Below are 70,636 nucleotides of genomic sequence, written 5' to 3'. Positions count from 1 at the left end.
ACAGCAAATTGGATCCTAGGTCCATCAAATGTATCTTCATTGGTTATTCTTCCACTCAAAAGGGATACAAGTGCTACTCACCTCAAACCAAGAAAACCTATATTTCCTATGATGTTACCTTCCATGAGACCACACCATACTATGACTCCTCGGAAGGACTCATAGAAACCCCAAGCACACCAATCCATGACACTCAGTCCATGCCTACTACCCTAAACATCATAGACACCATAACAGATCTACAACAAGAGCCACACCTCACAGATGAATCTCACCAATACCAGATACCACAAGAGACACACACACTTCAGCACTCCTATGAGACATCACCTGATCGATCCTTAATCAACACCACAGATGAGTCAACTCAAGGTAACATTAGTCTTGAAATACCTGCAAATAGTACAATTGACTGTGAAATAGGTCATGATCTTCCCATTGCCTTGAGAAAGCCATCATGAGCATGTGGTCCATACCAGATCGAAGACTACATCTACTATGGAAATCTCTCCAGCAAGTATCAAGCCTTCCTGACCCAACTGGATCAAGTCACCACACCAGATACAATTCAGGAAGCAATGTCAACCCCTGAATGGAGAAAAGATGCAATGGATGAGATAGAAGCCCTAGAGAAAACAAGACCTGGAGCATTGAGGAACTTCCAAGAGGAAAGAGAACAGTGGGGTGCCGATGGCTGTTCACGGTAAAATACAAGTCAGATGGCTCCATTGAAAGGTACAAAGCTCGACTTGTAGCCAAGGGATATACTCAATCCTATGGAATTGACTACCAAGAGACATTTGCACCTGTGGCTAAGCTGAATACAATCATGGTCATTATGTCCATTGCGTCAAACTTGGATTGGCCATTGTACCAGTTAGATGTCAAAAATGCCTTCCTTAATGGCACACTTGAGGAAGAAGTGTTTATGGACTTGCCCCCGGGATTTGAAGGTGATCATGGAAGCAAGGTCTGTCACCTTCACAAGTCCATCTATGGACTCAAACAGAGTCCACGAGCCTGGTTTGGGCGCTTCACTAGAGTCCTCAAGAGCTGCCAGTTCAGCCAAAGCCATGCAGATCACACCTTGTTCACCAAGCATTCAGCTCAGGGAAAATGTACCATCCTCAGTGTTTATGTGGATGATATAATCCTCACCGGTGATGATGAAGAAGAGATCATGAAGGTCAAAAGTGTTATGGCTACTGAGTTTGAAGTCAAAGATCTTGGAGAGTTGAGGTATTTCCTCGGCATGGAAGTAGCAAGGTCCAAGATTGAAATCTCAGTGTCTCAGAGGAAGTATACTCTGGATCTGCTCAAAGACACAGGTATGCTGGGTGCAAACCTGCTGAGACTCCAATGGATTCAACTGTGAAACTACTGAAGAGCAGCACTGAGAAGAGAGTGGATAATGGTCAATACCAAAGACTTGTTGGGAAGCTTATCTATCTGGCTCACACAAGACCAGATATAAGTTTCTCAGTAAGCATGGTAAGCCGCTTCATGAATGACCCCTCAGATATTCACATGGAAGCTGTAATGAGAATCCTCAGATACCTCAAGTCCACACCTGGAATGGGATTGATGTTCAAGAAACATTCAAGCTGTGAGATCCAAGTCTTCAGCGATGCAGACTGGGCAGGCTCAAAGACTAACTCCAGATCAACCTCAGGCATGTGCTCATTTGTCTGGGGAAACCTGGTCACTTGGAGGAGCAAGAAGCAGTCAGTTGTAGCCAGAAGTAGTGCCGAGTCAGAGCTGAGATCTTTAGCTCTTGGGGTGTGTGAAGGAATGTGGCTAAAGAAGCTGCTCGAGGATTTGAAGATCAAGATAGATGGCCCAGTAAAGATATTGTGCGACAACAAGTCAGCAATAAGTATGGCTAAAGACCCTGTTCAGCATGACAAAACAAAGCACGTCGAAATCGATCGCCATTTTCTGAGTGAGAAGATTGAAGAAAAGGTGATCTCCCTGTTATATGTGAGTTCTACAGATCAAACTGCTGACATATTTACCAAGCCATTGCCACGTCAACTCTTCACCAACAATTGTTCCAAGCTCGCCTTGTTTGACATCCACAAGCGAGCTTGAGGGGGAGTGTAGAATTCCGTCAGCGAGCTGGAGCGATCTGGAGCGAGCTGGAGCAAGCAGGGGCGAACTGAGGAGCGAGCTGGAGCAAGCAGGAGCGAACTGTGGAGCGAGCTGGAGCAAGCAGGAGCGAACTGATGAGCGAGCTGGGTAGCGAGCTGGAGCGACCTGCGAGCTCGCTGAGGAGTTGAGCGATCTGCGAGCTGCGAGTTGAGCGAGCTCCGAATTGCGATCTGCGAGCTGTGTTTCGTTTTATTCTTTAAGTGTTCCTTTATTTTCTGCTATTAGTTAGCCTAGTAATTAAGTTACCGAGTCTTTAGGCATGTTTAGTTCCGAATATCTTGGCTGTTAAGATATCGGAATAATAGGCTTTTATTATGGTATTTAAGTTATTTTATTCGTCTCTTCCCTGTATAAAAAGACTCATTCGAGTATCGGAAATAATATCGAGTATTCCCTCATAAAACACTAGCCTCAATTCTATATATATAATCTTCTCTTTTTAACACTATTAGTCACTCGAACTAGGGAAATCAATGAATTATTAAGATGAACATATCATCATCGAAATTCAGCAGCGGCTGCGAATCTTAGATGGACCTTTATTTCAAGCATTCGTACGCCTCAGAGAAGAGCGAATTCCAAAGAGATCAAAGACACATTGCTTACCAAGAATAAGATCAAAGACATTTCATCAAACATTTGGAGGTCTTCTAAAATGGTTGAAATTCTGATTAGTTGCAAAGGCAAGATGTCGCACACAATGTGTTGATAATGTGTCCGACAACTTGCTTGAACACAGATATGGATAAACAACAAAAGTGCAGAAATAAAGAACACAGGATATGGTTACCCAGTTCGGTGAAACACACCTACGTCTGGGGGCACGCTGCCAGTGGAAAGGATTTTCACTATCTTGTAGTCAATAGTACACACAAGGTTATATCTGATTACAATCAACAAATCAATAAAACCTAGAGACTATTACTACCAGTGATCACCTAGACAGGGACTCCCCCTGAATTTGAGCTCCGTCTCAATTCCACCCTTCGAGCAACCTCCTGGCTCGGTTGACCTTCAGTCTTCAGAAGCACGTGAACCTTCAATCACAAAAAGCACAAGAACCCAAATCTCACATACACTCAATCTGTAGAATAGTGTTTGAGAGAGTACACCACTTAAAACCAAAACACACAGCCTCCCAGTCCGCCGGTCTTGCACGTCTAAGAGCTCTGAGTGTTTGATCAAAAGTGTCAAGGCTGCTAAGGGAGAGCACACGGCTTTTATAGCAGCTGGACAATCCTGGAAGATATCTCGGGTTTCCTTACCCGGCCTCATGCGAATATCTCAAAGTAAAGACTCCATCAAAGAGAATATTCGTGCAATGAAGATAGCAGCGGAGGATATCTTGTAATGAAGACAGCAGCAAGGCAATAACTCAGCAATAATTCACCAGCGAAGCAATCTGTCGAAACTGGAAACTTGCCTGAAATACTGTCTGCACACACGAGGAAAGATGTCAATCCAGAAGATGAAACATAACATCCGACATCTTTCCATACTACTTGCACTAAAAAATAGAGCCAACAAAACAACGTAACAACAAACTCCCCCTTTGGCTATTTTTTAGGCAAGCACTTCCAGGACCAGTTCTCATACAAGCGTCAAAACCAGAAAGAGAGTCAAAATAAATGACCTCATGACGCCTCTCCCCCTGATTGCCTCAAAAAGATACCAAAGGCAAGGATCGACCAACACAGAGGGAGGAACAAAAAGCCTGAAAAGGAAATGAGAACTAGGAAAACAGCATATCATTCAGCAGAAAAAGTACGATAGAGCTGTCTTACAAACATCCAAAACGAAACATATCAGTCTGAAGCACAAAGGAAAAAGTAGCAAACGATGTCTAGAACAGAGAATATTACAGACCAGAACCGAATCAACCAATAGTATCCTGATCATCCTCATACACATCATCTTCAGAATCAGAGTCTTCAGTGGCTTCAGAGATATGAGACCCAGTGGCAGGACCTGGTTGAGACGAGGACGCACCATCCATGGTAGAAGGAAGAGTCATGACAGAGATAAGATGCTCACACGCAGTCTTTCTACGAGAGGAGATGGCAATGACTTCCTTAAGAGCAGCAACTTCTTCCAACAAGCCCTTGAGGATATCGCTCTTGGCATTTTCTGACAGGGGAGCCACTTTGATGGTACCACCAGCCGGGACAGATGTTGCGACAGAAGGCATGACAAGGTCCCTGGCATGTTTCCCTTCAAACAACTTAGGACTGAAAGAGAGTTCACTGGGAGGTTTACCTGCAACATCGTCAGCCCTGAGCAGATCCTTCTTCTGAGCAACCAGTAAGCCAGACAGGAGCGAAGGAAAGCCAATAGGAAGCTTTACTGCATAGGACTTAGCATGCTTCGCCAGGTGACTGAAAACAAACTCCCCAAAGTCAAAGGACGCCCGAGTGCCAATCTGGAAAATGAGGCATGCCAGGTCGGAGTTGATGCTTGAGCCGTGAGAGGAAGGGGCCCAATTAGCAATCCCAATTCTGTACAGAACAGAATACTTTGCCGAGAGATCTGAGGACGGCAGGGAACCCTTGGTGGGCCATGTCTTCTTATCATCGTTGGTGAGCTCTTTGGCAACCTCATCCAAGGAAGGAAGCCGATCAGCAGTGACAATTTTTCCTCTACCCAGAAACTCGTTGATGGCAGTGGATGATATATCAAAGCAATGGCCACGAACATAGACTTTCCCAAACTCAGGGTGATGGGGCTGGTCAATCTCAGAGGACAGATTCACGATGCACTCTTTTACCAGTCTGGGATAATAAGGACCGATCCCAGTGACAGTCTTCCCAAGTTGAGCGTCGGACAAGAGTTCCATGATCACATCAATCTTCAGAGCCTCTTTAGACAATTCTTTTTCCGGAAAAATGGATCTGTGATAGACATACCTCCATTTTCTGACACGATCTTCCTTATGGAAGGAGACATTGTCTAGAGGAGCGGCGGGGACATCCTTGGGAAGCTTTTGGCCTCCGACAGTTTTCCTGGAGATGAGAGACATCCCTTCAGGACGGGCAACATCTTCTTCCTCTTCCAAGTCTTTCAGAACATCTGGAATTGTCTTTTCAACAGACTTTCCCTTCAGCCTTTTCTTGTTCAAACCCATCTTTACTGGTTTCTTCATCTTCTTTTTAGCCGGGATGGTAGTGGGAGCAGCTTCTTCCACCAGCTTTCTTTTCTTCTTTTTCTTCTCTGAGAGAAGAGTGGCTAGACACACATCATCATCTTTCTGAATTTTCCTTTTCAGAGAAGCAAGGATATCTTCTCCAACATCCTGGATAGGGTCGGATGTTCTTTCTTGCCTCTGAGAAGATGCAGGCACATCTTGCGAAACATCTTTACTTAAGCCTAACATGCCCCCAATGGCATCTTCCGGAGTAGGCTCTTGAGGCAGCGAAACCTTATCAATAGAGGAGGCAGAGACAGTAGGATTACCTATTACAACCTTGTGAGGGCTTTCGACGGGGGAAACACCAGATGGGGTTTCTTCTTCAGGATCATCAGCACTTCTTCTTTCTTCCTCAGACGAGCTGCTGGAACTAACTCCTCCTGTGATGTCTGTGATGGAGAGAGCAGCTTTCTTCAGAATTGTGCGTCTGGCGGCAGATAGAGATGGATTCTCAGGTGGTACTGATGACCCAGCGATCGCACCTCCGGCCTGACCATCGGCGCGTATGCTGGGTTTCAGACCACGAACCCTAACTCCATGCATGTTGCTCTCAGCACTGGGCTTTCTTGTCCCGACATTTTTCTTCCTCATTGTGGCTTCGACTTTTCCAGAGGGAGTAGAGGTACTGATCCCGCTTCTTGTACCCACCATTTTGGAAAAAGAAATGAGGAAACTGTCACAAAGGTAACTGTCAAAATGGGTAAGACAGCAAATTCGGGAAACAAATCTTAGGAGCACTGAAGAAGAATAAGAAATTTCGAAATTCAAACAGAAAATAACTTCCCCTTCTTTCTCGGAAGAGTAACCGTCTGCATGAGTGAGAACATGGCAAGAAAAACGACGTCGCAACTTCAAGTGGGCCTTGAAAGTTCCTGGGCCCTGAGAGACAACACTTGGCAATATAGCCCGGCAAAACAGTCGAATGGGCCAACCAGAAACATGGGCCCATGAGAAAAATAACACACCAGTAACACGAACAAGGGTCAGCGAAGGATTAGCGCAAAAGTTAAGACCAAAAAATCCTTCGATAAACAATAATTGCTATTGATCAATAACACATAACCCAAGAGAGGATCTGAGATTTTCAAACCGGTTAGCATCCAAAGCCTTGGTGAAAATATCTGCAAGCTGTTTCTCGGTGTGAATGTATTCGAGTTTGATCTTCTTTTCTTCCACGAGATCTCGAATAAAATGATGTCTGATCTCAATATGCTTGGTCTTACTGTGTTGAACAGGATTCTTTGAGATGTTGATGGCGCTAATGTTGTCGCAGAATAATGTCATGACATCTTGTCCAACATCATACTCGGCGAGCATCTGCTTCATCCAGAGAAGCTGAGTGCAACTGCTCCCAGCAGCGATGTATTCAGCCTCAGCTGTAGACAAGGAAACACAGTTTTGCTTCTTGCTGAACCAGGAGATGAGATTGTTTCCAAGATAGAAACATCCACCAGAAGTACTCTTTCTATCAATCGTGCTACCTGCCCAGTCAGCATCACAGTATCCCACAAGCGTAGAAGAATTATCATAGGTATATAGTAAACCGAAATCAGCAGTGCCTGAGATGTACCTTATGATTCGCTTAGCTTGAGCCAGATGGCTGGCTTTGGGATTGGCTTGATAGCGCGCACAAACACCTACAGAGTAGGCTATATCTGGTCGGCTGGCAGTGAGATAAAGAAGACTGCCAATGATGCTCCTGTAGAGACTTTGATCAACAGATTCTCCATGCTCATCCTTAGTGAGTTTGATGTGAGTAGCGGCCGGGGTCCGCTTGTGAGAGGATTTCTCCAGACCAAACTTTTTCACCAAGTTTTTGGCATACTTACTTTGGGAAAGGAAGATACCATCATTCATCTGTTTGATCTGAAAACCCAGAAAGTAGTTTAATTCGCCGACCATACTCATCTCAAATTCTGACTGCATTTGTCGAACAAAAAGATCCACCATTTTGCTTGACATTCCTCCAAAGACGATGTCGTCAACATAAATCTGAGCTATCATGAGATTGCCATTCTCCTTTTTCACGAACAAAGTCTTGTCAACGCCACCTCGAGTATACCCATTCTGCACAAGAAATTGGGTAAGTCTTTCATACCAAGCACGAGGGGCCTGCTTAAGGCCGTAGAGAGCTTTTCTGAGTTTGTAGACATGTTGAGGAGAGCTAGGATCTGTAAACCCTTTCGGTTGAGCTACATAAACTTCCTCATTCAAGTACCCATTGAGGAAAGCACTCTTAACGTCCATCTGATAAAGCTTGAATTGCAGGTGACAAGAGATGCCAAGCAAAAGTCTGATAGCTTCTAGTCTCGCAACAGGGGCAAAGGTTTCATCAAAATCAACACCTTCCACCTGTGAATAGCCCTGCGCCACAAGTCTAGCTTTGTTGCGAGTTATATTACCATGTTCATCAGATTTATTCTTAAAAATCCATTTAGTCCCAATGACATTTACATTGTTAGGCTTGGGGACCAGCTCCCAGACTTGGTTTCTTTCAAACTGAACCAGTTCTTCTTGCATAGCATTAACCCAATATTCATCATCAATAGCCTCGTTAACATTTTTTGGTTCAATCTTAGAGACGAAGCAGAGATTACCAATCATTTCCCGGTAGTTAACAGGAGGTTTTGGACGAGTCTTTATTCCTTCACTGATTTCGCCAATCACCTCATGAGCAGGATGATTTTTCTGAATTCTTCGAGAGGGGACTCTCTGTTCAGTCTCAGGAGGGGAGCCTTCATCTGGAACAATGTCGCTAACTTTGTCATCAGCATCAGTCCTGACATTCGGATTTCCAGTGGAGATGTCGTCCAAGGAGTTAGCAGCATCTGTCCTGACATCTGGGTTACTGGGAAAAACTTCATCCTCATCATTAGGACTGTTAGTAGCATCATGATCATCATCATTTATCACCACGTTTATTGATTCCATTATAGTCTTAGTGCGTTTGTTAAAAACACGGTATGCACGACTATTTCTAGAGTATCCAAGGAATATACCTTCATCACTTTTCGGGTCAAATTTACGCCGTGGATCCCTGTCAGCAAGAATATAACACACCGAACCAAAAACATGGAAGTATTTCACATTTGGCTTTCTCCCCCTCCATATTTCATAATGAGTGCTGGAAGTACCTGGACGAATAGTAACTCGATTGTGAATATGGCAGGCAGTATTTAAAGCTTCAGCCCAGAAATGTGGTGGAATATTCTTGGCCAACATCATTACTCTAGCCATCTCCTGAAGGGTTCGATTTTTTCGTTCAACAATTCCATTTTGTTGAGGTGTGATAGGAGCTGAGAACTCATGTGATATCCCTTCTTCAATACAAAACTTAGCAAAGCTTATGTTCTCAAATTCCCTCCCATGATCACTCCGAATTCTGATCACTTTGCCTATGCTCTCCCCTTTTTCTCTCTGAACCTTCTTACAAAGAGCTTCAAAAACAGCAAAAGTGTCAGACTTTTCACGAATAAAATCAACCCACGTGTACCTGGAGTAGTCATCCACACAGACGAACACATATCTCTTCCCTCCAAGGCTCTCGACCTGCATCGGTCCCATCAGGTCCATGTGGAGAAGTTCCAGAACCCGAGATGTGGTAAGATGTTGCACCATCTTGTGGGGCTTCTTGACCTGTTTCCCAATCTGGCACTCACCGCAAATTTTACCTTCGACAATCTTTAGATTTGGGACACCGATGATAGCATTCTCAGAGACAATTTTCTGCATACTTCTGAGATTTAGATGACCGAGCTTTTCATGCCACAGCTTGGTTTCATCTGCTTTGGTCAAGAGACACTTGCTGGTAGGTGCGGGGTTCCACATATAGCAGTTGTCACGTGATCTGTTTCCTCGCATAAGTTCATCCTGATCTTCATTAATCACCACACACTTATCACGAGTAAAGTTGACATGCAAATTCAGATCACAAAGTTGACTAATACTAATGAGATTAGCAGTGAGTCCTTCTACCAACAAAGCCTCAGTCAAACAAGACATACCAGGATAGTTTAATTGACCTTTACCCACAATTTTGGCTTTGACTCCATCTCCAAAGGTAACATGGCAGTTCGAGTAAGGTTTTATGTTGGTCAGAAAGGTGTGATCCCCAGTCATATGACGAGAACAGCCGCTGTCGAAGTACCAGTCATTCCCGGTGGAAGCGCTCAGAGAGGTGTAGGCAATATTGGCATGATAGGAGGTATTCTTCACTCTCCATTCCATCCGAGTAGCAGGTTGTTGATGAGAGGAGACATTTCTGTGGATGGACCTGTGTTGACGGATATTTCTCCCATACAGACGATAGCAGAAAGGACGGATATGTCCCTTTCTTCCACAATAATGGCATACTCAGCGAGGTCTGTTGACAGGAGACCTGTTTGGTCCAGATTGATGATATCGAGAAATGTCATGAAATTTGTTGTTACCAGATGATTGAGGCAAGTTTCGTGACATCTGGCTAGTCTGCTTTTGGGGAACGAACGTAGTCTGGGATGATGAAGCGCCATGGGTATATCCAAGTCCCTTCATGTTCTTCGCGGGTTTGCCGATGGTGAGGATTTTGTCAAGACTGTCAGTCCCAGAGTTCAGCATTCTAACAGTTTTAGTCATGTGCTCGAGTTCGCCGTTCAAACGACTGACTTCCTTCTTTAGATCCACAATAGTCTCCAGAAGTCTAGCTTTATCTTCAGTCAGGGTAAGGATGAGAGCACCCTGTTTGTCTAGAATCTGAGATTCCTCAACCCATTTGGTATGAAGGGTATTGTAGGCTTCATTCATAGCATCGTCAGATAGTTCATCATCAAGAACATATTTCTGAGAGTACTCACCAAATTCATTAGTAGACTCATGAGTATGAACAGAAGCAGTAAAGGCTACAAAATTACTTATCTGATCTGAGTCGCTCTCTTCATCTTCTTCATCTGAAAGAGTAGCGTTGTATCCCTTTTTCTGTCTCTTGAGGAAGTTGGGACATTCCTTCTGAATATGTCCAAATCCTTCACACTCGTGACACTGAATGCCTTTGCCTTTCCCAGATCGTTCACCACTTTTACTATTCCTGTGAGGATAAGTATTTTTCTGGAAACGTTGTTGGAAATTGTCCTTGACATCTTGTGAGACATTTTTCCCATTCATCTGATTAAGTCTTTTCATGACCCTGCCATAGTTTTTTGCAAGCATAGCAATAGTATCATCAATATCATTGTCAGAGTCTGAATATACCTGATCCCTCGGTTCATGAACAGAACTTTTGAGGGCCATCCCTCTTTGTTTCTTTTCCACCTTAGGAAGAGAGAGTTCAAATGTCATGAGAGATCCCATTAATTCGTCGAATTTCAACGTCTTTAGGTCATGAACTTCCTCAATGGCCGTGATTTTCATCTTGAATCTGGGGCTCAAAGCTCTCAGGGTTTTTCGAACAAGATCTTCATCTGTCATGGGTTTTCCGAGAGAATAAGATTCATTGGCGAGATCACGAATGCGAACGTTGAACTCAGCGACAGTTTCGTCTTCGAGCATCATGAGAGCTTCGAAATTGGTTGTGAGGTACTGAAGTTTTTGTTCCCGGACCTTTGTAGTTCCCTCATAGGCAACAGCGAGAATTTCCCAGGCCTCTTTGGCAGTAGTGCAAGTATTTATCAACCTGAAAACATCTTTATCAACACCATTAAATATAGCATTGAGAGCACGGGAGTTACCAAGGGCCGCCTCATCCTCAGTGGGGGTCCAGTCTTTTTCCGGCTTGGTTCCAGTACGGGCTCCTTTGTCATCAGTAGTCACAGGAGCTTCCCACCCATGTATCACAGCTTTCCATGTTCGACTATCCAGGGACCTCAAGAAGGCGGTCATGCGTGCCTTCCAATATCCATAGTTGGTTCCGTCGAGTACTGGAGGGCGATTGACAGAACCTCCTTCTCGGGAACTATCCATAATAGGCAATCAGAAAGAAAATACAGGAAACCACCTAAGAGAACAAGGTGCCCGCTCTGATACCAATTGAAATTCTGATTAGTTGCAAAGGCAAGATGTCGCACACAATGTGTTGACAATGTGTCCGACAACTTGCTTGAACACAGATATGGATAAACAACAAAAGTGCAGAAATAAAGAACACAGGATATGGTTACCCAGTTCGGTGAAACACACCTACGTCTGGGGGCACGCTGCCAGTGGAAAGGATTTTCACTATCTTGTAGTCAATAGTACACACAAGGTTATATCTGATTACAATCAACAAATCAATAAAACCTAGAGACTATTACTACCAGTGATCACCTAGACAGGGACTCCCCCTGAATTTGAGCTCCGTCTCAATTCCACCCTTCGAGCAACCTCCTGGCTCGGTTGACCTTCAGTCTTCAGAAGCACGTGAACCTTCAATCACGAAAAGCACAAGAACCCAAATCTCACATACACTCAATCTGTAGAATAGTGTTTGAGAGAGTACACCACTTAAAACCAAAACACACAGCCTCCCAGTCCGCCGGTCTTGCACGTCTAAGAGCTCTGAGTGTTTGATCAAAAGTGTCAAGGCTGCTAAGGGAGAGCACACGACTTTTATAGCAGCTGGACAATCCTGGAAGATATCTCGGGTTTCCTTACCCGGCCTCATGCGAATATCTCAAAGTAAAGACTCCATCAAAGAGAATATTCGTGCAATGAAGATAGCAGCGGAGGATATCTTGTAATGAAGACAGCAGCAAGGCAATAACTCAGCAATAATTCACCAGCGAAGCAATCTGTCGAAACTGGAAACTTGCCTGAAATACTGTCTGCACACACGAGGAAAGATGTCAATCCAGAAGATGAAACATAACATCCGACATCTTTCCATACTACTTGCACTAAAAAATAGAGCCAACAAAACAACGTAACAACAATGGTCACCTCCTAGGAATTAAAATAAAAAACAGATAAAAAGAAGAGAAGAAGAAGACCTGTTTATATATTTTCTCGCTCTTCCTCTACAACTCTTCTTTCTTCTTTCTCATCCCCTCCATTATTCTTCGATTTCGTCTTCCCATAACCCAATCGCGTACCACTTTTTTTTCGAATTTCAATCACTCTCACTCTCTCTCTCTCTCTCCAATGTTCTTAATCTCTCTCCCCCTCTTTATTCGTCTTGTCTCAGTCTCATGTCTTTCTATGAGTCTTGGACAACACGAGATATGCAAAGAGATATAGATGAAGTCTATTTTATAATAAGAGATTTGTAAATAATTATGTCACTTTAAACATGTGATTTTGGATCTAGCCTATGTTTGACAATTTTTAGGGATATAGCCAAATGACTTATGTGGCAATAATTAATGTCTGGTTTGCCCTTATTTATTAACAAATTCGTCACTTTCCCTCTCCTATTTTTTTTCAAATAATTTTTTTTGCATCAAAACTTCAAAAATTCGTATTTTTCTCATACGAACTCAAAATTGAGTGATTTCAGATCCTACAAATTCGTCGCGTCGAGATCTTCAAAAATAGACCCATTGTATTTGATGAAAAATTATATTTATGTCGATAATTTCAAAAAATTCCAATTATTTCCATATTTAAGTTAGTAACGTAATTTTTCTACATCTATGGTATTAAACATGATTTTTCATCAAACACAATGGATCTATTTTTGAAGATCTCGGCGTCACGAATCTGTAGGATTTGGAATCACTCAATTTCGAGTTCATATGAGATAGATATGATTTTTTGAAGTTTTTATGTAAAAAAAAGTGTAGGAAAAAGTAAGAGAGAGAAAATAACGAATTTGTTAATAAACAAGGGCAAATCAGACTTTAATTATTGCTACATAAACTTGTTGGCTATTTCCCTAAAAGTTGTGAAACATAGACTAAAAACAAATTTCATAGTTTCATTTTGGCTATTTTTGCTACACTGTACTTCTAATAATATTATAGATTGGATGAATAAAAAACAATGCAATTATATAAAATTCATTAAGATATACGGATTTTAAGATACTTTTGAGGATTAGTCCAGTCTAGGATAAAACGAACTCTATCTATATTGCGCGCGTCATTTAGATGGGCTCCATACAATCTTATATTAGAATATGAAAAATAAAGAGGAAGAGGAAAAATGATTAAAAACCAATAAATTTAGTTAGCTATTTCGTTAGCTTTTGTAATATGTATGTTGACCCTATCAATTAATTTTTAGATACTCATACAAATTTCTCATGTACCATGAACCACATGTGGTTTAAACGAAAACAAATTCTTTATAGAAATTGAATAAAACACATTTGTGATGTGGAAGGCAAAAACGTTTAAAAAAAAAAAAAAAAAAAAAAAAAAAAAAAAAAAAAAAACTTACGAAACGTGTGTACATATGCTCTTTTATAGTATGTTAAAGAAAAATAAAAACAAAAATCCTATAAAAACGGAATAAAAAACATTGATGACGTGGAAGGCAAAAACGTAAAAAAAAAACTTACGAAACGTATGTACATACACTCTTTTATAGTATGTTAAAGATTGTAGCAACGTGGTAGCACTGCGTGGGAGAAGATTTACTCGTGTCACTTTTTGAATGGGAGAAACGGGTACTGTAAAAACTACAGTATTTTCTCCTTTCAGTTTAGTATAGTATAAACGAGTTTGTTTTCCCGCGCGTTGCCGTGGGTTGTAACTGTCTCATATTACAATAGATAATATTAGACGATGTCATAGAGTGAAAAGAATATATTCAAATTAAAAAAAAAGTTAATTATCTACTCTTCAATATATATAACATAGTATATAAATGATAACACTCTCTTCTTTATATGAATGTGATGTTTAGATGTATATATAATATCGAACAACAGATATATTTGTACAATCTTTTTGGTTCATATATAAATTTCAATTAATGAATAATAATCTCTACATTAATTACTTTGATTAGTTTTATTGATCTTAAGCAGAACGAAGCCATAACATAACGTACATATATAGAGAAAACAAAATTGATGAGACTATATATCGTTGAGACCTCTCCTCATGTATTCTTTTTTTGTTGTCGTTTTTGTTTATTTATTTTACTCCTTTGTGTAAAATTTATAGATATATTATTCTAATTCGTTTTATTTTTATTAATAACACTTAGTGGTTTATGTTTCTATGTAGTGAAATTAAGAATTAACTTTTCTTATTTTTTTCATTTCAAATATTATGCCCTAATTTTTCAAAAATTAACGATAAATTCTAGTAACTTCTAAATAATTAAATAATATGTTAAGCAAACATAAAAGTAAACCCTTAAATGAATTAGGAAAACCACACACACACATATATTTGAATATTGCTCGTGTCATATGTATGTTGACCCTATCAATAAATTTTTAGATATACAAATTGCTCGTCTGTTAGGAACCACATATGGTTTAAACGAAAACAAAAACTCTATAGAAACTGAATAAAAAAAATTGGTGATGTAGAAGGCAAAAACGTAAAAAAAAAACTTACGAAACATATGTACATACGCTCTTTTATAGTAGCGCTATGCACGGTCCGGTCCGGTCCAAAACCGACCAAAAAAACTAGACCGGATCGCTCAAAACAGTCGAAAAAAAATCCAAACCGGACCGGACCAAAAAACTGTAAAAATCGGATCGAAAACGGTCCGGTCCGGTTTAAATTGATGATGTGGAAGGAAAAAAACGAATTTTTTTTTTTTTTACGAAACGTATGTACATACGTTCTTTTATAGTATGTTAAGGATTGTAGCAGCCTGGCAGCACACCGTAAATCCCATCAAAGGCTTTGATTTTCCTTTGCGGCTTTGCTTCACTGAACCAATGTTTCTACAATTTTCCCATCGCCTCGATGAATCTTCAATCTCTCTGATGCCTCAGATACACAACCTTAACAGTTATTCAAATAAATATTACCAAGTGGCAAGTATAAAGGCTATTTATATACAAGAGACTGTTTTTACTTGACAATTTAAATGGGATTTTCTATAGTTGTAAATATTGAGGATTGAAGTCTACTCTCTTGTTCAGTTTGTGTTTAGTTAGTTGTCGTTGTTATCAAACGACTTGTAGTTTAGCTAACTCAGCCAAGTAAGGTTGTTTGCCTTCGTGGATGTGTACACGTGGCATTATCTTCGTTGTATATATGCAGACTTTGTCTGATTTCATTCAATGGAATCAATTCTTTTCATCCAAAGTTTCTTTCTCTCTGGTTCGCTTTCTTCTCTGTTTGGTTCGTTTGCTTCCAACCCTAGAATGTAATAGTAAATTTTCTAATTTCAAGGTATACGTCACTTTTTTTTAAGGGTTTCTTATAATCAGAGTGGTAAATAGGAATTAGCATTTGTCCAATCCATTTACAGTGGCGACGCAACATCTAGTTTCTACTGGAAAAAGCAGTTCTCCTTTTCTCTCTCTCTCTCTCTCTCTCTCTCTCTCTCTCTCTCTCTCTCGTGAAAGCCCATCAGGAAATAAAAAAACCCTAGCTTTCTAGCAGCGCCGCTGCTCTTCTCCCTCCTGGGATCTGGGCGCCCGGTGTGGCTCCGGCCCGGGGGGGAGGCATCGCTGGAGGAGACGACGCTGGTGGTCCTTCTCCTTCCCGTTTCCTTTTTTAGCCCCATTTTCCAAAAAAGCCATCCGAAATCCTTTCCACTCGTCGGCCTCTCTTCTCGGCACCGGTCCCGGCTACGGCGGAGAGCAACCTCGGTTGAGATTTTATCCCGGCGCCGTCCTCCTCCCACGGCGTTGATGGGAGCTCAGTTCTCTCTCCTCGGTTTCGACGGCTTTGCCTCGGCGTGGTTCGTCATCCTCGGAGTCGGGATTTATTCGGCGAAGATCGGGCCCTCGTGGGTGAGTTTTTACCCGGCATCTTCCCCCCCAAAGTCGGCGGCAGTGAGGCTGTTTTCTTGGGCGAGGTTAGAGCGCTGGGGGAGGATGAGTTCTCAGTTTTTGGGCGTTTGTTTTATGTTTATTTCAGTTGTTTTTAATTCTGGTATTGTAGTGAACCTGTCTTTTAATTGTTGTGTTTTGGTTTTTTTGACTTGTTTTGGAGCCGGATTAGCCGTAGTCTCCGTTCCCGCAGTGGATTTCCTGTTAGGTTTTGATCTATGCAGGTTGAAGAGCCATCTTTTTCGTGGCCATCGGACCGAGGTTGGTTGGATTTTTCCACCGCCAATCTTTGGGTTTTTAAACGAGCCTCTTGTGTGCTCTATTTGTGCTTGTAATTCTTCCCATTGTCGGAAGTATGCACGTATCGTACTTTTACCGGATCTTAGTGTTAGATTCAATTCGACTTAGGTCTTGGTGTTCCATGTACTAAGGTGTTATTCTCATGTATGATGGGTTTTTTACCCAATTTTAATGGAAAATCCGTTTATTCAAAAAAAAAATCCATTTACAGTGGCTATTTATTATAATCAGGTTTGCTGTATATAATTATATATTGGGACGGTTTGACATTTTTTTTAAGATTAACTATTTTGAGCTATTTATTATAATCAGATAACCTCAACAGAGCAAAAAAAAAATGGCAAGCAAGTTGTTCGACGATTTGCCCCCACACAAACATCAGCAACCGAAACGTGAATGACCTGGACGAGTTTCTGGAGTCGAGGCCAAGGCCGAGGGAAAAGAGCGACTTGGTGACGGTGGTGCAGTACAACGAGCTCGACACCTGTGACGCCTCGGCGGTGAGCCAGCAGACCAGCCTATTCCAGTACTGTTGGAGCAACATGTGCCTCCACATGTTCTCGCTGGATTTTCTCCGCCACGCGGCCGACAAGCTCGAGGAGGACTCAGTCTACCACCTCGCCGAGAAGCCGATCCTTTCTTTTAACTCTGCTACCGTGCCGGTTCAAGCTCGAGTAGTTTCTATTCAACGTTGTCTTGTACGCGCCTTCAATGGCGCTGTTCTCGGTGCTCCGGGAGGATGAGTATGCTCCGGTGAAGAACGCGAATGGGTCGTCGTCTCCGGCGACGTACGACACGTCGAAGACCGCGAGGCTGCTGCTCCTCCGGTTGCACTTGTGGTTGGTAGTCGCCGCCGCAGGTTTCTGATGCATTATGTGCCACTATACTCCACCAGAGTTGAGGTCTTGCCGTTATGCTCCTACGCCAGAGAGAATCTCGAGCCCCGCTGATGCGGGAGAACCTTTCACGCCCCTTGCGAGATTACATTCTAGCAAAATTAATTTTTGAACTCGGAATGGGAGTTTTTTACTGGTGGTGTTTTGTAGATTTGTTGTCTTGTTGTTGTAAATAATTTTATTTGGCTATGTGTTTGCCATCATTGCATATATTGTTTAGAATAAATTACAGTTGTGTCATATCGATCCACGAACTCTCAAATTTTTTCTATTAGTGTTTGAACTCTAATTTAATTTTGTTTTTGGTCGGCCGTCGTCTTGAAAAGACGGTCTTTATATGCACTTGGAAGCTCGCGTGCACATGCGGAAGCTGCAAGGCCGGCACTCACCTTGAGGTCGCTAGTCACGCATTTTGATGTTGTTACCGCTTTATGCACCATGGAGTCGCTGGAGAAGACCTTAGCCGAGGTGAGTTTTTTTTAGAGATGTCAAAAGACACTCGGAGTGGGCTTGCGCGGGGCGTGTCCGACCTTGGCGCATGTCGGGATATCCTGACATTGAGGTTTTCCTTTGCTTTTTGTGGGACTTTCACCAGGCCGACTTGTTTCTAAAGACATTTCATTGACGACGTCGTTTCCTCTGACTCTTGCAACTACGTCAGTCAATAAGAGACGGTTTCTATTGAGACATTCCTTCCAAGTGTCCTATCCGCCGCGGATGGGGTCGGGGGAGATGCTCGCTCCTCGCTTGATTTTGTTGGGTTTTGCTGCCTCGTCGGGAACGTCGTCTCTTCGCGAGGTTTCTCGTTTGGCCGAGAGGTTTGGCTTATCGTCGTCGGGTCCGCCGCCGAGGTGCTATACGGGCTTCACCATCTAGCTGGGGACGTGATCGCTTCACGAAGTTCCTCGTCTTGCTGAGAGGTTTGGCGTATTGCCATCAGGTCTGCTGGGGACGCCGAGGGTGCTCTTCAAGCTTTGCCATCTCGCCGGGGACGTGGTTGCTTCACGAGGTTCGACGTGTCGCCATTGAATCCGCCAGGGACACCGAGAGTGCTCTTAGGACTACGCCATCTTGCCGGGAACGTGGTTGCATCGCGAGGTTCGCCAACCAAGGGGCTCGTCGTGGCTCGCCGGCCAAGAGTTTGTTGTAGCTCACTGGCCAAGGCTCGTTATGGCACGGGGCTTCACGGTGGTTGTTTGCGCGATATGGCGCACATTAGACGTGTCAACGACCAATGACCCAAAAGCTTAGGTCGGGACCATCTTCGCTTTCACCGTGTTAGGGCGGTGGGACGCCATCTCCGTGCTCATTGTCAAGGATTGGTTCGAGGTTGAGTCTCTTGCGCTCTGGTGGGACTTCCATTGAATTCCCCCACATACTGGCCTCTTTGCCTACGACTCTAGTCATCACACCGATTATTCGGAAGAAATTGTTCTTGAGGTGTGTCATACGTGTGTCTTTTTCGTTGTTGGGAGGATCGGAATGCATACTTTCTTAGAACGAGATTTACGCTTGATTTTGTTGGGCTTGAACTTGTGCCCGTGTATTGATCCCACCGCTCCTCATGAGGTGAAGAATGATTCTCTCAAGAGCAGCTAGATGGCTGAGCATTCCGCGAGAAGAATGTCTAGCCACATTCTTTGTAGAAGCTGATTCTTCGAAGTTTTTCCGCCGAGGAAAATGGGTTTTGGGATCTCGTGGTTGTTCCTAGAAAACTCCTCCTTCTAGCACCAAAATGTTAATGCCGAAAATGGAAAATTGATCACAGCTCGGTCTAGGGTCAGACCCTATGACCCCGCGGTGGTCGAACATGAAAGATATCTCCAAACTTGACGCCTCTGTCGTGGCTCGTCACTTGAAAAAGAGAGAAACATGAGCTAGAGGGGCGCAGATGGGTTTCCTTCGGCGCACACTTCGACGCTCATTAGTCCAAGTGATGTGTGAGGTTGGGGACCTTTGTTCACCCTTAGGAATTCTAGAGAGAGAATGTCTTAGGTGAGAGAGGCAGAGTTTTGTTAAGTTGAGAAAAACTTACCTCCTAATGATGTGATTATAGGTATTTATAGTACAACCTTAACAGTAGGTGTAGATTCGTCTTCTACCAGGGAACCTTCCTCCTTAGCTTTGGTTGAGGTCGAGGCCAGCCCAGTTTCGCTGTGATCAAAATCGCCCTTATTTTGGTAAAGTCAAGGTCGGCCTTGTTTTTCCGTGGTAGAGGCCAACTTCACTTTGTTGAGGTGAAGGTGAGCCTTTCCTTGCTGGGGTGAAGGTGAGCCTCACTTTGCAGGGGTGAAGGCGAGCCTCCTTTCGTTTAGAATTAAGAAGGCGAGCCTCCTTTTTGTTGAGAAGAAGGCGAGCCCCATTTGGTTGAGGTGAAGATAAGGTTCATTTTTCTGTCTTCTGACCAAGTCTTTGAGTTTTTCATTTTTTTTTCTTTTGGGTCGTGCTCGTTGTGTTCCTTTGTTTTTGGGTTGGGCCGTCATATTTTTCAGACAAGGAAAATTCCTCATAACATGCTTCAATTAGAATTGCCTTGTAATTTGTTAATTGTATATGTACCGTGTACTTTAGACCACACATGCCTACTTTTATTAGCCCCTCTACAACAAGTCTATATCAGCCTAGATGCACTATTCTAAATAGCTCTAGCTCTGGCTCACCGTGTGACCCCGACTCATCTTCACCATGTGGTCTCACTACCTTACCTGCTCTACATGTTCTTGTACATGTTCGTCTCACTGAACATGGTTCTTAATCAGCTTTATTGCGTACATCAACGTCAGACCCTACATTGGAGCCCACTGTAGTTTTCAAGTCTTCTCCCAATATACATTGTTAATCTGGTTTTTGGATTAGCATTAAGAACCGTCTGTAGTTCGATCTAAAGACGGACCATATGACTGCACGTAGGTTGGGTTTGGTGAAGTTCTCCTCTTCTCGTCGTTTTCGTCTTGTCAATGAATCTCTTTCGCGCTTCTCGCGTTCATCGGGTTTGTCATTTTTGTGTTATTCGGATCTTCGGGTATTCGGGTCCTTGAGTTTATGGCTCTAGGGATCTTTCGCGTTCTTCGCGTTCTTCGTCGAGTTCTCGAGTTTTTTGCTTCTTTGAATCTTTAACCCTTTGAATCTTCCATGTTCTCCGTATTTTTCACGCGTTCATGTTCTTCAGGTTCTTCGCGTTCTTTGGATCTTCAAGTCTTTTGGTCTTCCACGTTCTTCGTGTTCTTCGGATCTTCGAGTGTTCGGGTCTTTGGATCTTTGAGTCTCCGGGTTTTCGAATCTTTCACGTTCTTCGTGTTTTTTACATGTTCGTGTTCGTCACGTTCATCGTGCTCTTCGAATCTTTGAGTGTCCGGGTCTTCTGATCTTCGAGTCCCCGGTCTTTGGATCTTCCACGTTCTTCGCCGGATCTTCAAATCCTTGCACCTTCACCTAAGCACAAGAAAATATGAATCTAGAGGGACGCGGATGGTTTTCCTTCGGCGCGTGCTCTGACGCTTAACATTAGTCATTTTGTATTGTGTCCTTGGCGAACGATTTGTACTCGTCTCTTATATTTTCTAGAGAGAGAGAGATCGAGTTGTGGTGTGATTTTGTATAGTTTTGACAAGTTGAGAGAGTTTTTGTAGAACGAGTAATCATGGGTCTTAGTGAGTCATTTCCTCTCAAAATCTGGGTTCTCTTGGCTGTTTGGTATTGAAGTTGCTCATACCGCTTAAAGTTTGTTGCTATTATATTCTTGATCTTCTCGCCAAGGCAAAGATACGGTTTAACTCACCTAATGCCACTTTTATGACTAGTGGTCCAGGACTCGGCAAATTTGGCAGTGACCTTGTAGAGGATGTCCATTTGTATCGGAGCATGCAATGAATGCAATGCTTACTCATCCAACAAAGTATGCCAATTTATGTAGAACTCTCCCAAAGTTTACGAGAATGCAATGAAATACGTTAGTGGGACTTTAGATCATGGATTGCATCTTCGCCAGTCTCCTCATTACAACATGTCAGGGTTTTATGATGTGAACTAGGGTACTGACTTTGATGAATGACGTTCTACTACTGAGCATTGTGTGTTTTTGGGCACTAACTTAGTGTCTTGGAGCTCCAAGAAGGAGAATACCATCTTGTGGTCCTCCATTGAAGCTTAATTTTATGCACCGAGTGACTAGCAGGGCCGGCCCAAACTCACCAGGGGGTTCTAGGCGAAACAATATTTTGGGGCCCTATAATACTAATAAAAAATTAAATTTTCAAGGTAAAAAATGTAAATTTTTTAGAAAATGGGCCAAAATGTAAATTTTGTAAATTTTCTTAAAAATAGGTAAATAGTGTAAATTTTTTGGGACCCATCCACATATGGGGCCCTAGGCCTAGGCCTAACCCGCCTTAGCCCAGGGCCGGCAATGGTGACTAGTGTTGTTTTTAAGATCTCATGGCTTCTCTCTATGCTCTTTGAACTTGGATATCCTATGACTCGTGTGCTTGAGATTTTGTGTGATAACACTAGTGCAAATTAGCTATCAAACAACCCTATTCTTTGTGCTTGCACATAGCATTTTTCAATGGACATGTACTTTGTGCCAGAGATGGTGACACAAGGTATTCTTCAAGTCAAGCATACATGTCCTAGCTCACAGTGGAAAGTATATCTATGTCGTCTCTCCGATATCTTCTCAACCATGAACTTGAGAGGCTATTAAGGGCACTCTTTCTGTTATTAATGTATTAAGTCTATTAATCACGTTTAGCTTATTGTCTAAGAATTATGGGATATAAATCGATACTCTTAGGGATAATAAACTAAGGAAATCATAATATTCTCTCTAGAGTTTTCCTTTCTCTCTGTCAATATAATAATAAATAAATAAATAAATTAAAAATTATGATATAGAATAAGATTGCTGTCATACTCAAATTCAACCTTATTTATGGGGCATGGTTGCTTTGAATCGATCACTTTTAGGGTGAAGATTGCCTTGTATTTTGAGATACAAAATGTACAACCAACGATTGGGTACAAATACAGTAATATATCTTTTGTTTATATTTAGGAAAACCTGTAGCTGTTTAGCCACTATGCATTAAATTTCATAGTAATAATGTCTGAAATAGAAATTGGGTATTCAAAAACCCAAAGACATTATTAAATCCAGCGATAGCTTGTGATATATAAGGAAGAGAGCCAGCTGAGCTGATCCTATTTCATTATATAAATAAATAAAATCATATTTGATTACTTCTATGTTTAAAATATTCGATATATAAAATCACCCCAATTAAATACGCTTGACGGCCAATGTATTATACTGTGTCGTTAGCAAGATAACATCTAAATGAATAAAACTGAACATAATATTTTGAAAGTAAAATAAAAATACCCTGATGTTTGACAATAATGTTTAATCAATTACCATTCATTATTGCATAATTATTATATCTCTGTGATGTACCTTTTGTTTCATACTCCGTCCCCCTTGTTTTAAAAAAAAAATCCATAAATGACCAACCAATTAACTAACCAACCAAAGCAGCCACCAAAATTAATCTCTAAAACTAAAAAGAACAACTTCACAACCAGAATATTATGGCTTTTAGTAAAGTTCCGTAGTCTTATTTGCTTGTCACTCTTTCTAGTTGGTGAAATTCTATTTATCCACTTCAAATTCCAAATGCAAAAACATTAGGTTCTTCCTTAAAAGTCAAGCAACAAATATATATACATATACATATATATATGCACTTTTCTATTTCAGAGCCCCACCACCAAGCCAAAGCTTGAACCTTTTTTTTCTTCTTCTTCAATGGCAAACATACTGAGAGACAAAGTGTTTGGAAGCTCTCAGAGACACCAAGCCCCAAAGAGCGAAACCGCCGCGGCTATGCTGAGCCATCGGACCGTCGAAGCCCTCTCGTCTCCCTTCGGAAGCGACGACCTAGGGTTTTCACTCTCCGACTCCGAACTCCGAGAGACCGCCTACGAGGTCCTCGTCGGAGCCTGCCGGAGCTCCGGCGGGAAGCCGCTGACTTTCATCCGGCAGTCCGAGAGAGCCGACCACGCTCCGACGGCGGCTTCGCCGTCGCTGCAGAGATCACTGACGTCGACGGCGGCGAGCCAATTGAAGAAGGCTCTGGGACTGAAGTCGTCGCCGGCGACGATGAGGCGGATAGGCGCCGGAGATTCGGCGAGCCAGGGGAGGGCGGCGAAGCGTTCGGTGACGGTGGGGGAGATGATTAGGGTTCAGATGAGGGTTTCGGAGCAGGCTGATTCGAGGATTCGAAGAGCGCTCCTCAGAGTCGCTGCTGGTCAGGTTTGTGCTTCCAAATTTTTATATTTGAATTTGAACTGTAGTACTGAGAATAATTCGAACGAATTTATGATTTTTTATTTATTTATTATTATTGTTCGAATTTGAGTTCTGAGTTTGTATGTGGAAAATCAAGACCTTGAATTTTTTGCAGATTAAATTACTCAGAACTTAAGAATTACAACAAATCAAGTGTTCGTATTTGGCAAAGAAACCATAATCTTCAGAATAAAAAGTTGACTAGAGAACGAGTAAATTAATATTCTTTTCGTGCTTGTTTTCACGCTTAACGATAAAGAAGCTTACTTTAGGCTGTAGTAGAAGCTTTCTAGTTTCTATACTTGGTTTACGAGTGTTTTTTCTTTTTCTTTTTCTTCAGTACTAGACTTTTGAAGTTTGTAACTTCAAGAACATCAAATCAGCAAAACTGAATCCACTAATATTCAATTTTTGCTATAAACTTTTTAGCAAAATTGTATGTTCAGCATATCACAAACTGTTTTTTAGAGAAATCTTTGGATTTTAGTGATAACAAATAACATTAAATGTAAATTATTGCCTTTTTTTTCGCTCACTAAACCACAACTTGTTCATTTTTTTTCCTGGTTTATGTATTAGCTTGGAAAACGTATTGAGACGATAGTTCTGCCTCTGGAGTTCTTACAACATCTCAAATCATCGGATTTTGCTGATCAAGAAGAATACGAAGCTTGGCAGAGAAGAAATCTGAAGGTCTTAGAAGCATCTCTACTTTTGCATCCTCACTTGCCACTCGATAAAACCGACGGTACCGCGAGGAGACTCAGGGCGATAATACAAGGAGCCTTAAAAGAACCCATCGAAACTGGAAAAAACAACGAGACGATACAATTGCTCCGTTCTTTGGTTATGTCTCTTTCTTGCCGATCGTTCGATGGTTCCTCCGATACATGCCATTGGGCCGATGGTTACCCGTTGAACCTCAAGCTGTACCAAATGCTATTAGAGTCCTGTTTTGACACGAATGAAGAAACATCGGTTATCGAAGAAGTCGACGAGGTTTTGGAACTCGTTAAGAAGACTTGGGTGGTCCTTGGAATCAACCAAATGCTGCATAATCTTTGCTTCTCGTGGGCTTTTTTTAACCGTTATGTCACGACCGGCCAGGTAGACAATGACCTTCTTTTTGCTTCTAATAATCTGTTGGTGGAAGTTGAAAGAGATATCAAGGCAACTATGGACTCTGTTACCTCTAAGATATTGAGCTCTACGCTGACTTCTATATTGGGTTGGGCCGAGAAAAGGCTTGTTTCGTACCGGGATGTTTTCCACAGTGGAAACATTGAGTCCATGCAGAACATTGCTTCCCTGGCGGTATTATCGGCAAAGATGTTGGTTGAGGATATATCTCGTGACTACGACCGAAAGAAAAAAGAAGTGGATGCAGCGTATGACAGTGTTGACTCGTACATTCGATCTTCGGTTCGGAATGCATTTGCTCGGGTAGGTCCTCATTGTCTGTACTTTGTCATACATACTCTTTTCAAGCACACTATCTTCCGGGATGGATATTAATTAGGCATATTTGCACATGTGGCCCCTGAATTCTTCAGATGACAAATTGACCCACCCCCATACTTTTTTTTGCACCAGCAGCCCCTGAATTTTGAAAACCTCATATATAAGCTACATGAAATCATTTTGTTCAAAGCTTGTGCCACTAAGAAACTTTTTTTCATTTTGCCGCCTTGTATTACTAGAGCATAAGCTACTTCAGATGATTTATCTTTTTCTTAACTTTACGTATGCTCATTGCAAATTCCTCGTCACATTGATTTTAAGATGAAGTCGACAAATTTAAGAATGATTATCTTAGCTCTTTTTACCCGTTGAAGTACAATAATGAAAGGTCTTATTTTTTTTCCTTCTCTTGCACCAGAATCTGAAAAAGGCGAAGTCTACCAAGCGTCCATCTAAGGACTCGAACTGCAATATGCATGTCCTCTCTGTCCTAGCAGAGGACATCGGCGAACTGGCTTTGAGCGAGAAGAATATATATAGTCCCGTGTTTAAGAGATGGCATAGTCTTGCAGCGGGTGTTTCCGCCGCAACCCTTCACTCGTGCTATGGCGATGAACTGAAGCGGTTCATAGTAGGGATCAGCGAATTAACGCCCGACGCCATTCAAGTGCTGAGAGCCGCTGACAAATTGGAGAAAGATCTCGTGCAAATCGCCGTCGAAGATGCGGCGGAGAGTGATGATGGAGGGAAATCAATCATCAGGGAGATGCCTCCTTATGAGGCTGAAAAGGTGATCGGCGATCTGGTCAAGGGTTGGATAAAGACGAGAGTTGACAGACTCAAGGAATGGATAGACCGGAATCTGCAACAAGAGGTACAAGGACACGACCAAATATCTCTTATTTATAGATTAACGACTCTTGAATATTGTATAGTCAACCCCATTATATCTACTAATCAGAAATATTATATTCCTTCAATCCTAACAGAGTTTTGGTCATATTTTTCTGACATTTTAATGTTGGTGAGACAAGTCTATATTTTGATGGGCAAGTGTATCTAATTTGGACAAGTTTTCGACAGTTATGGAATCCACAGGCAAACAAAGAGCATTTCGCCCCCTCTGCGGTTGAAGTACTACGCATCGTTGACGATACCTTAGAAGCGTTCTTTATGTTGCCAATACCAACACATTCCGCCTTGCTTCCCGAGCTGAAGACTCTTCTCGATAAATGCCTCAACCATTACATATTGAAGGTCAAGACTGGCTGTGGTAGGATTTCTTTGCAAGACTCATGTTTATAAGTTATTAGGTTACGAAATCTCGTATTGACCCGCCATTTATTTTTCTTCGTTTTTGCAATTGCAGGGTCTCGAAGTACGTTTGTTCCTACACTTCCTTCTCTGACCAGATGTTCAGCTGGGTCGAAGTTCAGCGGTGTATTCAAAAAGAAGGAAAGGTCAAACTCTACGCAGAGGAAGTCCCAGGTCGGGTCTACAGAGAATGGTTATAACTCCCACGGGGTACTCCAACTCTGTGTTCGCATCAACACTTTGCAGCTCATCCGATTGGAGTTGGGAGTTTTTGGGAAGAGAATGATCGCTCACCTCTCAAATTCGGAAGACTCGGATAGCGTAGACGAGATCGCGGACAGAGTAGGCAAAACGTTCGAGCTCTCCAGATCCACTTCTCTCGAAGGAATCCAACAGCTCAGCGAAGCGGCAGCGTACAAGATTGTCTTCGAAGACCTGAGCCACGTCCTCTGGGACGGTCTGTACATCGGCGAGGCCTCTTCCTCCAGAATCGAGCCGTTCATCGAGGAGCTCGAGCAATACCTGGAGATGATCTCGTCCACCGTGCACGACAGGGTCAGAACTCGAGCCATCACCGACGTGATGAAAGCTTCGTTCGATGGGTTCCTTTTGGTTCTGCTCGCTGGCGGTCCGATCCGGGGCTTCGTTCCCCAAGACTCGGATGTGATCGAGGAGGACTTCAAGCTTCTGATGGAGCTTTTCTGGTCCAACGGGGATGGATTGCCGTCAGATCTGATCGATAGATTCTCGAGGGCAGTGAAGAATGTTCTTCCTCTGTATAGCGTGGAGACCGAAAGCCTCGTGGAGCGGTACAAGGGTTTGCTTCTGGAGAGCTTTGGGCCTCCTTCGGGAAAATCGAGGCTACTTCCGATGCCTGAGACCTCAGGACAATGGAGTCCGACCGAACCGAACACGCTTCTCCGGGTTTTGTGTTATCGGAAAGACGAGGCTGCGGCCAAGTTTCTGAAGAAAAATTACAACTTGCCTACAAAGTTGTGATATGATTTCAAGTCTTGGGAAGCACCACCATGATTAAAGGAAGAAGATAAGTTTGCTGACATTTTCATGTGGAAATGATTAAGAGATTGGTCTCGGAGATGTGCACATCTATGCCTGTGATACTCGCGGCGAAAACATTCCACAATCCTAAGTCCAGAGAGAAGATTGAGTAGTTTGGTCGATAATAATTTTGTCAGGATGGATTGATTGGTTTTTTTCTTGAGCTTTTGCGTTATGCAGCGTTTGATAAAGATTTTATTTGTCTTGTTGAATTTGTAGATAATATACACTTTATACGCGTCTGTAAATTCTTACATATAAATTAATTTTATAATATTTTCCCCCTTGTGTGAACTATATTAGTGTCTATTTCTCAACAAAATATATATATATATATATATATATATATATATATTAATGACGAAAAACAGAATTAACACTTATAGCTGGTCGCGGTTCGATTTAGGGTCGGACCCTATGATCGCGTGGTAGTTGAACGGTGAAGAAACTCCCAAGCTTGCCACCCTTGCCAATAAGAAAGAAAATTTCGGTGGCTCGTCACCAGCAAAAAGAGAGAAGAGAGGGGCGCGGAGGGTTTCCCACTGCGTGTTCTCCGACGCTCAATATTAGTCCAAGTGTTATGTGAAGTGGGGGCCTTCGTTCTCCCTTAAGAATTCTAGAGAGAAAGTGTGAGGTGATCAGTGAGAAACATAGTTTTGTTAAGTTGAGAAAAGTTTACCTTCTGATGATGAGATTATGAGTATTTATGGTGCAGTCTTGAGTAGGGGTATATTCGTCATCTACTAGGGCCCCTCCTCTCTAGTTTTTGTTTAGGTCGCGGCTGACCTACTTTCTCGTGGTCGAGGCCAGCCACGTTTTGTCGTGGTCGAGGTCAGCCCTATTTTGTTGTGGTCGAGTCCGACCTCGTTCTGTTGAGGTCGAGGCCGGCCATGTTTTGTTGTGGTCAAGGCCGACCTCGTTTTGTTGAAGTCGAGGCTAGCACGTTTTGTTGTTGTCGAGACTGGCCTAGTTTTGTTGTGGTCGAGGTCGACCCTAGATAATCTTTTTTGTAGTCGTGGCTGGCCCTCATCCATTTTCCAGTCTTCCGACCAAATCTTGGATTTTTCATTTCGTTGTTTGAGCCGGGCCCATCGAGTTTTTCTGTTTTTGGGTTGGACCGTCATGTTTTTCAGACAAGGAAAATCTCTTCATAACAATTAGTATTTGCTTAATCGAATCAATTTTATCCATTCATTAAGATTTACATTTACATTTTTTAAAATAATATTTGGCATAGTCAACTAAAAAATCAGATTAGTAAAATTATTATTTTTAAATGTAATCACTCTCGACGCAAGCGGATTCCATTGAATTGACTTCTAACACATAATGATACTAAATTCAAATATTTTAAGTCAAAATTTTGGATATTTATTTTATTAAGAGAATTCACAAACATTAGGCCACTTTTAATAATGCTCTTGTAGAATAGCCTAGCTTTCATTTTTATCAAGAAAATAAAGTCAAAGTTAATTGAGCGTGCAAAAACCGGTGCTCCTGCTAACTATTATTTAATAGGACAAAAAAAGTATAAAATAGCCAAACTATAATTGAATATAACTATTCTTTTTGCTGCCATTTACCTTCTTTTTTTTTTCTTTTTTTTTTTTATCAAAGTAGTAGCCATATTAAACGTATTCTTATATATAAGTGTGGAAATTCGGAAATAGAGAAAGGACGAAACTTCAAGTAGCTGTTTTATTGAGAGATTCTCGATATTACACTTGAGGACACAAGATTGTAGCCTATTTACACTAGTTACATTAAAGCAAAAAGAAGGTAATGATTACATAGATACTAGACAGTCATAAACAGCACGACATGATGTTTCCTAGTGAGATGAGACCGGTTTCAAGGTATGTTGAACTTGGACGAGTTAGGACTGATTCTAAGCTCGTCCGAGAGGCTTGGTAATGATGCCAGCTACTTATTTTTTAGTTGGACTATATTGCATGAAGATTGTTTTGGACTCGAGATCCAATCTTGTTGCTGATGAAGTGGCGATCTATCTATGTGTTTACTTCGATTATGTTGGATGAGATTTTTGACAATGCTCAAGGCAGCTTGATTGTCACACAACAATTTGATAGGATTGTTGAGCATGATATTAATATCACATAATAAGCTTTTTCATCCACAATCCTTCAATAATATGTTGGCAAGAGATTGCAGCTCGGCTTCTACGTCCAGTCAGGTCAATAAGCCTCACCACACATGTAAGCACATGCTTGAGATTCACAATTATAAAATCTAACTTAATAGAATAAAAGTGATTCCATTAAGCGAGCTAAACCAACCAATCCAAAATGATTTATACCTTGTTAAAAAATACAAGGACATCCTATTAGTCCAAAGTTCATTATGGTATTTAGGTTTGCTGTTAATAGTTGAACCGATGTACTAATTTAAGAACACTGATATTAATCAGCGCATCATCTATCAAAACAAAAGTATGACTCGGATGGTGGGTCCCACACTCCCACTATCTTGAAAAGCCACTGATCAGCCATGTCAGCGTGATGTGCAATGATGCGGTGATTAACCACTCCATGTTCGTCCACATATCTGTTTTTTTCTTAGTGAATTTAATATTCTAACTGAGACCCGCAAGTTCGTCTAGAAACAGAACTGAAATCGAACATGACTTGTATGAACTTTTGTTTCTTTTTTTTTCAATACCATGTCCTTTCTAATTATAAAACCTAAACTTCAAAACATGATAACCTCAATGTTGACATTTCCTTTCTTTCCGAATTCTTTCCGAGTTTCTTAGGAAAAAAAAAAAGAGTATAGAAGATGCGTGAATAATTAAGCCTGCAAAATCGTTGGTCTACTATTAGCAACTAAATTTGAGAGGCCAGAATTTCAGTTCCACGGATTCTTCTTTCCTGCTACGGTTCTTTTTGTCGAAGTTCCGGATGATGATTTCTGCCACGAAAAAAAAGAACGTCAGTTTCACCAGCATTTTACCGATTCAGGTTAGTATCGCATAACTAGAGCTAGAACGGTGCTTACTGATTTGGACTTCTTGGTCTTTCCTCGGATTCTGTTCTTTTGCGGCTTCAGTTTGTATAGTCGTACCATCCAGTGGTGTGTTGTGAAGACCTGCGATTCAAAAGTGGCAACACGAGATAGTCCATCAACATCTTATAGATAAAGGCTGACAGTAGTACTTTCAAAAATTGAAAGATTGATATATCGCACCTCTTCAAAGTGAGTAAGTTTGAAATGTTTCTTTCCGATTTCAGTTCTCCTTACTCTATCAAAGCCTTTGCCATCTGTCTCCACAAACCTGTAGATCAAGAAACAAAGTTACATCTTATTAATATACACAAACACAAAGAAGAAAATATAATTAAAAATAAAAACTGTTCTAGAGCTGAGACAAACCTGTAATAAGAAAGTTTGTACATGAGGGAGTTTAGCATAGTTGGAGTGGCCTCAGAATCAATCCGGTACTGACCGTCTCTCTTTTGACAGAAAGCAGAGTTGAAATACTGTAAGAAACTTTTTAACAGTTAAAAGACGTTGCTGTATGAATCTAAGAAACCACTTACGAGATAGTCGGGTTCTTTTATGTGAGGGAAGACACCCCCTCCTATCCGAACCATCCACAAGAACTTATTGATGTCATCACTCGGGTACCCAACAAGACCTAATAACGAAAACATAGAAGTGTTAGAATGTATAGTTCTAAGTCTTTTAGTATGGGCATCGATCTCAGAGAAAAGAACCTCCAAAAACGACGAGAACGTATTTGACATCCAAGGAGTTAAAGATTTCCCAAGCTGCTTTTTCCGGAGATGACATGGCAGTACCGACGGTCGCGATATGAGTGTTATTCCATGTGTTATTGTCAACTATGACTGTGCGGTTGGCCATTGCAGTAGTTTGGTAGCCATAATCCCACCAGGATGCAACCTTCAAAACAAGTATTTTTTTTCGTCAAACTAGTCAACATTTGAAAGTGATACCATTCCAGCAGGCGATTTTATTTATGATTTACACTGATTATAGAATTCCAACTTATAATTCGACTAAGAAAGGTATTATACAAGACAGGTCAGAAGTGTCTGACTAGAAATATAGAATCCCGAATTTGTAATAGAATGAGAATTCAGCCAAGAACATTTTATAACTGTTATGGTGTTTTATTTTTCTTTGATAGTCATAAAATTTGGGAGACATTAACTTCTTGTTTTCAGAACAGTCAGTCTTCTTTTATTACTTGCACCTTATTTTTTTACGTGTCATCTTTCAGGACTTCTTATTTCTGCTTCTTTTGAGTCTAAAATGTGATTGTGTTCCCTATTATATGGATTACACAACTAAAAGAGAAACAATAATAAGAAGAAAACAGTGGATAAGCTAAGTTACCTAGAAGAAAATAGAAATAAAAATGAGGGAATTAACTCACTTTATCGTCCACATCAGTGTTGTGGCTAAGCCATGCATAAGCCTCTCTGAAATCATCGAAAACATGAAGACCATCATGGGACTGTGATGTTAGAACAATAGATGGAGCCGAATATGCTTCTGCTGCTGCCCAGACACAATGTACCTGCAAAGGAATTATTTAACTCAAATTCAGAAGCTCCAACCAGCAACAGAGTTCTGTCTAACTAGACGTGGATGAAGTAGAATATAAAATCCCAAAAAAATTTGACACCCCAAGGTCCACAAGTTGATACATTGGAGACCCTGACAAATAGGCTAACACCTTTTTTTTATATAAAGATGTGTACTTGAAATTTAAGTCCGTAATGACCAATATTATTAGATTAAAAAAAAAAATTACAGCTATTTTCGCAGGAAATACAGTTTCATGAAAATCACAATGCATGTCATAAAACAGAGATAGAGAAAAGATATATACCACATAGAAGGCACCAAGTAAAACAAGCAAGAAAATCGACAGAATAGATGCCTCCAAAGGTAAAACCAGAAGCCTCTTCTCTTTTTTAGATTTAATGGATGGCTTCTCCACAGCTACAGCTTCTTTTTCCTTCTTCCTGTTCTTCTTTGACGGTCGCTCCTTCAATGTATCTTCAGTTTTTTCAGTCTTAGCCACATCATTCTGTACGGCTATATTATCAGAGCTGGCATCCCCTGCCTAACAATCCAGAAAACAAAATGAATCTTAGCCTTTCAAGTAAATGAGTTTGAATAGAAGTTTAACAGAAGCATGAAGGCATATTTACACTGATTTGAGAGTTTATTGATGTCCCAGGTAACTGAAACTTAATTGACCGAGTGAAAACTTCAAAAGCTTCAGAGAGTGCAATCCCAGAGAGGATACAAGCTGCTGGAGCAAGTACTAGCATAAGACGTACCTAGCATTAAAGGAGCAAATAATTGACAATGATTAAGAAAAAGGGCAAACAAATCAAGTGCAGGGAAAAAAAGAGGGAAACTTTTCTGCTTGGAACATAGTTCTTGGTACTTACCATGACTCCGGAAAAGTAAACTGATGTTACAATGTAAAGGATTATGAAAGAGCTTGCATCGGACAGTGGTGAAAAGCATGCCTGCCAACAGACAAATATCACAATACAGGTTAAGGAGAAACAGACGTAGATAGTTTTAAAAAAAAAAAAAAAAAACCTGTTGAATAAAGAACTTACAATAATTCCAGCAGGAACCAAGAATGCCAAAACATTAATATCCATGAAGTATGAAGGCCAAGTTGGTGGCTGATGCTCACTAACACTGGCAATAATTGGTATGTACTTGCTTGCATATGTTCTGTTATAACATGGAAAAGAGAATCGGCTATAAATGCTCAATCAAGGAGGATAGATATTATTGTTTTCATATACCAAAAAAAAAAATGGGGACGTGATAACCAACAAGTAATCAAGTCACCTGACGGCACCCGACTAAGGTCACAGTAGTTTGTGTGGACAACTATACAATACAGTGTTAAGGAAATTAAGCTTCAGAGATGAGACAAAGAAAAGAATTCGAACTCTTACGGATCAAGTAGACTGAGACTTCTTCCACTCCATCCCTTTGTAGGGCTTGAAGCAACCAGAGCTACCAGTACAGCTACAACAGCGCAACACACTATCCTGAAATAGAAAGAACAAAGTATGAGGTCATATGCAGAACTCTTGATGGAGAGAGCACAGAGAATGCATAAGGCTTACAGGCCAACAGATAGAATGAGTGCAACAGCTACTTTGAACATCTTTGCAGAGAGAACCCCTCGGATATAGTAAACAAGAGCTACAACATGGATAATGATGAAAACCTGCAGGAGATAATATTAATAATTGCTGAGTTTATCAAAGGTCACATCTATTTTGAGAAAACATATTCTTCCAAGTACTCATCCTCAGCCAGAAAAAAAAATAAATAAATAAAATGTTCCTAAACTCCTAAATGCAAGCTGTAACTCAATTTAAAGTTATGATTTTGCAAAATAGCCAAGGTTTGTCTTAATTTAGTGAAATAGTCAAAATGTGCAGCAACTGATTTCAAAAAAAATTTTGACCCCTAGATTTTTTTTTTTGAAGTAATAAATTGCTTATAATAATCGTCAAAAATTTTAATCTTCCTTCTCAAAAAAATTTTGAAAATGTAAATTTGACTACTTTGCTGAAAAGTTGAAACTTTGGCTATTTTGCTAATCAATAAGTTTCAAATGGCTATTTTGTACAATTTTTCCTTGTTTATACAGTTTATCCCAAGTCGAGATATCACATAAAAGAATCAGATATAACAACAAAGCGGGATCAAATATTCAGAGACCAAATAAGGAGTTCAAGAAATCGAATTGGAAAATACAAGGGGAAGTATAAAAATTCTTTCTGGTCCCACACACGTATAACTTACCAAGAAGGACGCAAAATGTTCTGATGTAATGAATGCATTGAATCCAACAACAGGAACTAATGAAGCAAGTAAGGTTCCCAATACAATCTGCATAAAAAAGAAAAGGCTTCATTTCAGCAGCAATCACGAATTCCATCAATGAAGCAAAAGCAGACTAAAGTGTGACAATGACAAAAGAATTAGGAAAGTGGGTAATATAATGCAAAAAGTAAATTTCTTTCAACACCTTCATACATGATTTTCTTATTCCAAACCATTTTAAGTGGTCAGGTTGATAAACACTTCATCAGTTTAATTCCAAAGCAATACAATCAAGAACAAAGACAGAAGTGGAATTAACTGATTTTGTTTATTAAAAAAATTAAGAAAAAAAGTCTTATTTAACAATAACATAAGTGTAAGTAGTGTACTTACAAGAGGGCAGTAAGCAATATATAACCGCGGCGAGTAACGACCAGTTACAATGCATAGAAGGACATGCATTGGAATAAGATTAATAATGAAGGTGTATCCTCCCCACGAGCAGACCTGAAAGAATGGAACAAACATGTAATCATGCTATGAACACGATGAGACAAACTTGGGTGTAAAACAACTAATACATTCCATACCATGTAAAAGTAAGCTATAGCATTCAACGTGGCGTAAAAGAGAGATCCGGTGTTCAATGTCTGCATACAATAGTGGTAGTCAATGAGTTATAGTATACAAAGACGGAAGTAGAGAAGCAGTCAACATATTAATCTAGTAAAATGAAATCGATAACACAAACCACCTATCAAGACTTGCTACCCATCAAGAGAAAAAATGAAGGAAATACTGTATTTTTTGGATACCGTCACCAACCTTTATATAAAGATAAAAAGTGAAAATTAAAGCAAATATGGCTACTGCTTCATTATCATAGCTTCCTGCAACAGAGCGAGATATATAGGATGGAACCTGGAAAAAAAAAAATCACGTATTTAGCCTCCCTTGTATGTATTTGATGCTACCGTAAATTATTTCATTATAATAGAAACTAGTAAATAAACTTGTCTGATTCATCAGATTGATGATGAATCTATGGACAGCAAGTAACACATGATAATTCATTTGGAAAAAGCAATATGCATTGTGTTTATTTGTACTCTTAGTATCTCCAGTCAACAATCAAGGACATTAAAATACATGATCAATCGGCAATAGCATAACCACGCACATAGGAATTTATTTCGGTAAAAGCAATGTCAACAGGCTATCTAAAATAGTGAGATCACAGCAAGTTTTTGCACATTTATGCTTCTTTAGTGAAAACATATGCAGCAAAAAAGGAAACTCCCTAAAGAAACAACTGCAATGAGAGAAGATTGATGTTGCATGCCCACCATTCAAATATTTAAGAAATTATAATCATAATAAGAGTTACAAATACCCGCTATGTAATTTACCATGGCCAAAAGTGCTGCCGCAGTCAGTCCAGCACCAACCCCTTTAACTTCCTAAGAAATAGATGCAATAGTACATTGTCAATAAAAAAGGAGAATTTAGATATAAAAAAAGACACACACACACACACACACACACACACATATATATACACACACACAAGGAGAGCTAAACGAAGCCAGACTAACCTTTGTCAGAAGGTAAGTCGCCCATGAAGCGAAAGCAGAAAATATAGGAGCAGTAAATACACAAACAGTTTCAACAGACAGCGGGATATTTAGAGAATTCACGAACCTGCAAAATGACAACACTGGAAAATCAGTACTTACAGGTAACTAATAGAGAGTGGAAAAAAAATAAAAAAATAAAAAAATAAAAATTTTGGATGTGCCTTTGCAACCCCTTCAACTGGTTTTCCAGGGAGAGCAACATGTTGGTTGTTAGAATATAGAAGTATAGTACTTAATGTAGTAAGTTCAAAAAACTCACCACCAAATGGATCCTGCTGTCAAGGTCAATCCTGGGTACACCGTTCCACCAATTACACGCCCAAGAGGATACCTTAAAAGCGATGAATCGAGAGCAATTAGTACAGCCAGGTTGGTTTTGTGCAACCCATAAAGTAGTCATTAAGTAGAAGGTTACCATGTCCGGTCATCAAACCAGTTCCAAAAATCATAGATCCCACTTTTCGTCAGAAACTGAAACCAACAGATGAGCCAATAATCTTTCCAGACAGAGTCGTGATAGGTAATGGATTTTATGCAGAGGCAACATAAAGAAACAAAGACAACGATTCTAATTGAAGTATATGGAAGCTTCTTAAAAATGCTTGCTATATGATTATAAAAATAATAGCAATTCTAAGTTAAGTATATCTAAAAATTGTTTTGGTAATGAGATAATCAGAAAATCATCAAGTGCCATTAGATCAAATATATAATATGATGGAAGTAGCACAAAATATGAAATCTTTCCCTTGTATAAAATAAACCAGGCTAAGAAAAAGAAAGCAAACCTGAGTAACTCTATAATTGAAATAGGGATCGAATTCGTGGATTACACTCTCATACTTTATGACCTGAAGACATTAGCCATCCAATTTGACAATGAGAAACAACATTTCACAAAACTTAATCACGATTCACGAGAGAGAAAGAGAGAAAAAAAAATATATCGTCGACATTTTCAGTTTTAAAAAAGAAAGCTCAGGTCAACTACTCATCACAGACCACCCAATTTAGGTCATATATACATATCTATACAGCCGAGATTACAAATGCCGACATATATGTGAGATACATCGCTCACTACTCTAAATTTGAACCTCGTTCGCATTCATCCTTTTTAAAGAGGAAATGGTAGTCAATTTCCTAATCTTTTAACTATTAGATCTAATAATACTGGGATCACGAAAGGATCGGCGAATTACAGAGAAGAGCCGGATCGAGAATGCGAGAACGCCGATCAAGATGAGGATGAACAAAGCGAGGACATTCCCGAAAGCGTTCCTCAAGGTCTTTTCCCTAGAGTCCTCCAGAGCCGCCATTGACGGCCTACAATCGATCTTCGACTTCTGGTTTCGTCTTTCTAGAGAGAGAGAGAGTGACGAGGTTTAGCGAGTGGACGAAGAGGGAAGACTTTGTAAATTTTGTAGCCAAGGAGCTAAAATTCTAAAACATCTTCAGAACAAACCCCTTGGTTTTCCAAGTGACGATATTGGGTCTCTCTTACGATCTGAAATGACATAAAGCTCCTCTGACGTACAGGTGGCGACTTTTTATTGCATGAGACAATCGCGTTGTGATTTGTTTACGCCTACGGAAATCTCCACGTGGCTTCATGTGATACGTGTAGGGGAATCAAGGTGCTTGTCTGGGCGACTGTTAGAAAAGAAGTATAATTTTTTATTTTTTTGGAAGAATCTGTTGAAGTACAAATTAGGCTGAGACTTTTAAGTAAGAAAAAAAATAAGACTAAGACTAAATCCGACCTTTGGAACAGAATAGAACCGAAATCATGTTCTGGCTTGTATTGAAATTTTGCTTTGGTATTGATCACGGAATAGATATTCCATATTTGTTGCTTCTTCTAAGATCTCCGTTGTTTGCACTAAATTTCATAAATTTTTCATGAATTAATATGATTTCCGATCTTTCATTTCCAACAGATTAACTCTTCTAATCAGTCTTAGAATCACTTGCTATAATGTATTGCAAATCTATGGGTCGATTTACATAAAGAATTATAGTCCTCGTCTGTCTGAAAAATAAAAGACACCTACCTCATTATCCAACGACATCCTCTCAGGATTCCAAACAAAAAGAACATGACTTTGTCTTTCTCTTATAGCACCTTATGAACCTCCTCTCAGCATTCGGATCCATCAACGATGTCCTCTAAACCTAAGCCATGCCACAATAGAAAACTTTTGCAATCGAACATGTGTTCGTGTACGATGAGCCTCTACACCATTTGCTACAAGTGCTCCCATAAGATAAGACAAAGACAAGTGTTCCCCTACCATTGGGGGTCAATCGAAGACAAGCCTCCACAATTGATATAGCTCGAAAGAAAAAGAAGAAGAAGAAGAAGAAATAGCAATGATTTTTAGGAATTTAAAAAATTGGAGCCTTTTATGAACTTGAATTGTTTATAAACGTTGAGTAACTTATAAATAATTTATTTTAACATTTGATTTATATATATATATATATACGTATATATATATATATATATATATATATATAAATTACTTGATTATTATCATTTTTTTTGTTACAAAACCCGTGTAGTAAGTCTTCAAGAAATCGTAGCGCCCCGTGTATTTCGTTAAAGACTACTGACAAAAGTACCTACAGCGCAACTAAAACGTAACATTAAGTCTTTATGTCGTCATTTCATCTTTTATTAAAAAAAAGGATAGATAGATCCTTGATGAACTCGATCAGATCTGATACTAAATGATACAAACCAATCCAACAAGTGACGGTGACTCGAAATCAATGTTAATGTTTTCGCAAAACCAAGATCATAAAACTCGGTGACTCTACGACTCAACGCTTATATAGACGTGAAATTTGGAATAGTTCAGATGCCACAAACGAATATGTAATTTCCCTTGATAATCCGGGGATGAACATTACAAGGGATACCATGATAAGTTATAAACTTGCTTCATGAAACAAAGAGAAGTATCGCACTTTTTTATTTATCAAAAACGTAATTTGAGTTTCTTATTCAAGACACCTCCTTAAACAAAGGAAAATACAAACAAAATGTGGAGTTCCTAGGTATAATAACATCGAAATTATAAGGGTTAACTGAATACCTAAAACATATCGGTTTCATTAAAATGAGTAAAGCCCAAAAACTTATTACAAACACACTAATTTAACCTATTGTTTTTAACTACGAAAAACAACAAATAAATAACTAAAAACAAGATTTAATGTAGGCTTGCTTCAATAATTTACTGAATGATATGAATAAGCTCTCTTTTGTTGTCTTGGGTGTGTATGCTCTCCACTTCTCAAACACCTTATAAAATGAGGTTTTATCATATCTTTCTTATTTCGTTTTGTCCTTCCCCTCATGATTGGTCCCCTTGTGTATTTCATCCTGATGTCCACATTAGGATTTTTGGACCCAAATCAAAACCATATATGGAGTTTAGGGTCGTGGGCTTTCCAAGGAGGAGTGAGGTTGGCCTAAGCCGCAAACGATCATAGAGAGATCATTAGAAGGGGGCGAGCACATAGCATTAGAGCATAGCTAAGCGTTGACAGCCTCATCGTAATCAGATTCGAAAACTTTTTCCAAGGTCCACGAGCGCACAATTCTGCCAAGGTCCACGAGTGTACGATCCGCAAGGATCCACCACAGAGTCACAAGGCGGAGCCTTGGCGTACCAAGGATGAGGAAAAACCAAGAGACATGCGACAATGAATTGAACTCGTGGAGTCCCGGGAGGTACGAGAACATGAAGAAGCTCGCGATGAATTGAACACCATCGACACCCAATCCTTGAAAAATAGGGCTCCACGCTTCGCCATGAGGGACTTTTCAACGCATGACGGCAACGCTGATACATAAGAATTACTCAAAAAATGCAAAAAATTATGTTGATACGTCTTTCAAGAGTCCGAGGTACGTCGAGCCCGATTCATCTTGATAGGTGCGGTACATGAGCCAAAATCTCCAAGATGTGTATGAACTATTTAAGGCTGGAAAGATCATGCTAACTCATTATGAGGTTTTTTCATTCCTTTTGTCAAATAACAATTCGAGGCGTGTTTAGAACATCAAATGTGAGTCTCGATAGAGTAGAGCATCTGGTTCTTATGTGTAGGACTACGCGATGTGATTCACTGGGAGGTGGGGTAGTGTCATCAAGAGTCACTCTATGCCGCAATGAGACTACCACATAAGCAAAAGTTTAAGCAACTGACTAGTAGAAGGCCTTGCACCTATGGACACAGACAGGCTTTTGCGATCGATAACAGATTCAGTAGCGGTCCGATTGCATGAGTTGATGTTGGGCACTCTAAAGCATTTTTGAAAAAAAAAATGCACGAGCAAGTAAATGAGTAAACATTAAATGATGTAAACATCAAATTGTCTACAACTTAAAATAAATTTTTAAAAAAAATACAACTTAAAATAAATTATTGTCGTGATAAATATTGCATACACGTTATTCTTACTATCGATTACAACCATATCCAGTTTCCAAAATAATAAAGTTAAGGTAGAAAATTGATAATTTATTTTTTTTATTTGTAAGATTACATTAAGTTTTTTTTTTATATATTTTTCAAACTAAAAAATAATTTTGCAAATAAATCAGTCATTTAACTGATAAAAATATATACTCTTTTTTTTTTTGAAGGAAATAAAAATATATACTCCGAAATATATAATTTGGGTTGCACCATTTAGTGTGAGGTCTCCTTTGTGTGGGTTCAATAAATAATTTTTTTGTAATCCAATTAAATACGAGATGTTATGAATGAGAAATAGTATTAATATATATATATATATATATATATATATATATATATATATATATATATATATATATATATATAATTGCGAAAATCAGCTCAATTGAACTTTTATATATATATATATATATAATTGCGAAAATCAGCTCAATTGAACTAAAAGTTCCACCGTAAATCCATATTTGCCGAAGTTTTGACGAGACCGTCTGAGGCAACACCATATTCGTCGGCAAGAATTCTCCGGTAACCTTTGTCAAGTTCTCTCTTGACTCCGAGCTCATCCTCGTTGGCACTCTCGACAACGCCTGAGCTTTTGTTGTCCATCATCGAGCCTTTCTCAGAACTCTCGTCCCAAGATCGATCCTCGAGGAAGTGAGTTCTCTGAAAACCCTAAAATCTATCTTTACTTCTCTTTCACTGTCTGCGGATTAAAGTAGGGATTTTGTAGATTTGGGTTACGTAGAAAAATTGGTCTAGTCGTTTTCGATTAAACCTAGCCGCAAAGTGCTATGCTTGTTATTTAGGAGATTGATGCTTTTCAATTTCATACCGACGATTTGAGTTGTTTATTTACTCGTTTTCAACAATTTTATCGTCGCATGTGAGTGTTGCTCGTCTTGGATCTCATGCTCGTCTAATTATGTAATACTGTGTTGAAGTTGAAGGGATTTATGCGGAAACTTGATTTTTATTTAAAACTGATGTTGGAGACGAGTAAATTTTTTCGACTATATTCTGCTCTTGGATTCAGCTTACTCAGTTTAGTGGGATTCTTGTCTGATTAGAATTTACGGTGAATCTCTGCGCTTCGCTTGTGGTGCTTGAGCTCTTCTGTAATCTGAACTATTGAATTCTTTGTTTCAAATTATTTGCTATATAGTGAGAATGGTGTGGTGGGTTATGAATATACGCTTGGCCTGTGCTGTGATCTATTAGCTCCCGTTGGAATTTGTCGATTCATATTCAAATCACTGGAATTTGTTCTTTAATTTGATGATTTGGTTTGTAGAATAGCTCTGTATATGCATTTTTATTTCATATTTACTATTTTCTCTTACCCAAGTCTTTTTCCTCGTTGTTAAATTTGTTGGGTTGGCAGTTGAACAAGAGTTTGGCCTAAAATGGCGACGAACATGAAGGACTTTCTTCCGGCGGTGAAAGTGACAACGGCGACACATTATGACCACTCGAATGACCCGTGGTTCAAGCAGCGGTTCAGCACCGCCGAGGCCGCTGAGCAGGCCTCGGTTATCAAGCCCAACCCGGTCCCTCCGTACCTGAAGCGAGCTGGGTTCGTCCCCCGAAAAGTGGAGGATTTCGGCGACGGAGGAGCTTTCCCCGAGATCCACGTGGCCCAATACCCTCTGGGAATGGGCCGGGACCGATCGTCCAAGCCCAGATCAGACATCCTGCCCGTCACCGTCGACGCCCGCGGCAACATAGCCTACGACGCCATCGTCAAACAGAACGAAAACTCGAAGAAGATCGTCTACTCTCAGCACAAAGACATCATCCCGAAGATCCTAAAGAACGACGAGGACGGCGAAGAAGAAGAAGAGGAAGACGAGGATCTCCAGAAGGAGATCGACGAGACGATGCAGGAGACGAAAGCGGCGCTGGAGAAGATCGTGAACGTGCGTCTCAGCGCGGCCCAGCCCAAGAACGTCCCGAAGCACTCCTCGGACTCGCAGTTCATAAAGTACAAGTCTTCGCAGCAGTCGGCGGCGTTCAACTCGGGGGCGAGGGAGCGGATCATCAGGATGGTGGAGATGCCGGTGGACCCGCTCGAGCCTCCGAAGTTCAAGCACAAGCGGGTCCCGCGGGCTTCCGGGTCGCCGCCGGTTCCAGTGATGCACTCGCCGCCGCGCCCCGTGACGGTCAAGGACCAGCAGGACTGGAAGATCCCGCCCTGCATCTCCAACTGGAAGAATCCCAAGGGATACACCATTCCCCTCGACAAACGCCTCGCCGCTGATGGCCGCGGCCTCCAGGTAAACAAGGCATTTTTTACCGCAATATTTTAACTGGGAAACCCGATTAACTGGACGGTTAACCGGTTAACTGTTAACTGGAAAATCGGAAGAACCAAAACTTAAAAATGGTTAACCTACAGTTAACTGTGTTTTTTTTTTCAAAACCGAAAATAGACTAAAAAGGTTCAAAAGAAAAAAAGTACAAAAAAAAAACTTTGTTTAATAACCGGATCCAACCAGATAAAAGAGAAGGGGGAAAAAAAAATTAAACTTTTAACCGGTCAAATGGCGCATCTTTATTTACAGGATGTCCAGATCAACGACAACTTTGCGAAGCTCTCGGAGGCTCTGTATGTGGCTGAGCAAAAGGCGAGGGAGGCGGTCTCGATGCGATCCAAGGTCCAGAAGGAGATGCTGATGAAGGAGAAGGAGAGGAAGGAGCAGGAGCTCCGTGCTCTCGCCCAGAAAGCCCGGTCGGAGCGCACCGGCGTCGCTGCTGCCCCGGCGGCCGCCGCCGTCGTAATGCCGGCGAGCGAGGACTACGACCGCGATCACCACCGCCGCGATCGCGATTCAGAGACGAGGGAGGAGAGAGAGGAGCGGGTGGGAAGAGAGAAGATTCGTGAGGAGCGGCGGAGAGAGAGGGAGAGAGAGAGGAGATTGGAGGCCAAAGACGCGGCGATGGGGAAGAAGAGCAAGATCACGAGGGACCGCGACCGTGACGTCAGCGAGAAGGTGGCTCTGGGAATGGCCTCGGCCGGGTCCGGTAGAGGAGGCGAGGTCATGTATGACCAGAGGCTGTTCAACCAGGACAAGGGTATGGAGTCGGGCTTCGCGGCCGACGACCAGTACAACGTCTACGACAAAGGGCTTTTCACGGCCCAGCCAACCCTGTCGACCCTTTACAGGCCCAAGAAAGACGTGGACTCGGAGATGTACGGCGGGGCCGACGAGCAGCTCGAGAAGATCATGAAGACGGATCGGTTCAAGCCCGACAGGGCGTTCGCGGGCACTTCCGAGCGGGCCGCCCCGAGGGAAAGGCCCGTCGAGTTCGAGAAGGACGCTGCGGAGGAGGCTGACCCGTTCGGTTTGGACCAGTTCTTGACGGAGGTGAAGAAGGGTAAGAAGATGGACAAGGTCGGGACCGGAGGCACCATGAGGGCGACGGCGGGCTCGTCGATGAGGGACGAGGGCGACAGAGGGTCGGGGAGGTCTCGCATTGGATTCGAGAGGGGTCGTTGATCATCGGAATCTTGTGTTCTGTATTATGTTCCTTTTGCTTTGACTTTGAATGATGAATTATTACTATTTACAATGGCTTTTGTTTGAATTGCTAATGTTGTGTGGTAATGTTATATCTTCTAGATCTTTTATGCTTCATAATTAGGTTTTGGGAAAGCGACAAACATTTCACAGATTAAAACAAAACATTTTTTTTTCTACTTCCATTTGGTATGAGAGTGTTTGATATGAAACCGAAATCCTTTAAAGCAACTCAGAGAGAGCCAAAAAAAAAAAAAGCCTTTACAAGGACTGAACTACAGTACCTCCTGGTACGGTTTGGTAAAACAAGAAAGAAAACGGGAACGAATAAAACAAAGTCGATAACTGGATAGCCAATAACAGTAATATCAACGGACGCTTTAGCTTCTATAGAGCTTTGCTGAGCCATGGTTTACCTGAAAAAGAGAGGGGGTTATTTAATATAACGACAATCCCAAGGAAGAGAAGATTACAACCCATATGAAAAGCATGCAAACTTTACCTAAAACAGAAGAAGCTATAGTCATACCGCTGCTGAGAGAAAGCTTCGTAAATAGAGGTCTGACACATCGTCTTCTCTTTTAGGCAAACATATAAGAATCAATTTGCTCGAGATTTGGGAACATTTGTTTCACGATAGTAGAGTAGTTCGGAGTCTTTGCCTGAACACCACAGGAATCAACTGGTTACTAATCAGAAAGACATTTCTTTGTCCGTTATGCAGTAAAAAAAAAAAAAGACATGTGACAAGAATTGATATAAGGCTATCCCAACATCACCTAAATCACGCATCAGTAAAGTTCAGTTATCAGACTGTCAAAGAAATCAGGCCATTCAAGTTACAAGGGAACATACACAAGGATTGTTCTCGAAATAAACAGTGACAAGCTTGTCTTTTGAACCGGCAACAGCTTCAGCAATGCCCTCGAGCGATTCTATTTGGTTGTCATTCAGCCACAGGTCCTCTAATCTACCAACAAAACGAAGAACGTGGGAAATGAAAAAAAAAACAGAGGAAATAGGATACAATGTCAAACTACATTTGTTATAGGGATAAAGAAAAAAAACATAGTATGTACTGAGTCAGGTTTTCAATGCCATCCACAGAAGTTAGCTTATTTGATGATACGTCCAAGACCCGCAGATTGACCAAGGTGGACAGGCCTTCCATTTTTGAGATCCCATTATGGCTTAAGTATAACTCTTCTAGAGCAATGCATTCCTGAAACGAGAATGTGCAGTAAGAATAGATTCTTATGAATAACTCGGAAAATGATGAGACGGTTTCAAGAGACTGTTCCACATTCACAGCACCAAAAAGGAGTACCTCAAATCCTCTCATAGAAGTCAAACGGTTGCTCTGTAAGCTAATCTTCTTGATGCAGTTCAACCCACACAAATTCACTACCTTGATGCGATTCCTTCCCAGCCATAACTCTTGTAATTTAGTAAAAGTTTGCAGATTTTCCATCACCTGAATCAATAGCACAGAGGCTCAAGGATAAACCAAATGCTTTAACAAAATCGCATGAAATTTGGAACTACAAATGGGACAAACGATTCAGAAAGGGACACCCAAAACCATAGTCAATGAATCAAGCACTAACCCTCAATCTGTTGGAACCAAGTTCGAGAATAAGGAGTTCGTGAAGGTGGTCAATCTCTTCGATCTTAGTAACTTCGTTTTTTGATACATAGAGCTCCTTGAGGGTGTTGCTGGCCTTCGACATTCCTTTTAAAGAAGTGATCTCGTTGAAAGAAACATCGAAAACCAAAAGCCGCTTGAATATTTCGACATCCAGTATTTTCGTAAGCTTATTATCCCTGAATACTAACTCCTGCAAGAACAACAGGCAAGCATTACACTGACTTTATCGGCCCTAACATACAGTTCTCGTAATATTTCCATCACTTATCACTTTCTGATGAGACAAATTTGCTTTCGGATGAAGAAATTCGGCTTCTCTCTCTCTAAAAAATCAAGATTTAGCCTGGTATTTTGTAACGACACTAGGTAACCATGGAACTTAACTTCTCATGACACTAAAACTCCGAACAACATTTTTCTTTTGATTCGCACTTTTGACCGTTAATTAGTACACACCTATAGATACAATACGCCATCACAGCCAATATCACTGAATTACAATCCGACAATTTGACACGCACAAAGAACTATCGAAAGTAAAAAAAAAAAAAAAAAAAAAAAGGAGGAATTCAAATACCTCGAGGTCCGACAAGGCGTGCCAGCTCGAGAGCGACTCGACGGCGTCGTCGCCGAGGAGGTTTTGTCGGAAAGAGAGCTTCTTAAGGCTCGATAGGGTTCCAATCCGAGGGTCCAACTTCGACAGACGGTTCGCGGTTAGGTCCACTTCGGTCAGACCCGGAGGCAGCTCGACCGAGTCAAGATCGTGGAGCTGAAAGCTGGAGAGATCGAGGATTGTGGAAGAATAGTCGATCTCGACCGTGTCATATTCTCCAGTGGGAGTAAGTGGTGGCGATCGGTCCGCCATTGAAACAGAGTATGTGAGCTTTGAGGCAATGTAGCGTTTTCGATTGCTTTTCGGACACGGGTTGATGATGATATATTCTTATGTGGGCTTTCTGTTGCTAGCTTTAGTCCGGTCGTGTAGAAAATTGGAAAATTTCATAACTAACTAACTTAATGTCTGCGTCACTTTTTATATTTTACTCATATTTTTAAAATATTTCACTAGTAACCATTTTTTTTGGAACAAAATTTCACTCATATTTTCCAAAATCGGAATTACAATGAATGAGAAATTGATGCTCAAACTATGCTTAATAAAACATATAAATCGTGTGTAACCACATTGTTGTGTGAATGAAGTGAAATGCAAGAGCTGTGAATAAATGAGTGAGCTTATATATGCAATTTGTTGAAAAGGGTTTGAGTTTCCAAAGGTAACCCAATTTTGTAGAGGGGCATGGCTTAGAGAAGCCCAAGTCCACCATGTGCGCGTCGCCGTCTGATCGGTCGTGTCTTGCCGAGCCGAGCCTTGCCGGGCCGGGTTGGGGTTGAGTTTGGGCTTGTTTGTGGTAATCTTTATCTTTTTATTGCATATTTCACATTCATAAACATAAATAACACTTTCGTTATTATGATAATTAAATCAAATGACATTGTAACCATGTGAGTAAATGTGATAATGGGACCGATCAGTTTTGATTCTCTGATAAAATCTAAACGGAAATGTATAGCTGAGCATTAAGGATAAAACAAGTTTGCATTGGTTAATCACTATGCACTAATGAGCTTTTAATGCGTTTAAAGGCCATATGGTGGACGATTTTGGATAATTCAAATATTGTAACCACACTTCCAGAAATCATTTCTCTCTACTTTCCTCTTCGAAATTGTCTATGTTTTTCTTGTAGTAGTTGGTTGGTTCTGCTACTGTCTTGGTTGGTCGGAGAAGTTATGTTGGTGCATAGCTCTTCTCTTTCCGCTATTGTATCCTGCGAGGTAAATTGCTCATCGATTTCCAGCACCCGTGGGAGAGCAATATTACTTAAAGGAAACCGTCGAACGGTCATCAATGTTCTTTTCCTTTTCCTTTCTTTACGTACTTATTTTGTTGTTGTTCATATTTTATCTTTAATTTTCAGTCTTTATAGTATTTTATTTTATTTATTTCTTCTACCAAACTTGTCTCATTTTCTCGAAAAATAAATATTATTTCCGTAATATTTTCTAACAAATACTATATTGGGGTAGTTTTTATATCGAATTAATGCAACTGTCATATCAAACAATGTTTTCATCTCCAACCCACGACATCAATTCCCACACAAAAAATAATATTTTTTATATACTTTTTGTTATGGGTCATTTTTCCTTTAATTTGAAAATGACGGCCCAACTCGAAATGATGTAAAAGAAACACGCGAAGCCTGGCCCAAAAAAAATTATGAAAAAATAGAGGGTCATGGGCGAGTTTTTCATTAAAAGAAAAATGACCCATAACAGAAAGTACACAAAAAATAATATTTTTTATATACTTTTTGTTATGGGTCATTTTTCCTTTAATTTGAAAATGACGGCTCAACTCGAAATGATGTAAAAGAAACACGCGAAACCCGGCCCAAAAAAAATTACGAAAAAATAGAGGGTCATGGGATGAACTCCTTGAGGAAAAACTCGCCCACGACGGTCACAAAGGGTTTCTAGCCATTTTCTTCACCAAATTCACTCACGACGGTCACAAAGGGTGTTGCGAGACATTTTCTTCACCAAATTCGCCCACGACGGTCACAAAGGGTCACGATATATTTTTCTTCACCAAAAACGGTACACTTTTCAAAATTACTTCATATCAATTGCATATTAACCCCTCTATTAATTTGTTACGTCAATTATAATCTTATTAAATATTATATTATTTTTCTATATCAACAATATCAAATTAATTATAGTAATATTAAACAGAAGAATTTGTTGCAACTAGGCGATCCCCTGCTTCTTTTAATATTTTGTTTTATTAAGAAAATAGTCCACCAAGCCGAAGTAAATTAAATAAACTAAAATCATTAATTTAATTTACTTCGGTCTGATAGACTATTTTCTTAATAAAATAAAATTTTGTCTATTTTTTAAAAAGAGGGTGAACCCTATGACATTGCGCAGACTGTCAAGGTGGACGGCAACGTAACCCTTCGACGGATGACTCAGGACCTCCCTCTCCTAAGGAATGCGAAACTCCACGTCAGGTGAAAAATTAATCTCACTACGAAGCTTCTTGAGCTTGACTGACGTGGTCATGCTCGGTATGTCAAGGCCGGAATAGTCATGCGACCCCGTCGAAGGCACCCTATATCAAACTCGAGGCTTCTTCAGGAGAGGCGTAACCCCGACCATCGTCGCTGCCCCTGTCACCTCTTCTTGAACCTCCGAATTTTTTCGAGTTTTTTTTCTTCTTTTCCTTCTTCTTAGGTGAAGGGCAGTAGTCAGGGGTTCGACAAAGGGGATGAAGGGTTGGCCCTACACCATGGTCGAACCTGTCGCGAGGACCGTAGGCCGACCGCGCGAAGGAGCTTCTTCCCTCACCAGCCAAGAAGTCGGGTTTGGGAGACATGACTTCAACGAGTTTAAGGGAGGCATGCCCTCTCCACGCATGACATCGAAGAAGAGAGGCGACACCGACTCCGTGGTTACCCGTTGGCCCGTGTCACGAAGATTTGGATAAGACATACCTACGTCCGTGTAGTCAAAGGCGCGGTTTGAAAAAGACTCGGCCCCGATCGCCTATGCTAGGGTTAGAGTCGTGTGTGAAAAGAACGTCGGGTCTTGAGTAGTCCGCTTCGGAGAAGGCGCACACCTCGAGGGCTTGGAGCTTCCGAAAACCACACCGACAAAAGCTCTCTTAGGCAAAACAAAGGCCGTCAAAGAAGGCTCAGGCGCGAAGTCAGGAGGGGTTGCATATCCGCGCCGAGGGGAAGCCTCAGGCTCGAGTAACGACGGGACCAGCCTTGCGCGCGAAGCCCAACCTACCTCCAAACTCTCGGTTGCGTTTGGACGAAGCCAACCTCGTAGCTATGATGCCGGATCCACAACGAATGACGGCGGGAGGTGAAGACTGGTCATGACGCGCGTCGATCGTCGGAGAAGAGAGACAACATCAAACTCAATGGGGGCAAACCCTCGTCGCACAGGCATGAAGGGAGAAGCTCTTGTGAGCCCGGGGAAGTCATGCTCACAACCCTCGAGCCGGAGGCAACACCCACTAGATATGGGAAGCTCAAAACCCGACCTTGGTCGCGCAGAACGCCGGAGAAAGCGAGACTCACCGTCGAGTCTCAGTCGGGGCGATAGAAATCACCTCCGAATCTAAGAGGCTTGACCGCGGTGGGTCTGGGAAGCTCACACTTTCGCGGCCGGGAGGGAGCGCCGCCGATCTTCTCCGTTGTAGATCGCCAGAAAGAATGGCGACCGGATCCGAGGCAGGCTGAATTACCGACATGCCTGCGAGATCTGACCACGACCGACCTTGTAAACACGTAGACCGGTCCCGATTGAGAGAAGCGCCGGAGAACGGATCTGAAGGACCCAAGCGGTGATAGACGCTGAAAAAGAAGACCGGCGAAGCCTAGTCTGAACTTCGCGAACTAGAAGCCAAGGATTGGTATGCGACTTGCGGACCGGGAATGGTGGCCACCGATCGATCTCCGACACGCCAATCGGGAAGCTTTATTGGATCTGAGAAGCTCTGCTCACCACCATGAGGACCAAGAGAAAGGCGTGCCTCCAAGAGACGTCATCGGACCTGGTTGCAAGAAACGATGGGAGAACGAAGACTCTCCAGATCTGTGGCGATCTTCTTCATACATGGATCGGAAGAAGTCAGAGGGACGCGCCATGAAACCCGACCTTGGTCTGCACGTCTTGGACGTGAAATGAAGGAATGGGTGAAGAAAGGAAAGCTCAGGCCTTGGGCGCTCGAATTCGAAAGAAAAAATAGTGGTTTGGCCAAAACAAAGATCTTGAAGTTGCTATTTTTGGCAATCAGAACATCTGGTGAAACCCACGAAGAAGGAGAAGTAGAATCTGAAGAGAACCCTCCCAACTCACGTGGTTATCTAAATGGCCTTTGCTATTTTTAATACTCAAAATATATGGGCAAAGAGTTTCGTCAATAGGGTCATCTTGAAAAATATAATTGGCAGCCTTAATGATTTTTTGAAAATCATCTCCTTCTTCAAACTAAAAAAACTATTTACATGGAGGAGAAAAACTTGTATTCAAGTCCTCGAAACCCACAAAGTCATCAATATTAAGGTCATGGACACCATAAAAAATGTCAAGGCATGTTCAGGGACAAACTTCATCCATAACAAATATCCAAGCATGGTCAGGGATAAGCCTCAACTACAACAAAAATCCAAGGATGGCACATGACCGACCTCAACCACAACAAATATCCGAGCATGATCAGGGACGAACCTCGACCACAACAAAATATCAAAGCGTGGTCAGAGCCAGGCCTCGACCACAACACGATATCAAGGCATGGTCAGTGGTGGGCCTCGACCACGGCGAAGCAAGTCTGACCTTGACTTCAACAAGAATCAAAGGGAAATGACCACTGGTGGATGACAAATCTACCTCAACTCTTACCACTTCACTATAAATACTTCCAAGCTTGTCATTTGGAGGTAAGTTTTCTCATAACTTAACAAACATCCGCTTCTCTCTCATCCTAGACTTTCTTTCTCTAGAATTCTGAAGCAACCTCACATACCACTTGGACCAATGATGAGCGTCGGAGTGCCCCCCCGAGGAAACTCTTCCGCACCTCTCTAGCGTGAAACGTTTTTTTTTTTCAGATGAAGAGGCACTGGAAACCTCTTTCCGGTACGACGGCGACGATAAGTTTGGAGACAACTTTTCCGTTCGACCACCGCACGATCATAGGATCCGACTCTAAACCGAACCGTGGACCGATTTAAGTGTTAATCTATTTTCAGGTATTAACAACTTGTGTTCTATATTTTCATAACTTTGCAAGTATTAGTTCTATATTTTCATAACTTTGCAAGTAAATAAATACTAGTCACAAAAGAAGCGGAAAACAGTAAAAGATAAAAAAAAAAATAATTATCATTCCAATTTCCAAACATAGTCACGTGACTAGCCATTTCGAAGGAGAGGAATTGCACGTGCCACCGGATTTGAACCTAGAAAAGCCCCCAAAATCAAAACGTTTCTCTCTCACTCTCCTCCAAATCGAGGAACAAGAAAAGCAAAGCAATAATGGAAGCCATACTCGTCGACTGTGTCCACCACAGTCTCCGCGATTTCATGTACCGTAACGCCATTTTCATCTGCGAGCGTCTCTGCTCCGAGTTTCCTTCCGAGGTACTTTTTGTTTAACCTACTCTCTCGCTAACTTCCATTGTCGTCGTTGCTCTGTTTGGTTACCGAGAAACATCGGCAAAAGAGCGGAATTTGGTAACAATCGTCTTGTCGTACCCTAAAGATCGTTTATTTCTTTGTTTTCTCTTGCTGGTGTCTCTGAGTGACCAGTTCGGAACATTACTGTAGGTAATCGAGATCGGCATTTCTTTCTCTAGCTTCTTGAATTTACAATTTTCCGCACGATTCCTAGGTTATGAGTTCGATACCGATTTCCGATGTCGTTTTTCTATAGACTGATATGATGCTGGTGTTGTTTTCTATAAGGAATTGTGTTTTGCGAGTTCACTGGAAAATAAAAACTTATGTTCTTATCAAGAAATTAGATTTTCTAGAGTGATTTCAGCTCTTTTTTTTTTAAAAGAAAATTTAGTGTAAGATAGTTGTTTTTAGTTGAACTGTGAAGCTCTGTTGGTGAAATTTTATAGAATTAATTTCTTATAGGTGTTGAAAATTGAAACTGTGTAATTTATGTATTCTCACGTTTTTCTTGAACTTGATTGTGCCTTTTGAATAATATTAGATCAAATTGTTGAACGATTTTTAAACAGATAATTGTCGAGAGAAATGTGGCTGCGAAGTTTAAATTTTGTGTAGTTTTTCTAAGGTTCTGGGACTCCACTTTTTAATCAATTTACGTGTAAACTTTCTAGTGGTGTTAAATGCTTATTTTGACACCTAATCTAGCTGAAGGACGTTATGACTGATTTCTTTAGTTCGCTTTACTGTCAAATTTTCAGTCTCTTAATTTAGTTTATGGGTTTTCTCTGAAGAAACAACTCTTTTATGCAGACAAATCTGCAGTTGTTAGCCAGCTCTTACTTACGGAACAATCAAGCTTACTGTGCCTACCATATTTTAAAAGGTATGTTGTCTTGTAAATCTCTTCCACCAGCTTGTTTTCTGATCTATAATATATATATATATATATATTATTGTTACATTTGATATATATATATATATATTATTGTTACATTTGATTCTGATTTTTTCCCTCTAATTTCTTAGTTAGAACCTGATTTATATGTGTATCTTTATAATTCCCTTTTCCTTTCCTATATATTTATGAAGGAACACAAATGGCTCAATCCCGCTACTTGTTTGCAATATCATGCTTTCGAATGGATTTTCTGAAAGAAGCTGAAGCGGCGCTTAGTCCACCAAACGAGCCCAGCGCAGAGGTAGTGCATAAGTTTAGTGGGACTTATTTTTTACACCGAAGGAACTAATGAGCTCATAACAATGTTACTTCTGACACAAGCATCTTTTTTCGTATCCCAAATCTTTGTTACGATAAAGATACAATGTTGTAGTGATACCCGGCTTGGTCTAGTGGTAATTCTAAAGTGGAGGTCGTGGGTTCAATCCCCACCGGCAGAAAATGCCCTTAGAAAAAAAAGGATACATTATTATATTCCAAGAGTTTCTATTCAAAGTTATCTGATGATGTTATATTTTATATGAATGAAATCCTTATTGCACTCGTACTTGTTTTCTTGCATACCCAGGTTCCGAACGGTGCTGCTGGTCATTACCTGCTTGGACTTATTTACAGGTTGCTCATCTGCAATTTTTTTCCCTTGTAAAGTATTAAGGCTGCAGCGCCTGTTTCAAAGTTTTGTTTACAAAAGAAGATTTGCTTCTTTGACTTGGCTCTGTAGCAAAACCTGGACGCATTTCATCTTTGTGTTTTTAACCTCCATTGTTGAGTAACTTAGTGCTGAATAGCGGCATTTTCCCTATGTGGTGCGCTTTTATTTGTAACGATTTTGATTATTGGTTTTTTTTTTTGCTTTGATATTCAGGTACACTGAGAGGAGAACAAATGCAATCCATCACTTTAAAGAGGCTTTGTCACTAAATCCTTTGATGTGGGCTGCATATGAGGAGCTCTGTGTATTAGGTCTGTAAAATAATGTGTATGCTAAAATAATATGTGTATGCCGTGTTCTATCTATTGCTGCACGGCTCTCACCATCAAGTTATTTCTTCTAGACTGTTAGCTTGTGGCGTTTTTATCATTTGCATTATTGCTTTGCTTTATCTTTTACTTTTAGAAAGTTGTAGTTTTTCTATTCATTTTTTCTAACTTATTTTTTGTGTGTATTTTTTCCTTGTTGTTTCAGGGGCTGCTGATGAAGCATCTACGGTCTTTGGTGAAGCTGCTGGTCGTTGTATACAGAAGCAATACTTACATCAAGGACCAGCTTCCCAAAGTATGCACGTTCCCAATGAGGATCGAAATTTTGCTGCTACAAAGAACTTAAGCTTCGATGAATCGAGTCTCAGGCAATTAAGACACGTGCAAGGAAATAATTTCCGAGATCTCCCGGGAAATTCCCATAATAGTAATGTTATGGGAGGTACATCCACCCAGTCTCTAACTGGCAGCTCGACTAACTTATCATTTTATAATACTCCTTCCCCAATGGCTGCACAGGTATAAGAGTTTTTTAGGTTGTGGAAGTTCTAAAATCTATTTGTCTATTTTTCTGTCAATGCCGTGGTGAATCATGATGTACTTAATTTGAGGCCAAAGAAACAAATTTCTAAATTGTTAATCTGTTTGGAAAATTGATTGATTTTCGTTGCACTATTAGTTTAGAACTTTTTGTTAGAATTTCTGTGATTCGATGCAAGTTTGTCGGTAAAGTGTGTAAGGATAGTGCTTGCAGGTGCCGGTTTTTACTTGCAACTTCACAAGAAAGAAGAGTCACATGTTTGGCATTATTCCTAGGAGTTTTGATTCCTATAGATATATAGATAGGAGCTAACAATGTAATAAAATTCTCGTGGGTGTTAGGAGAACTTTATTGTACTTCCATTGCCCTACTTGTAAATATTAGTTCAGTATTTTGGATGCATGCTGCGCAGAGATGTTCACTGCTACTAGGTTTCTAGATTTAGAACATACTTAATACTATATTGTTAGTAGAGAGTAGTTCCTCATCTCTCTAAATGCATCGTTGCTTTGCAGTTCTCGGGTGTTGCTCCACCGCCACTGTGTAGGAATGTCTCACAAAATGGCCCAAGCCTTGGTATAGTTGCTGCTGAAAGCTCGCCAAAGTCAACAGTAAATACTACTATCCAAGCCCCTCGACGAAAAGTTGTAGACGAAGGCAAAATACGAAGGGTAAGGTCTCTATATTCTTATATATAAATATGGTTGTGGGTATGTCTACACATGTTCTCACACATGCACCGACTAACATATATGTATATATTATTTGGAAAATACAATTCAATATTGATTTGATTGTCACCTCAATCTAGTAATAAGTTTTATTGAATGTTTTTATATCAAGCATATATCCTTCACCCTTTAATTTGAAGCCCGTATGCTCATATCTTCCTTTTAAAGATACATGTGGGCGGGCCAAGGTCAGCTTTTTTACATTCCATATCTTATGTCGTGAATAAGGTCATTATTTTCCCCTATCTGTGCATATCAAATTCTGGAATCTTGTTACTTTCTGTTGTAATGAAGAAATTGCTAGGTACAGATTTTTGCATATGTAAACTCGTAATACTGACGACTTTATACCTTGAATTTGGCCTCAGTATCATGTTCTTCTGCTTACAGGTTTCAAGCAGGTTGTTTCCTGATTCTGGCACGCGTAGGAGTACAAGACTTTCTGGTGATTCAGGGGTCAATACTACTGCAGCTTCCACAGTGATAGCGGGAAATGGAAATACCATCTCATCTAAACACCAAGGAGGGTCCAAGCCAAGCTCAATGCCGTTACGTTATATGGCTACTAGAAAAGGACATGCATGGGCCAACGAAAATATTGATGAAGGTGGTGTATCTTCTATCTCACGTCAATACCTCGAATATCCTAATTTGTGAAGACTCCGTAGAACACATTTGCTTACTCACAATTTCTTTATCACAAAAGGTTTTTTAATGCACTAGATTTTGTCAGGAATTCGTCGTGTACTCTGTATACCAAATATACTGTTCGTTTAATGTGGTCGACCATCTATTGAAAAATAAAAAAGAACAGTCAATGGTTGCTTGGGACTGAATTTTGATCTTGGCCAGGGATACGCAACGAGATAGAGGATGCAAGAATAAGTGTGACCTCATCCATTTCTGGTACAACACCTTCCGCTGAAATTAGATCACAAGAGAACGAAGCTGAAACCACGCATGGCGGTAGTAGCATGAACACTTCAAAAATTATTTCCGGAACGTCAGAAATATTGAGCCTATTGGGAACGCTTGGGGAGGGGTATAGGCTTTCTTGCTTATACAGGTGCCAGGTATGGATTTGGCTATTGTTGAGAAGACGATTCAGGGCTTGTTTATTCTCTCTCTTTTTTTTTCTTAATCGTCTTGATTTTACAGGACGCGTTGGATGTCTATCTAAAACTTCCTCCCAAGCATTATAATACAGGCTGGGTTCTTTCCCAGGTAACTGATATGAACCTTGCATATTGAATCAATGAAAAGATTAGTCAATAAACAAAGGATGTATCATAGAATTTCCTAATTTTTGGGAGGTTAACTCTCTCTATCTCCTTGAAATTTATGTACCATGCCTTTGTTCTGCTACAATCCCTTCTCTTATATGTATATTACTTTTCCTACGATACATATAGAAATACTCTTTTATACATGTTTTACTTGACCAGCCGACATGTTGAACTGCAGGTTGGAAAAGCATATTTTGAGTTGGTAGATTATTTAAAAGCTGCGGCGGCCTTCAGCCTGGCCCGTGACTTATCACCTTACAGTTTAGAGGGAATGGACATTTATTCTACAGTTCTTTATGTGAGTTTCTTCACTCTTATTCATCATTGAACTGGACACCATTTTGTAATATGATTGAGAAAGGGATGGCCTTGTGGTATTTTTTAACTATAATTCCCATGGCACTTTTTTTTGGGTACCTTTTCTGGATTTCTTCAAACTGTCATTGCAACAAATACTCATTGGCTTAATGTTATAAGCCCAATGCTTGTTTTTGTTTACTGTGGTAAATCACTCATTTGGCCTTGTCCAATTCCGCATGTCAATGATGATGAGAGTGACAAATTGTGAACTTTGCATTACATCTGTCACCTAGCACTTGTAAAATTTTCATATAATTTTATTTCAATTTCGTATTTTTTGTGCAGCATTTGAAGGAGGATATGAAATTAAGTTACTTGGCACGAGAATTGATATCAACAGACCGCTTAGCTCCACAATCTTGGTAGCCTATTGATTTGGTCTCCTATGACTGTTTGGTCAAACTGCTTTGTCGCTGCAAAACTAGCCATGATAATCTGTTCCTTATTACGTTCATATCAACGAATTGCAGGTGTGCGGTGGGTAATTGTTATAGTATGCAAAAAGACCATGAAACTGCTCTTAAAAATTTTCAGCGAGCTGTACAAGTCAATCCAAGATTTGCATATGCGCATACTCTTTGCGGCCACGAGTATGATGTCTTAATTTTCCATCTCACTATGACATGAGCTCATTATCTCTCACATATTATCTTTTTCTATGACTAGTTGGGTGATATTGTTTTTTTTTTTTTTTTAAAAAAAATTCAGATATGTGTCACTGGAGGATTTTGAGAATGGAATCAAGAGCTACCAGAGTGCACTTACAGTTGATTCAAGACATTACAATTCTTGGTATGGGCTTGGAATGGTCTATCTCCGCCAAGAGAAGTTCGATTTCTCAGAGCATCATTTCCGAAGGGCGTTCCTAATAAATCCACGTTCTTCTGTTATCATGTCTTATCTTGGTACAGCACTGCATACACTACAGGTCCGTATGCTAAATTCATATCTTAACCGAGTATTACATCTTCAAGAGAGATTGTCTTCTTTATACAGCTCTCTGACCTTTATGTTTCAAATCGTACGGCAGAGAAGTCAGGAAGCTTTGATGATGATGGAGAAGGCTATCATGGCAGATCCGAAGAACCCTCTTCCCATGTATCAGAAGGCTAACATACTGATGAACCTGGAAAATTTTGATGAAGCTTTAGAAGTCCTAAAGGAGCTTAAAGAGTGTGCCCCGCGAGAAAGCAGCGTTTATGCTTTAATGGGTAGAATTTACAAACGGAATAACATGCCTGACAAGGCAATGCTTCATTATGGTCTTGCATTGGATCTGAAACCTTCTGCAACCGATGTGGCTTCTATCAAGGTTCTTTGCTTCTTTCAATCCTATCGTACTTTTGAAGGAATATATTTTCCTCACCTTTTTTTCATTCTAATCTCATCTTTGAACAGGCTGCTATTGAAAAGTTACTCGTGCCTGATGAACTAGAAGACAGCTTGTAATGACTAGAGAGAGAGAACAGATCACGCAAACATGAAGATAGATTATTATCTGGCCTGGAATTTTCAAAGCCCGAGGGAGTTTGGCTTGCGCTTTCGGAGATTATGATACAGCTGCATGAGAAATTTCAGTTCCCGCGAGCACTTACAATCTTGCAGATCGAGTAGCAGAATGACCTTGGTTTTGCTGGTAATCTCGAGAGACACGAAAGCTGCCACAATAGTTATTACGACTCAGGAGACATAGGTGTTACATTGTCTTGAAACTGAATTGTAGCAGTTCCCGGATTTCAAGTGTTCATTCTTAAGTTCTCATCTTCCTGATTCTTATTATTTTTTTTTTCTGCAAGAGAAATCATGTTTTACGACGTTTCAAATGTTAGTGTAGTGTTTGTATCAGTTATACTATCTTACAGTAACTTATTTAAGTATACTCATAGCGAGTTCCCTGATTTTGAATGTGTAATTTAGCAAGATTTTGATCTCGCAGCGGGAGGAGCCGTTGTGCTTGATTGTCGATAACAATAAATATAACAGTTTAAGAACATTAACTCTGCTGCAACTTATTTTTTTTAGAGATCAAGTTATTTGTTGGAAATGACATCATCAATAAAAAAAAGAGAAGGCTCATTTGAAAATTATTCACAAGACAATTTCGAAATAATCTTAATTAATTAGTTAGTCTAATTTAGAAATAATAAAAGTGCATACTTAAAAAAAATACTAGTTGGATAATAAAATCATAATTGCATAATTCAAATTTCGTGGGAAGATCGGCCATCTCTTTGTTGGTGACCTTCTTGATTATTTGTGGGGCAGCAAGTTTAGGTGCCAATTTCCATCCACCTAACGCCTCTCTGCTTTTCGATCCGCCTGTAAACTTTTTCCCCGATGATCGAGTCATCGGAACGGAAATATACTGAATGTTAAGATCCCTGTACAGTCTAGTAACTTGAGCTCGTTTTCGCTCGATCTACATCGATTCTCCGCTTATGTACTTAGACTTCTATGCGAAGGACATCAGATAGCCCAACACAAAAGTTATATATATCCGTGTATTGTGTTACCTTTGTTGTTCGACTCAAGCATAGATGGAACTAAATGCACTGCTCATCTACTATTTGTTGGAATTTTTACGTGGACTAATATAATCATAATGTAATTCCATAATCACAACCATTAATTAATTGAAATGCCTTTTAATCATTAGATAAACCATAATGGGATGGTTAATAATTTTTTTTTAATTAAATTAGAGGCATATGGTAGCACCCAAATGACTAGGGAAACTTGATAAACCAAGCATTTTTGACACCACATTTGAAAATAAAGTCATGTTTGAAACTCTTAGGAAAACCAAACATTTTTACTTATGAAAAGTCAGAAATATCCTTAATTAAATCTCTCTACTCTTATCCTTATCTTCTTTCTTCTTCAGTAACACTCAAATCAGGGTTTAATTAAGGGTATTTTTGACTTTTCATAAGTAAAAATGCTTGGTTTTCTTAAGAGTACAAAAACATGACTTTATTTTCAAATGTGGTGTCACAAAATGATTGGTTTATTAAGTTCCCAATGACTATGTGTTGGCCCATTAAACCATAGTCCACCACCTCTCACTGTGAATATATGCATCAGAGGGAATTGTGAAGAAAATGCTGATAAGTTTTTTGAGTCGGTGGTATTGAGAAAGGGGCTACTATCCATAAAACCCTCTTTTGCTTTTCTTGGATTACTCTATTCTCATCTGGCAGACAAGAAGAAGAAGGGAAACAAATCAAGGATGGCCATTAGAGAAACACTACCCAATCTTGGAGGTATGTTCATTGATATTATTTAATGCTCTAAATAGAATGAAATCTTGGAATTGCATGAGCATAGATTAATTGTGTTGTCTATTATTCAAGTATGCTCATCCTGTTTGTTTGTTTTTTGTTTTTGTTTTTAAGACTATTCCCATTTAGTTCTTCTTATACACTCTGCTTAAAACTATGGATATATACACACATTTGAACTAAAAATATTATACATTCAATATTAATAATAATTTTTTATTTTTTACTCAAACCAATAACATATTGTTCTTGATAACACCAATCAACCATCACACACTTTACAACATCAAATAACCATACATGCCTAATTACTTAACTTACAACACATGCGTAGCACATAGGGTTTCAAAGCGCTTCCCAAATTCACCACACTATTATGATCATAATTTATTTTCACTTAATTTGCGAGTTAATTGTGAAGAATTGGCTACGGAATCGGATGTGAGATCGACAATTCATTTGTATACAACATACATTAAGAAAGATATATTTGATAAGCTTGATAATGACATTATTATGGGAAAATGACACATATATACCCTGTGTTTTAGTGAAATGTCGAGTTTAACTTTTGGTTTTCAAAAATTTCGAGTTCATACCATCTGTTTTACTAAAATAACGAAATTATACCCTATGTTTAACTAAAATGACGCAATTATACCATGAAATAGACAACAGCACCACGAATCTTCTTTTTATTGAATTTTCATTGACGTTGACTATAATATTTATATATAAACACCATATCTATTCATTCACGCCATATATGTAATTTATTTAAAAACTAAAAAATAAACAACAGACTCTTAGTCGTGAAAAACACAAAAACATGCAAATGGGTAAAAATCGACAATTGATAGTCATCAAAATCACAAATTCGAACATATAATCAAGGATTTAGAGTTGCAATTCGAACACGGAATGAAATAATCTATTAGGAGATATGAATTTTATTATTTAATTTCAATTTAAGACTAATTTTATTTCAAAATTGGGAATTTGAAAATTAGGGTACTGGTTTCGATTTGATTCAGTTTTTCATATATAAGAGTTAATTTAAATGAAAGAGAGATTTGTGTTACTGTTATCCATTTCAGGGTATAATTGCGTCATTTTAGTTAAACATATGGTATAATTTCGTCATTTTAGTTAAACAGAAGGTATGAACTTGACATTTTTGAAAACCAAAGGTTAAACTCGACATTTCACTAAAACACATGGTATATATGTGTTATTTTTCCCATTATTATGCAATGATTTCAAATTATGAGTTCTCTATTTTATTTTATTTTTTTACTTTAAATAATTAATTGTATTTTTTTATGGACAAATGAAAAAATAAAGAATAATTAGACGGGCTAACCAAATTCAAACGTTGATATTGCGCCAACGTTTACATTTATTTTGAGAAATAGCCAATTTCGTTGACGTGGCGTTTCAGCCAATATTTGTGCTTCAAGTTTTGCCCTTTTTTAATATTTATTTTTTAAATAAAAATATAATTAAAGAAAATCAAAATTGGATATTATGATTCGATTGCCAATATATTCTAACAACGAAAACCTTCCAAATATAGATAAAATAATATATCTCTCTCATATATAATGAAGAAATAAAATCAAGGCTATCATATCAGCACTAAGAATGTCTATTATATCAAGAAGAAACGCAAATGACCGGTATACGGAGACCGAAAGCTTCAAGAACTTCTACAACCAATGGATTCGCGAGCATAATGGAAACCTCAACGACCTAATCTCCGCCGCCGCCTTCTCTGACGAGTCAAAGTAGTCGGTGGTGAATCGCGTGGTGAGCCACTACGAGAAGTACTACAAAGAGAAGGAGCAGAACAGAAACCTAAATGAGCTAATCTCTGTCGCCGCCTCCTCCGACGAGTCAAAGTCGCCGGTGGTGAACTGCCGCCGCGCCATGCTGACTCCACCGTGGGAGAGCTCTCTGGAGAATGCCTTTCTCTGGATCAGATTTAGTATAGGTATATTTGAATTGGATTTTAGTGTTAATATCAGTATATTAGTGTTATTTTGTGAAATTAGTGTTGGTTTGTGTTAATTTGTGTTGATTTGAAATTAGTGTTGAATTACGTGTTTATTTGTTATTAAATCTGTTGACATGCGTTGATTTCTATTAATTTGAAAACTAGTGTTGGTTTGTGTTAATTTGTGAGTCAATGTAGAAATGTCATTGGAATATGTTAATTTGTGTTAATATGTGTTTATTCGTATTAATTTTGATTTTTATTCGTAGGAGAATTGGCGAATTTGTGTCTCCGGTCGGAGAATTGATGGTTCGAGACGGATCGACGGTGAAGATCGGCGGAAAATTGCGCAAGTTGGCTTAGCGTTGAAGATCGGCGGTGAATATCTCGTAATATCTTTAGAAGTTTTTTTTAATCTATTAATGAAACAGTTATTTATTATAAGATTTTTCATTAATTTATTTATTTCTGTTCACAAGTTTATATTTGGTTACCTTTCATTTTAAATGAAGGGTATTATAGTCTATTTATGTTGGTTAATTTGGTTAGTTGGCTAGTACACAAAATAAACCAAACATTGGCTATTTTTCCAATTTCATGTTTCAAATTGGCTAGTATAGTCTAGCTCCCTAAATGTATTAGCCCCGCGTAAAATAAAAAAGTGGAAAGTTGAAATACGGCCATAAGACGGATCAAAGAATAATGCGTGATTCCATACTTTTGTTAAATGTAAATGAGAGCCACCAAGGCAAAAATACTATAGTAGTAGCAGCTGGTATTTTTCTTGTCGCCCGCCTTCTACCGCTTTTAATAGTTTTACCTTACATAATGAATCTAATAGCGTTGATAGGTATAATAACATTAGTTTTAGGGGCCACTTTAGGTTTTGCTCAAAAAGATATTAAAAGGGGTTTAGCTTATTCCACAATGTCTCAATTGGGTTATATGGTGTTGGCTCTCGGTATGGGTTCTTATCAAGCGGCTTTGTTTCATTATTCGAATGAGATTCTTGGCTTCGTCCTTGCACGGGAGTCTTGAACCTAGCGCAGAACCGGACCGTCGGGTCGCCCCGACTCACCCTCGACGGGCATACAGACCGAGAGAGTCGTGAACCACTTGTCGAACCCAAAAATTCTTCCAACAAAAGCCACACGTGATGTGGCTCCACGGACTTTAAGTCAGTCCTAACCTTGACTTCCCAGTTCTTCATGTTACCTTTGTGATCTCCATCATTTTGTTATGATTGAATGAACAAAAGGAAACAAATTATTGTTTTTGTTTGTTTGTATTTTTTAAGCTTACATGTGATGAGTGCATTTATACGTGCAAACCTATCATTTTCGAATGTGAATTTAGAGTTCTCAAGTGTATTTGAGGTTATTTTGGTGTTTTATATTGAATTTCAGGTTTTGAGTGTATATTTTGAGCTTTGGGACATCAAGGGAGTCAATCAAAAGAAAATGGGGGTCAAAACATAGCTAAAACGAAGATTTATGTGAGAGTCAAAGGCTGATCACAATCGTCAGCGCGGTGCGCCAACTTTCAGCACGCCACGCTGAAAACTCGTCACAGAGCGCAGCCAGAAACGTTATCCATCGCATCGTGCCCAATGTTCAGCGCGGCGCGCTGACCTCCAGAGCAGGAATGTTAATTACCCGTTTTGAGCGAATCTGGGCCATTGGATCTCATTTAAAGATCTAGATAGCTTCGAAAATCACCCATAAGCCTATATATACTATTCTTTATCCTAAAAACACACTTCAACTTTTATTTTAGTTTTTATTTTTGTGTTTGGCTACTTTGGAGAGATTTTGAAAAGAGAAAAAATGTTCTTCATTGGAATGTTGACGTCTCCGACGAGTCTCTTGATCTCAAACTAATTTGTTTTTCTTTGATTTATTTTAGTTTCTTTTAAATATTGTTGAACATCAATTTAGTCAATATGAATTACTTTTTGGTTTTATTGTTTGTTCTTTTGCGTTTGATTATTATTTTATGCTTAGCCTTGTTTATGGATTTTTTTTAGCGGCTAGATTTTTATGGGACTGCAATGTAGCCCGAGCCGATGTTAACACGTTGATAATTCTCTAATATTGTCTATTGCTCGTTCCCAATTGTGTTTTCTTGATTAATCGAGGGCACGAGGGGGGGGGGGGGTGGCTGGTCGGGGCCGAGGGGCGGGCGCCTGGGCTTGGGGGGCTGATTGGGCGGGGAGCGAGGGGCGGCGCTCGATAGGGGCTGGTCGCGGGCGGGGGGTGAGGGACGGTGACGGGCAGCACGAAGGGCGGGCTGGGTCGCGGGTGGGCGGGCGGCAGCTTGGTCGCAGGCGCGGGGCGCGAGGAGCGGCGACGAGCGGCGCGAAGGGCGGGCGGCGGCTGGGTTGCGGGCGAGAGAGAGTGTGAGGGAGAGGGAGATATCAGAAAAAATGCAGAGGAGGAAGAAAGAGGCCGTGTGGGTTTAAGTACCCTAATATTTTCAGTGCGATATTGTCGTACCTGTTGTGCTTATCAGGTGCGACATGTCGCACCGGAAGCACGTATCTGGTGCGACATATTGCATCGGAAGGTATTTGCTACCGAAACACAGTAAAAAATATTCAGGAGAATTTGAAGCCCGCTTAAAATTTTCGAAACCTTTGTCGCACCAAAAAGTATTAGGTGCGACAAAGTCGCACCGAAAAGTATTAGGTGTGACTTGTCGCACCGGATACCACTTAAATTTAGGTGCGACTTTTAGGTGCGATACGTCGCACCTAATACCCTTCCGCATAAGAAAATTGATTTTATTGTGATTATTAGCCATGCTTGTTGTTAGTCCATTGATTAGCTACCTTTGAATTATTCTATAGGATTTGTTTGCTACATAGAGAGAGAGAGAGAGAGAGAGAGAGAGAGAGAGAGAGAGAGAGAGAGAGAGAGTAAATTTATCATGTTTTTGCTATAATCATCATGATCGACCTAGGTTAGTAGAAAACTCTCGACGAGAGTGTAATCGTTTGAATTCTTGTTCTTAATGCGTGTGATCGTTTTTATAGAATTAAATGACGAGAGGATAACAATTTGCCGATTGCATAGGTTTGTTAGAGCACTCGAGAGAGACAAGTGAATATGTTGGAACGAGTGAGATTAACGTAGGAACGAGACAACAATAGACAAAATAGGGATAGTCAACGTAGTCGGCTCGTGATGAAGTCGTAGCCCTGTTTTTCTCTTTGATTCACAAATCATTAATTGTTTTTTTATTTTTATTTTAAGTAGTCGTTTAAACCATCTCTACGTTACTTTGGAATCAATTCGCGTCAAGTTAAAGAAATTGTTAATATTAGTAGTACTCGTGGGATCGATACTCGTATTTATTGTACACTATATTACTTGGGCGACATGTGCGCTTGCATGTGTGGATTTATTCACAATGTGATATTCATACTAGTATGTTTTTAGCTAGAGATTCCTGGGACATTGTACCCACAACAAAGTCTATAGTATATATTAAGATCTTCTCCTTAATTTGAGGGAAAGTGAGTATACTAGCCCAATCAGTCCACCAATATTAGGAGAATGACCAAAATTTGAATAAATTAAATGAATAGTCCAATTGATATTTTACTACCTAAATTACCCTTGTATATAAGAGCAAAACTCAATCAGATATCCAAAATTTCCCAAACCTAAACCTAAACTCTTTCACGCCGCCGATCGTCGTCCATCCTCGTTGCTGATCAACCAGCGCCTCTCTCTCGGCAATACAGTGTCGTTCGAGAATCACCAGCCTCCGTTGTTGGAGGACGATCGGATCTTGCTGGTTCTCCAGTTCCCGTAGAGATTCACTTTGACCAGCCACGTTATCCGAGGGCAAATAAAGAGTCTGCACCCAAAGTCCAACCCAAAGTACTTCGACGATGTCGGGATAACATCACATCTCGGAAGCTCGGCGGAGTAGAATTTTCCTCAGAGAATCTCGTGTCCAAGGCCTGCAATCCTTACCCTTACAAGAGCGATAGTTTGCTGTTCCCGGGGATCAGCGTCTACAAGGGGAACATGTGTCCGATCATCAAAGATCTCTCTCGGAATCAGTTCTTCACAGTCTTGTCGAACGGGAAATATTGCAACGCCAACGGGTCGTTAATTAATTAACTGACTGAATTGAGTTAGGTTAATTAATTTGCGAATCAATTAATTAATTAACTGACTAAATTGTGTTAGGTTAATTAATTAACTGATTGGTTGAATTAAGAATTAGCTTAGGCTCTGATTTTTTTTTTTGTGAGTAAAGTTAATTTACTAACTGACTGGATTAGGAATTAGGTTAATTAATAGGAATTGACTTAAGTTCTGATTTTTGTAAATTTTTTGTGAATTTTCAATCCAAACATTCAGTTAATTAATTAACCTAACTCAATTCAGCCTGTTAATTAATTAACTTATTCGCGAATGGTATAATTATCTGTTAAGAAAAAATGGGCTATTTCCTTAATTAAATGAAACTTGAGATATTCCGATAACAAGTAGTGTAAAATGGGCTAGTGAAACAAATTTCACTTAATTTTATTTGTTTTTCATAAGTATATTGTGTGGTTGCGGAACCTTCGTACCACATTTAAGAATTTCAGCTCAATAAATGTGTTTCTAAATTTATTATCTTTGCAGTTTGTTACTACCAAAAATTAACTTTATTGTAAATCAAATATAATCTTAGAAAGCTGCATGCAGTTGTCGTAATCAAATTTAATAAGCGTCTATCGTAAATTAAATATATCCAGAAATTATACTATATGTAATCAAAATATTATCTTGTTTCGGAATTCATACTTACTCACCATGGATTTGTCCGATCTGAATGAAACACAATCGAGTTGCTATGGGTTATACTGAAATCTAAGTAAATATAAAAACACTGGAAAATTTAATTTGATGCACCGGCCAATTTGGAGAGAGAGAGAGAGAGAGAGAGAGAGAGAGAGAGAGAGAGAGAGAGAGAGAGAGAGATCAGGCACGAAGATAGATTATTATCTGGCCTGAAATTTTCAAAGCCCGATGGAGTTTTGCTTGCGCTTTCGGAGATTATGATACAGTTGCATGAGAAATTTCAGTTCCCGAGAGCACTTACAATCTTGCAGATCGAGTAGCAGAATGACCTTGGTTCTGCTGGTAATCCCGAGAGACACGAAAGCTGCCACAATAGTTATTACGACTCAGGAGACATAGGTGTTGTTACATAGTTTTGAAGCCGAATTGTAGCGATTCACGGATTTCAAGTTTTCATTCATAAGATCTTATTATTATTATTATTATTATTATTATTATTATTATTATTATTTTAAACTTCTGCAAGAGAAACCATGTGTTACGATGTTTCAAATGTTAGTGTAGTGTTTGTATCAGTTCTATTATTTTACAGTCACTTACTAAGTATACTCACAGCGATTTCCCAGATTTTGAATGTCTAATTTAGCAAGAAGGTGATACACCTTGCGATGGGAGGACCCGTTGTACTTACTTAAAGCTCCACCGGAACTTAATCTCTTTTTATTTTTTATTTTTTATTTTTCATGTAAAGAGATTAATTTATTGGTTGGAATAAAGAGACCCATTTGAAAAAGTAGATTCATGAGACAATTTTGGAATAATCTTAATTAACTAATCTAATTTAGTAATAGTAAAAGTGCACACCTAAAAGTACTAGTTGCATAAAATAGATCATAATTGCAGAATTCAAATTTCCTTGGTAAAAACCCTAATTGCTAAAGTACATAACATTATTGCCCTATTTGATTGTTGAGCTTGTCCTCAAGCTCAAGCTTTGGCTATGATTGGTGTTTTATCCTCCTCGCCAATGGGTTAAGCGTAAAAAATCAGTCAACGGGTGAACCTTACAATCTTTGGTCATGCCGTGATTTTCGAAGTAGTCATCGACTTTCTATAGCCACTTGGTAGGGTCACTCATCAAACTGGATGTCACCATCAATACAAAAATCCATGCTTCTGCTTTGCGTTTGGTTACTCAATTATTATGTTTTTCCACAATTCCGACTCCAACCATCCTCCGACGGCGCTGCCACGCTGTGTAGACCCACACGCGAGTTTGTCTCCTCAAATTGCGCTGGGTCACTCTGATCTAGGGTTTGAAGCAAACCCTATATTCCTCCCTTGAGTGTTTCGTCTCACGAGGAGGCTTTTTTTCCCCGTCATGTTTAGGTGTTGCCAATAAATTCATTGCCCTTCAACGTGAAAATAAAAAAACTTCCTTCCTCTCAGCCCTCGCGACCTCTAGAGTCTTGTCGTTTGACTTATCGAATTTGTTGTGAAATTGGTTAGTGTTGCTAATAAGAGTGTCGCGGCGTGAGAATTCCCGACCACTAGCGCCTTTCGGTAAGCTATGACTTAGTCCACCTACTTGTTCGACCCGAAAATTGTTGTTTGTATTACGTGTTTTTTTTTTCTAATAATGAACACGCCCAAACTTCATCCAAGTGTGATTGATGCGCTTGAATCTCGTTCTTCCATTCCGTCAATGTCGCCACCTAACCCCCCGTTGCTGATGCATTGCTCGACGCTTGCTCCTCCAGAAACCTTTCCATTGCACCATGAATTATAAAAGTATGATCATTTGTTCGTGTTTTTCCCATTATCTTACTATATGAGTCATTTATTCCAAAAATATGATAGTAAGTGTCATTAAAAATAATTTTTTCATGACATTTTGTCGTTAATTGTAGTTTCTTCCATTTTCATACTTTTGGAATAAATGACTCATTTTGATAATGAGAAATTATCATATTTTTGGAACAATATTTTTATTTGTTTTATTTTTGCGAATAACTCAAATGCTACAAGAGGATCATTTTGCTAAAAAAAAATGTTTAAGGACTGAAATGCCACATACTTCATCGCTCAATGCTACTCGCACTAAAAAAAAATTAGAATGAATCCCATTTTTACCCCCTGGACTCGTACCTCGGTTACATTTCGCCCCCTGGACTCGAAAATGTTGCAAAACTCAACTCATAACTCAAACACGTGTTACAAGGTCCCACTTCCGTCAGTATTTGGACGTTAAGTTTCACGTTTTGATGACATGGCAAGATTTTAAAGGGTATAAGAGTATTTTCTATTATTCTAAATACTTTTAATATTTAAATATTGTTATAAGATTAAATAATTAAATATTTCTATTATTCTCTCTCTCCTCTCTCTCTCTCTCTCTCTCTCTCTCTCTTTCCTTTCTTCTTCTTCTTTTCTTCTCTGCATTATTTTCTTTCTTGGTTCGCGTGTTTGGACAACATATTCAGTACAAGTTTCAACTTCAAGCCACATGAGGAAAAGGAAAAATGATGTATTTATTCTTTATCATCTTCGTTACTGACTCACACGCGGAAAAGCAACAAGCGAACCGGATTCAAATCAAACAACCAATTCTCAAAATCACAAATTTAGGAAACAACGACCACAAAACCGACAAGCTACAAACCCACAACTCTCGGGCATCACAAATAAAACATGCACAAACCACCAAAACAGCTAATAAACCCTAATTCCCGAAATCCAAAATCAGATTTTTACCTCAATCGAGTCTCCCGGCGTTCACTCCTTGCGCCACTTGGCTTCTCCGGTGGCCCTTGGTCGGCGCGAGCGGAGATGGGTCGAAACTCGTGCTGTGGTGGCTTGGCTGCTCGCGCGAAAACTGGTGGGTGGCTAGTCTTGCGCGCGAGCGGAGATGGGTCGAAACTCGCGCGAAAACAGGTGGGTGGTGCTCGCGCGAAGAAGGGGTTCGTCTGAGAAGAGCTAGCTCGGCGCGGTTTGTCGGAGGCCGTGGGTGGCGCGCTTCGTCTGGGTGCTGGTAGACTCGCACGAGCAGAGAGAGAGAGGCGGTGAGGTGTGGGTTTCGCGGTGAGCAGATATAGGAGAAAGTCGAGAGGTTAGAGTGAGAGAGCCGAGAGAGAGAGAGAGGAAAGAGAGAGAATAATAGATAATTATTTAATAACAATTAATATATCTTATAACAATATTTAAATATTAAAAATATTTAGAATAATAGAAAATACTCTTATACCCTTTAAAATCTTGTCACGTCATCAAAACGTGAAACTTAACGTCCAAATACTGACGGAAGTTGGACCTTGTAACACGTGTTTGAGTTCTAAGTTGAGTTTTGCAACATTTTCGAGTCTAGGGGGCGAAATGTAACCTAGGTACGAGTCCAGGGGTAAAAATGAGATTTATTCAAAATATTATTATATGGGACAATTAGGCCAGTAGTCCAATAGCCCGCTCTCCTTTTGAAAAATCTTCAAAGTTTAATTTTATTAAGAAAATAGCTCACTAAGCCGAAGTAAATTACATTAACTGTTTTAGTTAATTTAATTTACTTCAATCTGGTCGAAGTAAATTCAACTAACTTTTTTAGTTAGTTTGATTTACTTCGGCCTGGTGTACTATTTTCTTAATAAAATGAAACTTTGACTAAAATCTTAAAAGAAATTAGGGGATTGGCTAGTTACAATTTCAATAT

The 70,636-nt window shown here is 40.0% G+C and overlaps 5 protein-coding genes and 1 long non-coding RNA gene across 6 annotated transcripts; 4 read left to right on the top strand and 2 right to left on the bottom strand.

Moving 5' to 3' along the window:
* The first annotated feature begins 23,054 nt into the window (after positions 1–23,054).
* On the top strand, positions 23,055–27,866 carry LOC149400791 (Gls protein (DUF810)). The gene is made up of 5 exons (XM_089612175.1): positions 23,055–23,702; positions 24,318–25,181; positions 25,618–26,073; positions 26,283–26,472; positions 26,569–27,866. Exons 1-5 carry the CDS (start codon positions 23,196–23,198, stop codon positions 27,510–27,512), a joined length of 2,961 nt encoding a protein of 986 aa, XP_089468301.1. The 5' UTR covers positions 23,055–23,195; the 3' UTR covers positions 27,513–27,866.
* Positions 27,867–30,201: 2,335 nt separating this feature from the next.
* Positions 30,202–37,523, bottom strand: STT3A (staurosporin and temperature sensitive 3-like A). The gene is made up of 23 exons (XM_089611872.1): positions 37,270–37,523; positions 36,856–36,918; positions 36,483–36,538; positions 36,327–36,398; positions 36,026–36,131; positions 35,840–35,890; positions 35,256–35,351; positions 35,021–35,080; positions 34,824–34,937; positions 34,410–34,496; positions 33,722–33,825; positions 33,548–33,643; positions 33,197–33,317; positions 33,020–33,100; positions 32,774–32,905; positions 32,449–32,685; positions 31,990–32,133; positions 31,307–31,493; positions 31,130–31,227; positions 30,963–31,042; positions 30,777–30,864; positions 30,588–30,677; positions 30,202–30,500 (listed from the first exon to the last, which is right to left on the bottom strand). The coding sequence occupies exons 1-23, from the start codon at positions 37,384–37,386 to the stop codon at positions 30,438–30,440; spliced, it is 2,343 nt and encodes a 780-aa protein (XP_089467998.1). The 5' UTR covers positions 37,387–37,523; the 3' UTR covers positions 30,202–30,437.
* Positions 37,524–40,978: 3,455 nt separating this feature from the next.
* On the top strand, positions 40,979–44,262 carry LOC149400789 (SNW/SKI-interacting protein A-like). The gene is made up of 3 exons (XM_089611307.1): positions 40,979–41,215; positions 41,943–42,834; positions 43,123–44,262. The coding sequence occupies exons 2-3, from the start codon at positions 41,965–41,967 to the stop codon at positions 44,056–44,058; spliced, it is 1,806 nt and encodes a 601-aa protein (XP_089467433.1). The 5' UTR covers positions 40,979–41,215; positions 41,943–41,964; the 3' UTR covers positions 44,059–44,262.
* LOC149400788 (Leucine-rich repeat (LRR) family protein) lies at positions 44,205–46,651 on the bottom strand. Its single transcript, XM_089611308.1, has 7 exons — positions 46,305–46,651; positions 45,687–45,917; positions 45,407–45,553; positions 45,159–45,301; positions 44,935–45,049; positions 44,582–44,741; positions 44,205–44,495 (listed from the first exon to the last, which is right to left on the bottom strand). Exons 1-6 carry the CDS (start codon positions 46,590–46,592, stop codon positions 44,661–44,663), a joined length of 1,005 nt encoding a protein of 334 aa, XP_089467434.1. The 5' UTR covers positions 46,593–46,651; the 3' UTR covers positions 44,205–44,495; positions 44,582–44,660.
* A 5,151-nt stretch (positions 46,652–51,802) lies between these two features.
* Positions 51,803–58,705, top strand: HBT (CDC27 family protein). Its single transcript, XM_089612897.1, has 16 exons — positions 51,803–51,955; positions 52,805–52,877; positions 53,084–53,193; positions 53,521–53,567; positions 53,818–53,915; positions 54,139–54,452; positions 54,990–55,145; positions 55,596–55,812; positions 56,058–56,278; positions 56,364–56,429; positions 56,670–56,789; positions 57,137–57,213; positions 57,322–57,441; positions 57,560–57,779; positions 57,882–58,163; positions 58,250–58,705. The coding sequence occupies exons 1-16, from the start codon at positions 51,851–51,853 to the stop codon at positions 58,298–58,300; spliced, it is 2,277 nt and encodes a 758-aa protein (XP_089469023.1). The 5' UTR covers positions 51,803–51,850; the 3' UTR covers positions 58,301–58,705.
* A 1,248-nt stretch (positions 58,706–59,953) lies between these two features.
* On the top strand, positions 59,954–62,491 carry LOC149400786 (uncharacterized). Its single transcript, XR_016296338.1, has 3 exons — positions 59,954–60,114; positions 61,797–62,125; positions 62,398–62,491. It is a non-coding gene; the product is annotated as an uncharacterized LOC149400786 (long non-coding RNA).
* The last annotated feature ends 8,145 nt before the right edge of the window (positions 62,492–70,636 follow it).

Source organism: Urtica dioica, chromosome 4, assembly GCF_054948205.1.
Source record: "Urtica dioica subsp. dioica isolate 48M chromosome 4, U.dioica_male_clone48M_v1_H2, whole genome shotgun sequence".
Classification (NCBI taxonomy): Eukaryota; Viridiplantae; Streptophyta; class Magnoliopsida; order Rosales; family Urticaceae; genus Urtica; species Urtica dioica.
Note: the sequence above shows the minus strand (reverse complement) of the source record. Positions and strands in the feature narration are given on the sequence as shown.

Excerpts from the sequence above, each read along its gene's own strand:
- LOC149400791 (XM_089612175.1), top strand. The coding sequence starts at position 23,196 with ATGGCAAACATACTGAGAGACAAAGTGTTTGGAAGCTCTCAGAGACAC. Across the intron at positions 23,703-24,317 it reads TCAGAGTCGCTGCTGGTCAG|CTTGGAAAACGTATTGAGAC; the intron begins GTTTGTGCTTCC and ends TTTATGTATTAG. Across the intron at positions 26,074-26,282 it reads ACCGGAATCTGCAACAAGAG|TTATGGAATCCACAGGCAAA; the intron begins GTACAAGGACAC and ends AGTTTTCGACAG.
- STT3A (XM_089611872.1), bottom strand. The coding sequence starts at position 37,386 with ATGGCGGCTCTGGAGGACTCTAGGGAAAAGACCTTGAGGAACGCTTTC. Across the intron at positions 36,919-37,269 it reads TCTCGATCCGGCTCTTCTCT|GTCATAAAGTATGAGAGTGT; the intron begins GTAATTCGCCGA and ends TAATGTCTTCAG. Across the intron at positions 32,906-33,019 it reads TTTACTTTTCCGGAGTCATG|GTACGTCTTATGCTAGTACT; the intron begins GTAAGTACCAAG and ends CTTTAATGCTAG.
- LOC149400789 (XM_089611307.1), top strand. The coding sequence starts at position 41,965 with ATGGCGACGAACATGAAGGACTTTCTTCCGGCGGTGAAAGTGACAACG. Across the intron at positions 42,835-43,122 it reads CTGATGGCCGCGGCCTCCAG|GATGTCCAGATCAACGACAA; the intron begins GTAAACAAGGCA and ends CTTTATTTACAG.
- LOC149400788 (XM_089611308.1), bottom strand. The coding sequence starts at position 46,592 with ATGGCGGACCGATCGCCACCACTTACTCCCACTGGAGAATATGACACG. Across the intron at positions 45,918-46,304 it reads ACGCCTTGTCGGACCTCGAG|GAGTTAGTATTCAGGGATAA; the intron begins GTATTTGAATTC and ends TTGTTCTTGCAG. Across the intron at positions 44,742-44,934 it reads ATTTCGAGAACAATCCTTGT|GCAAAGACTCCGAACTACTC; the intron begins GTATGTTCCCTT and ends TGTGGTGTTCAG.
- HBT (XM_089612897.1), top strand. The coding sequence starts at position 51,851 with ATGGAAGCCATACTCGTCGACTGTGTCCACCACAGTCTCCGCGATTTC. Across the intron at positions 55,813-56,057 it reads CAACGAAAATATTGATGAAG|GGATACGCAACGAGATAGAG; the intron begins GTGGTGTATCTT and ends GATCTTGGCCAG. Across the intron at positions 56,790-57,136 it reads TTTATTCTACAGTTCTTTAT|CATTTGAAGGAGGATATGAA; the intron begins GTGAGTTTCTTC and ends TTTTTTGTGCAG.